This window comes from Gopherus flavomarginatus, chromosome 7 (assembly GCF_025201925.1).
Source record: "Gopherus flavomarginatus isolate rGopFla2 chromosome 7, rGopFla2.mat.asm, whole genome shotgun sequence".
NCBI lineage: Eukaryota > Metazoa > Chordata > Testudines > Testudinidae > Gopherus > Gopherus flavomarginatus.
The window spans coordinates 23,316,990-23,389,078 of NC_066623.1; the positions used below are offsets into that span (position 1 = coordinate 23,316,990).

The 72,089-nt window shown below is 42.2% G+C and overlaps 1 protein-coding gene across 8 annotated transcripts; it reads right to left on the bottom strand.

Moving 5' to 3' along the window:
* Positions 1-2,126: 2,126 nt before the first annotated feature.
* On the bottom strand, positions 2,127-38,799 carry PWWP2A (PWWP domain containing 2A). Of its 8 annotated transcripts, none has more exons than XR_007775506.1 (5): positions 38,072-38,799; positions 19,138-20,838; positions 14,077-14,616; positions 12,576-12,837; positions 2,133-2,222 (listed from the first exon to the last, which is right to left on the bottom strand). XR_007775506.1 is itself a non-coding variant. In XM_050962611.1 (3 exons), the coding sequence occupies exons 1-3, from the start codon at positions 38,764-38,766 to the stop codon at positions 2,209-2,211; spliced, it is 1,680 nt and encodes a 559-aa protein (XP_050818568.1). In that variant the 5' UTR covers positions 38,767-38,788; the 3' UTR covers positions 2,127-2,208. The 8 variants fall into 8 exon arrangements, 5 of the variants coding, with proteins under 5 accessions (XP_050818568.1, XP_050818565.1, XP_050818566.1 ...); XR_007775505.1 differs by lacking the exon at positions 2,133-2,222 and adding an exon at positions 5,610-5,697; XR_007775507.1 differs by lacking the exons at positions 2,133-2,222; positions 12,576-12,837 and adding an exon at positions 5,611-5,697.
* Positions 38,800-72,089: the final 33,290 nt, after the last annotated feature.

The following is a 72,089-nucleotide window of genomic DNA, read 5'->3' on the forward strand; positions in this document are numbered from 1 at the left end:
AGGTAGCTGCAGTGGCGGCATGGCTTAGCTCTGCTGAATACAAACCTGCTTGAGACTGGTGGGTACATTCTAGGCCCCACTAAGCTATGGCTCTGCTGCTGGTACCCAGGCTACTGCGGCTACACTGCTATTTATACTCACGCTAGCTCCATGAGAATTAGCACATGTATGTGTTCAGAAACTGGGGATCACACACCTAGCTCATGGTGCAGATGTAACCTAAGAGTGAGATGCTTTAATTTATAATAAATCTTGGTCATATTTCGGGCAGTGGAGCAGGACCAGACTGCTGACCCTCTGCTTTGACTACATTAGAAAGGAAGAGTACTGCAGAACAATAATTACTATTCTCTATTTTTAAAAAAATCTGCAGCTTATTATGAAAAGTAGCACAATTTGAATCTACTGTACAACAGCAATGTGCAGCTAAAATAGTTTTTTAAAGAAATAGGTGCTATGGTTTCGGTTTCTGGTTTTATAAATAAATTATGACGTTACCACTAATCAAACTAAAGTAACTACTAAATCTCTAATATTGAACTGCCTTTGACTATATGTACCACCAATGTATCTTTCCTGGGTGTGGATTATTGTTCCTCTGCTCTGCTAAAAATATGGATTTGTTATCAAATACCAAAGCAACGAGGAAAAAATATACATCTATTGTCACCATGATTTGAAATCAAAGGTTACTTAATTCGTGATCTATGCACACAGGTTATGAAACCATATTTGTGCCTTTGGAAACCAGAGACTTTTGGAAAAGGTGCTCTCTTTGCAGATAACCTGTAGAAAGATATTTTACATTCCCTGATAAGATCAGAATATTTGTAAATAGGAAAAGAGTTTAGTACAAGCCTTTGCATTTCCATCGAAAGAGGAACTTGTACTGCATTAGATCTTTAGATTATGTGCACATTTTCATTTCTCCAAAATAAATATTTACTCTCCCAAGTCAGGCATCCAGTGAGTCCCCTTCTATCATTAAGAACAGCACAGGAAACCATACTGTCAAGAAAACGTGCACACAATATTAAAACAATCCGTGGCAAATAAATTAACAAGCCAATATTCTAGCAGTATGGTCAACATTCACTAGCTTCAGCTAAAATAACTATTACTAAACATCTTTTGGAGAAAGGAAGAAAGAGGATCAAAGATTTGGCCTTCTAATTTTGATTTAATGGTATCCAAAGAAGCTGAGGCAATGCAAATCGAGCAGGGGGCTGGACACTCAAGTTCCCCTCCAGCCCGACATTTTTATGATTCTGTTAAATCAACTACCATTAGAACCACTAATGGAAACTCTTGCTGTACTAGCTGTTCTATTCTGGGCTGGAAGGGGGAGGGGTCGGGAAAACAATGACCTGGCAAACAACTGCTATCCTATCTTAGCAGTATCCATTCTTGAATCCCGTCCTGCTATAGCATCACAAGCAAATCGAAATGACTATGCTGTCAGAGATGTAGCCCTTCTTGATACGTTTCCAACAATCCTCAATTCCCAAAGTGTTACATCAGCATAAGAATAGAACAACCATTTTCATGGGAGAAGATTTTTCCCATAAATTACAGATACATGGAGTTACTGTTGTCATCCTGCCCATCACCTCTCTTGGAAACATTGGTCTCATTTAACAAGACTGTTCATATTTTACAATACAGCTGCTTTCAGACATGCTTTAGATCACAGGTTATAGCTCTGCTAACACCCATACTAAATACTAACTAAGCCTTGGAGAATGGAAAATGCAGTACTAAAGCTAAGAATCAAAACAAAAGTTCAAAAGTTACAGTCATCTTTCCAGGCAATTGGCTCCATCACTGGGGCCTGTCAAACATATTGATTAGACTGTCACATTAAAAAAAAAATTATTCGCAGTGATTCTTCATACTAATAATTCAAGTGGTTCCTTGCATGAACACTTCATATAGTCTCTCCCCATCTCATGCGTCATTTATTGCAAAAAAGTTTTATAAAATATTTCCTAACATCTTTTTAAATTTCAAAGGAAATGTACAATAGATACAGGTGCCCCAATAGGATTAGTGGGGGTGGTTTTGTTTAACCATTCACCCTGCCCTCTCTTCCCTCTGTTTAAAATTTCAGAGGAAAAATATGACAATTCAGTCTCAAATGTTTGTCATTCTTGATGAGCTGGTGTTCCTCGTGGCAGTGTGGTGAGGTTCCATAAAAACAGCAGGTGCCTAGTGTCTCTGAGCTGAAAAGGGGAGAGAAAGGGAAAATAGTTAAGCTTCTTCCAGAGTATTGCATATGTGGCAAGCAGAATCTGAGGTGGTCAGAACAGTTATTGTTTCATTTGTTACATTTGGTGCATTCCACAGTAAGAGAAGCCAGGGGGTGGAGGGCGGTCTTAAAATTGTTATACAACATATGCAAGTGAACAGATCCCTCATCTGTTTGGAGTTAAAAGCCCAAGCCACCTGCCCAGCCCATTTTAAATCTCACCCACTTTCAACATCAAGCATTAATTTAAATTTTCAGAGAAGCTTAGGGGTTATTAATCAAATGGGAATGATTAATATACAATGCCTTTGGGACCATGTATAACTCACTGATATATAACTCATAAGTGTCAACACATTTGTACTTGGCTACAGAGAACCTGAAAGCATGCAATGGAGCAGCAAAAATAAAGCTACCGAACATGTTGCCTTTCAGCAACCACTTGGTTCACATTCTGCAGTTGCCCCACGACACACAGATGAAAATGGCAACTGAACAGAAGCAATCCAAGCAATAAACAGTTCTTCTACAACACCATCGCCAGTAGCTAAGCACTTAGAATATTACAAAGTTTCACTGTTATTAGTATAGGTGCACCTGCCATTTAGGTCTGGTTAGGAAAGCGAAGGAGGTTCCAACAAAACCTGCCCAGTTGTGCTGGCTCTTTTTACAATGCTGCTGGAGCTTGCTCAGACTAGAATTGCTTTAGATAGCTATACATATGTTTTCCACTCCCTCCGACACAATGCCTTAAACAATACATCCTGATTAACAGAAAAGACCATGGGTGGGCCTAAGGCCTGAGGCTGTTGCTGAAAAGAAGTAACTTCAGAGAAGAGAGGAGAAGGAAAGCTTGAGAAATCACTTGATACATAGGAGGTGGGATGAGAAGAGAGGGATGAAAAACAGAAGAATAATGATCTGACATAGGAGTGGGCAAGGGGTATATACTAAGGAACTTCTCAGTTTGAAGGTGCTTACTGTGCCTGGAAAGTTGACTTTAATAGTAGCATAAGGGTTTGAAAAACAGCTCATTTTATGTCCTTTGCTCTGCAGTAAAGGGAAGTCAGATGGAGTGGGAATTTGGGAGTGATTGGACACAAAGGTGAGGAAGCGAGGAGCAAATTATGAGGCTTAATAGAATTGTGGATCCAAGCTGAGATACATCCAATTGCTGCATCTTGGCATTTTGGCTAAAAATCTGTTGCATTAGTTTTAATATCTAATACGTCCTCCATTTGGGTACTATGTTCTGTCTGCAAGAAAATCAAGTCCATATGCCCTTCAGAGATGAATGAATTGAGCAAGCAGAGCTTCTACAAAGAAAAGGATGCTAATCTTATACTTCCGCACAGGGAGCAAGTGCTGATTTTTGCAAAGTATATTTTGTAACTGAAATCAAACGACATTTACCATTGGTGCACGTCACTGTGCATGGAGTATGAAGAAAAATTTACATTTGCTTTCCACAAATGTTAAAATAGACTTTCTAATCTCAACAATATGACAGGTTGCCTAACACACAGTATGGATCTTGCTCTTCCATGCCGGTAGGCCCAGGGCAGCACAGGACTATAGCAGCAGCCTAGGATTAGATAAGCATTGTATTAACTAGCATCACTGCACCCAGGAAATCTCTCTGATGGAAACCTCCATAACGTAAGTATTACAGAAACAAATTCTTGTCAGAAATTCAACAATACTATAAAAATGTAAGCTTACAGTTTTTCCCAACATGTTTAAATGCCTTTGCTTAAAAACTCAGCAGCACAAACACCTATAGAAGAGGGACCTTGTATCTTCAAATCAGTCAGTAGATGAACAGCCAATAATCCATATGCCAAATTCAGCCCTCATTTACTCTTCAGCAATACTGCCACTATAAGTCAACTAACTTCAGGGGCTTTGCACAGGAGTAAATGAGGGAAGAATTTGGCCCAATGTGTCTAAGCTGTACACTAACATTACTGTTTGTTTAAAGTAAGTAATGGGCAGATAGCATTTACAAACCATGTGGTTTTCTACTGGCCTTTAATAGTGTTTGCAGCCATTCTAATTTAAGTTTAAGGCCATGTGCTTCCTTTAAATGATGCTTAACATTCTGGACCCTAAAGGAGCACACAGTTTTGCCTTTTACCTTACCTCATAATAGCTAGTCTAGCCTCATGTCCTTTAAAATAGTCCACAAGCTGCTGTAGTACCAGCTGATCACAAAAATTCCTTAGATTATTTTTAGAACAACCCAAAACATGTCTGGATAACTAGACCTAACAAAATGGGATAGTAGGGGATCAAACTCCTCCAAGTCCATAAACCATAACTTTTTTCTTGTGAAGTAAAAACAACATACCAAATAAGCTCTATTTATTATAAGTCAGAAACACCCAACGCTGTTCTATAAAAAACCTTAAAGAAAAATGCATAAAAATATGCATATGTCCATATCAAACAAATAATAATTTAGACCTCAATTCAAGAAAGCACTTAAGCATCTGCTTAATTTTCAGCATGTGCTTTAAATTCCATTGATTTCAATGGGATTAAAGGCACATGCTTAAAGTTAAGTGCTATCCTGGATATGGATGCTCTTCTAGACTGGGGAATTAGGAAGAAAAAAATGTCAATCTTTAAAATGACCATCAAACATATTCTTTGAGCAGTGGATCCTAAACTGTGGTCCATGGACCACTTTCTAGAGGACTGCAGAGATCTGGCTGGTCACATGGTTTTAATTCTCCTCGTTTCCAGCTGCTAAATCACATTAAATGCAACTTAAACAACACTAAATACTTTCCTAATTTTACTTGTCCAGGTAAGCCATTGCTGTAGTAGCCACCAGTATATTATGTAACTGCCAGTGGCAGGAAGAGGCAGTCCACATGATCACAAATGGAAAGGCAGGTGTCCAAAAGACTGTCTCTATTAAGATGCTGTCGACAATACAAAAAACTGTCCTTATCTTAAGTGACCTTAAGATCCTCATTTTAAAAGATACAGTACTCATTTTGTTATAAAACATTTTTACCTTTACCCAGAGCTCTGTTATTTCAATATGATCATATAATGCAAATCCCAGAAGCCAATGTCAAAAGGAAATTTTCTTGAATAAATTGAAGCTAATACACATCAACCTTATCACCAAGTATGTGTCAGTGGAAACAGCTGAAATGTACTGTCTGTACATGAGGTACAGGTGCGCCACATTTAAATGGAAGTAGGAAATTAAGTGAGTGATGAATTCATCAGCTCTATCCTAACTTGTTTTGGGGGATGATTAATTGATGACATAATGCCCCCTTCACTTTAGGCAGGGCGTAAAACAGACAGACCTGCCAATTCACTGTTAACTTCAATGCCCCCAATCTGAATCCACAGTGGTCTGTCAGATACTGTAAGGGAGCAGCAGGACTCGTCACTGTCTGATGTAATATGCTGCCATTTGTTGAGACCTATGGTAGAAAAGACCAAGTTAACAAAAACAGAGCATTCATTCATGACTTTTGTTTTTTCTTTTTTAAATCACAATTTAGTTGCCTGTCTTCCTGAATTCCTTCCGGGTAGACTTCTTTAGCTTTACAGAAAGCATGAAACGACATGAAAAAGTACTGAAACCAAATGGAAAATAAGCAGGCATCAACAACCTTTTAAGAACTTAAACTAGACTGGATTTGCAGGGCTCAAGTCTCTCTCATAGAAATAACATACAGCAAACAGAACTAGACTCTAGTAAAAGTCATTTATATATTATACACATAGAAGGACTTTGTATTAGATCCAATGTGACAAAATAATTATCTAGAATAACTGAAAGTCACAGGGCTTGATTCACTGTGGACCTGCACCTTGTGCTGTCATTTATGCCTTTCAAGGGAGCCTAAACCACTACCTTTTGATCAGGTAGTGTTTTACACCCACTTCGCACTGGTGTAAATCTCAACATAAGGGAATAAGTTAATCAGGCCCATGTATTTTGTTTTTTCACTATATTCAAAAGCAGAGTGTGGCAATTAAACAGCTGACTTGCCACTGTGGCAGAGTGACAGTTAATCTACATCCATGGTTAACCACCACTATGCTCACTGTTCTAGATTTCTCTTGCTTCCTAAGAAGGGACATCACGAAAATACCTGCTGCTCTCCCTTGCAAGAAGGTCCACAGAAAGGACATCAATCTGTTTTTCAGATCTTGAAAATCCTATCTTGAAGAGATAGGAAGCTGAGATTATGTCTTACCTAAGGCTCTACATATGTGTAAAAACAGTTCACAGTGCTGCACGTTGTATTTGTACAGATCACCAAAACTTGTATTCTTAATTGCGGTAATTTGCTTAAAAAGCCCAACAGATATAAAATAAACTATCAGTTTCTGTATTTTGCTTCTCATTATTTATTAAGAGCAATCACATTTAAAAAACCCTCCATGATCTTTATTTTTTAAGAGAGCATGTGATCCTTCAAACAATGCTTCAGCTGAAGTAAAAAATGTTCCGCCAAGGATATCCATGTCTGTTGACGTGAGTACGGTATGACAGAATATTATGATCACATATGGTGAAAAAGCAAATGGGGCAGTTGCTCTCTTAGGAAACAAGGGTCTTGATTTCACACAAAGATACTTGGTAAAAAGACAAGTAAAGGAAAATCCAGAAAAACAGATTTACAAGAAATAATGCTTCTGAATACAGTAAAACCTTACTAATCCACCCACCCAAAAACTGATGGTCTTACCTCACTCCCACTAATGATTTAAAGGTAGGTGTTTTAGTGAGCTCTCATATTACTAATACTACAGTAATATGAAGTACCATAATACATAATTAAAACTAAACTACAACTGGCAAAATGAATGAATAAGATACATTTTATTTTCTTGAGTTTGTTTATTTGCTAATTTGTAGAGTTCAAGAATTTACAATGGTCTCTCAGTGGTTCATGAAAATATTTTTTTTAAGTTTTCTATAAAGTGATTACTGGGCCAGTCAACACTGGTCCAGTGTTTTATTAATATTGATGAGAAATTTCACTTAGGATGCCTTATCACCAGCCCACTCCCTGCACAATAAAGCTATTATTATTAAACATGTAAATTGCCGTAACCCCTAAAGGTCACAACCAGCTTGGGAGCAAGTGTGTCAGATGCTGTCTGAACAAAAAGATTCACCGAGTCCACTCCTAAGGCCTTGGCTACACTGGCACTTTACAGCGCTGCAACTTTCGTGCTCAGGGGTGTGAAAAAACACCCCCCTGAGCGCTGCAAGATACAACGCTGTAAAGCCTCAGTGTAATCAGTGCCACAGCGCTGGGAGCGCGGCTCCCAGCACTGCAAGCTACATCCGTAAGGGATGTGGTTTACGTGCAGCGACCACACTCACACTTCAAAGCACTGCCACGGCAGCGCTTTGAAATTTCAAGTGTAGGCATATCCTAACAAACCAGTTATATCAAAATAAGTTTTTATCATTGCAGAGTTTCTCTTCTTGCTGCCTCAAAATCTTATTTAAAAACATCAGATGAGCACAACAGCTATATTAGCTGTACTGCCACCAGCATTACTGAAAAAATAGTGTAGAACAAGCAGCTAGGAAATCACTTGTGATTCATTTTCTAAATCAGTTAGTAACAGGTTCCTTATGCTCCAGCAAACAGGTTTAATGAGAGCTACTGGTAATGAGAAAATAGTGGCATAAGAAAAACAAAGAAAAAAAAAAAAGCCTTTTCACTTCTTGAGGCCTTGTCTACACATAAAAGTTATACTGATTTAACTAAATTGATTTAGAAACCAGTGTAGTTAAGTCAGGGCAACCACCCTGTAAGATACCCTTAAATTGGTTTGAGAGTGCCTTACATTGGTTTACTAGAAGTCAATAAGGAATCAGTGTGTTAAATTGATATAAGGACTTAAACCAACTGCAGAGCATCCAGACACAGGGGCTGCCCCAATTTAACTTTGCTGGTTTCTAAATCAATTTACTTAAATCAGTACAACTTTTGTTTGTAGACAAGGCCTGACACAGCAAGAGTAGAGAACTACAGTCTCTTTAAAATGTACTCACTACAAAATGAAACCACATATTACTGTCACACATTTCCTTCTCTCCTTCCAGGCCCCGCAAAACAAATACCATGGAGGAACATCTCTTATGCTGAGGAATCCCTTGTCGTGAATACGCAAAATGCTGACTACTGAGGTAAAGGACAAAAGGTACAAAAAATGGTTGAAAACTAGAGTTGCTGAAAAGAATGAAGTGTGATTGGATCTTCAGAGGCCAATGCTTCTACGTTTCTAAGCTGCCTGTGTCGGTACAATGTCTGTGTCCTTAAATGCCATCACCCCTGTGAATGCAGCTGTTTATCTATTTTATCTGTTATTTCATTCAGTGGGTTTCACTGCATCCTATAATCAGTGATTTGAAAATCTGATAGCAAAGACATTTTGACAGCAGCACTTGACTGCTATTAGCAGACCTACAGTGGTCTAGGCAGTTCAGTTGGACTATTTATGTGTAGGGCCCTATCAAATTCATGATCCATTTTGGTCAAGTTCACAGTCACAGAAATTTACAATTTTTAAAATCCATGATTTCAGATATTTACATCTGAAATTTCAGGGTGTTGTAACTGTACGGATCCTGATCCAACTCTGAAGGAAGCAGTGCAGAAGTAAGGGTGGCATGGTATGGTATTGCCACACTCTTACTTCTGTGCTGCTGCTGGCGGGGTGCTGCGTTCAGAGCAGGGCACCCGGCCTCCCAGCTCTGAAAGCAGCGCAGAAATAAGGGTAGCAATATTGCAACCCCACTACCATAACCTTGTGACATCCCCTCATGACCCTTTTTTGAGTCAGGACCCCCAATTTGAGAAACGCTGGTCTCCCTTGTAAAATCTGTATAGTATACAGTAAAAGTACACAAAAGACCAAAGACAAGATTTCACAGCTGTGAATTTGGGAGGGCCCTATTTATGTGGACTGCTGGAGACTATGGATAAAAGTAGTGTAACACTCTTACACCTTGTCCACATTAGAAAAATTAGTATCATTATCAAAGCAACTGCAAGCTATTGTTGCAGGACTAGCATAGATAGGGCTTAGGCACTTTTACCACTGTATCGTGTAAACGTGCTCTACCTGACCTATGCCGATACCTGTAGCTTAGTCAGCAGTGATAAAGCTACACTAGTGCGATCACTGTAATACAGGTTCTAATTTTTTTAATGTACGCTCTCTGAAGGTAGCCTTGAATCCAAGAGGTGGCACACTATTTATTCTGAAGCAGACAATGGCAGTCAGCAAGGGGAAGAGGCAGAAAGAGAAAAAGCAGCTCAGAATGATAAGGCAAGTTAAAATCTCAATATCCCTCCTAGTGTGCCTGAAAAAGGGAGGGAGGATCTAAAAAGAGGAAGGAGCCCTGATTCTCAACTGGAAGCCCAAAAATTTAAAACAGCACTTACAATTACCTAATTGTCTGTTTCTGCATAGAGAACTAACAGTAAAGTTTTGCTACACATAAAACCACACCCCAGGAGAAGCAGTACACTCTGTATTACTGCTACTAGTTTATAAACATCCATCTTTTAACCAGTTTTTGGAATGAGGTTATCTTTATTCTCCAATTAATGAACTACAAAAAAGTAAGTCTGGCTGTTGCATCCCTTCCCCCAAGCCTATTTTAGAAAATGTAGTGCTTTTAACTAAATTCCAGCCGACCCACCAACAGATTCATATTTTCCTTACTTTACATCAGTTGTCACTCACTCAAACATACACACTGAGAAGAATTTCCAAAAAAATAGCAAAACTAGCTCTGTGATATATTCTGAAACCTCAATGGACAGCTAAAAATAAAAGCCTGGATTTTCCATGGCGTCTGAGAGAGTTTGATGCCCAACTCCCATTGAATTTTAATGGGATTAGGCACCCAATTCCCTTCAACTGTTTGGAAAATCCCAGCAAAATATCATGTTAACATGATATTCCAGGCTAAAAGCAAGCATTGGCCCAAAGCCATTTTTATTTTCATTCTTAAAGGCAGCCTGCAAAGAAAGTAAATGTGTTTGCACTCTTTCTCCTCCTTTTTTGGTATATAAAGATGACATGAAAACTTATTTGTTTTTGAGAAGAGGCATTTTTCACATCAAGTTTTGTCTCCCTTGTTTTCTAGAGACTCCTTGGAGAATTACAAGATTGAAGTAGCAGCTCCCTCAGCCCTTGGTTGCAAGCTTTCCTCCCCACTGTCTTCCAGACAACCGAGTTAAATGAGTGTTATCAACACCACCACCAATCTGATGAAAAATCTCTTCCCCTTTTGATGTTAGAATTCCACAGTCTACTAAGAAATCCTCAATAAGCCCTAAAATTTCTAATGAAAAAATAAGAGAAAATAACTTTTCCCATGGGAGAGAAACAAGGTAGGAATCTCCTTAATTCATAAAAAGGGTGCAATGAATATTTTCTTCTCTTTGCCAATCACCTTTAAATTAAGATTTCATGAATGTCCCTGATAGATCCCACCGTTTCAACCTGTCAGCAAAAGGCAACTGGTCCATTTCCAATTCCAGCAACTATAATGAAACTTGCTGTACACATTTACCTTCCCGTGAAAAGTAATTCTCTGAGACGGCATAAGGCTCTTCCATTATATTCCAACCAATCAAATCTAAATCTCTAAAAAGGTATTAAACCCAGGATCCTGTCCAGAAAGACCACTAAGACAGAGAATTTTAACTACCTTACTAGTTTTTTCATCATTCATTGGGAGGGATAGCTCAGTGGTTTGAGCACTGGCCTACTAAACCCAGTGTTGTGAGCGCAATCCTTGAGGGTGCCACTTAGGGATCGGGGGCAAAAATCTGTCTGGGAATAGGTCTTGCTTTGAGCAGGAGGTTGGACTAGATCTCCTGAGGGCCCTTCCAACCCAGATATTTTATGAAAATAAATTAGTACATAAGGTTAATTTTAGTGCTGGATGTTTTAGAAAAACAGGTCCTAATATGCACCTTTTTAATATCAATACTGAAATGATGAGTTTTGGTCTCAAAAAGACCAAAGAATATTAAATAACATGTATCAGAGGGGTAGCCGTGTTAGTCTGAATCTGTAAAAGCAGCAGAGTCCTGTGGCACCTTGTAGACTAACAGACGTATTGCAGCATGAGCCGTCGTGGGTGGATACCCACTTCGTCAGATGCATGTCTGTGTATGCATCCAACGAACTGGGCATCCACCCACGAAAGCTCATGCGCCAATACTTCTGTTAGTCTATAAGGTGCCACAGGACTCTTTGCCGCTTTTATTAAATAACATGCAATTCTTTATGAAATGCTTATTCACACAGATGTCAGTATATTCTGAAGATATATTTTTATTGATCCTTAAAAAGTATTTCTTCGGTTCCTGATAGAAACACAACACAGTTAAAGTAGAGGTGGCCAAAGTTATTGACCCTCTGAGCCGCAAGAGATAATCTTCAGAAGTTCCAGAACCTGGCATGCCTGCTGGGGCTTCTATCCTGCGCAGAGGGAGGTCTCAGGGTTTCAGACCCGTGGGAGGTGCCTGCCAGGGCTTTAGCCACATGGTGCATGCTTGCTGGCTTCAGCCCCATGGAAGGCTGCGTCCTGAGCCCCAGCAGGCTTGTCCAACATGCCCCAGGACAGAAGCCCCTAGCTTTGCCTCCCCCCCCCCCCCGTCCCCAGTCTGGTAGACAAGGAATGGAGGGCAAGGGGACGTGTGGAGCTCCAAAAGCTGTACTTTAACTGTAAAAGAGCCACATGTGCAGTTTGGCCACACCTGAGCAAAGACATCATTATACCTTAGACTCAAGCTGACACTTCTTAGACACCTACAATTTGGCTCGTCTTCAAAGGAACTATCAGAACTTGTTTCACAGTATCTACAATTTTGAAATGCTGGCAGGGCATAATCAAATACCCACAATAAATATAAATATCTTCTCCAGAGCCCAGCAAAAAGTCTAGGCACAGTTAGGGTCAGAAAAGCAATAACTTCTAATTCAATAGAGATTTGTGCTGTATCACAGTCAGTCTTCCCTATTTTATGCACCAGTTTATGACTGCAAAGCAAATACAGGTGGGAAAGTAAGCTGGATTTAGTTCATGTATCACCATCATTAAACTGAGTTCCAGTTGCAGAATCTATTACTGATGATAATCCAGGAGCAGGACCTGAATCTGCTCCCTAAGGACTAGATCATGGAGTTATTACAAGCCCTGGGCTACCCCAGGAGCACATTAAGCACCATATTTTGATTCAGAGTCACCATTTGATTCCTGCTTCCCGTTTGGTCCAAACTATACCTTGTACCGCTTACTTACCCTCTGCACCAGCTTCTTTGGATTGGGGTTGAAGGAGAAAAATAAGACAACATCCAGACTCCCCATCCTGTGAAGGCGGAGAAACAACTCTGAAGCACCAGCTTTCCCCCACCACACACAGACCAATGATGTGGGGAGCCTACACAGATGGATAAGGAGGTGTCTTAGGCCATGTCTACATGTACAGCATTGCAGCTGTATCAATACTGCTGCGCTGCTGCAGTGCATCTGGTGAAGACACTCTATGCCGACAGGAGCTCTCCTGTTGGCATAAAAAAAAAAGCACTGCCGTGAGCAGCATAAGCTATGTCGGTGGGAGCAGCTCTCCTGCTGACATAGTGATGTGCATGATAGCACTTATGTGGGTGTAACAAACTATTATCCCACAAGCAACTCAAGTCACTCCTACATTATTTTTGATCTTGTGTGCCATTCAGCTTTGCTCTCCTTCTAGTCCCACAACGCCCAGTTCTTATGGCTACCTTTACAACACCTAGGTGAAAATAAAGTACACAGGGACAAGATATCTCAACCTTTCGTCGTTGTAAGTGTTGTGTGTAACTTCACTCACCCCCATGTTTACTAACTGATTTATTGCACAAAATAGCCAATTCCTACCCACATAACAACAGACTGCTAATATGCCTGTTACTTCGTGTTTAGTCACTGTGTATCTGCTGTTCCTATTTATATAGTTGGCTGTATAACCTCAGGTATATTTTATGCCCCTTCTTATAATTATCCATTTGAATAAATTATAAATTGTAAATGAAAGGAGACAGGAGCTGAATTAACTTATAGTTCTTCATTGCTTGTTCTTGTTTATTAGCTTGTTTCCTAATCTCCTCAGGAAATAGACCAATTCTATTTCCTAACACTGCTTCACAAAACACCCCTCAGGATGATGAGTAATGATTCAAGAGGACATCGTGATACACCTTCCTACTGCTACTCTGGTCCAATTAAGTGCTCCTACTGTACATCCAAAAGCAAAAGTTGAACCACAGCATGCAAGTCATGTGGCATTTCAAAATTTAAGCAAGTGAGGTAGCTTGCATTGCATCTTAAACGGCACTGAACGTTACAAGTCTCTTGTCAATTTTCCATTGGTATGATCCATTAAGGCAAGAGTCTGGCTACCCTGAGAACAAGACACTTTTTTTTTTTTAAATGTGGTTTTATCATACCCTGAAAAATCTTGAAGTTTCTAAGACCTAATACAGTTTAGCCAAATAAAAATCCTTTCAATGCTGAAATTGAATGAAGAAACTGTTTTACTAGACAAATATTAGAAGCTAAGTAGCATGAATGTTGTCTTTTAAATAATATCTGTATTAAAAGTTTAGCTCAGAGATTTAATGAAATAGCATTCTTAAACATTTGTTTTTAATTTCCTGTAGAACTTTGCTCAGTAGAAGATGCAAACAACATTCACATTCAATTTCATATGTGGATGAATGACTATATATTTACTCCAAACCTCTGAGACAATGATACTTACAGGGATTTACTGGGATTATATTCTCTCCCCTTCACATCAGATGCTTCTAAGTTAGCTTTAGAGGCCTTCAAAGCAAAGTTATGTTTTGTATCCACATTCATGGCTGACAGCCACCTATTTTCTCACTTGAAATAATATGAGTAGATAACAGATGTACTGAAAAAGAACTGCGGAATTACAACCCCCATAATCCACTGGCTGTGATGTATTTTCTTAGGCTGGCAGCAAGTTAGTCAAATCACCACTACCCTTTACTTCAGCATAACACTTTCCTTCATAATACATAGGCTGCTGATCGATGATCAAATAGTACATTTTCACTTCGGCACTGGTTAGGCCTCAGCTGGAGTACAGTGCCCAATTTTGGTCACCAATGTATAGAAAGGATGTGGAGATACTGAAAAGGTTCCAGAGGCAAGCAACAAAGATGATCAAAGGGATGGAATGCAAGCAAAGGCTGAAGGAACCAGGTATGTTTAGTTTGGAAAAAAGGAGATTGAGGGGGGCATGATAGCAGTTTTCAAATACTTGAAAGGCTGCCTAAAAAAAAAAAAGAAAAAGAAAAAAAGATGGAGAAAAGGTGTTCTCTCTTGCCACAGACAGCAGGACAAGCAGCAATGGGTTCAAACTACAGCATAGACTTAGATTAAATCTCAGGAAAAGCTTCCTAACTGTTCTTACAGTAGGACAAAGAAAAAGACTGCCTAGGGAGGTTGTGGAAGCTCCTTCGCTGGAGATTTTGAAAATGAGGCTGGATAGCCATTTGTCTTGGATGGTTTAAATGCAATAAATCCTGCATCTTGGCAGGGGGTTAGACTAGATGACCCTTGCGCTCCCTTTTAACTACTATTCTATGATTCCAGCAGCACCATGTGCACTATCAATTACATAGCTTAGTTACACAAGATGCACCATCCAAGCACTGTAAAAACAAATGCACCTACTATCAGATACTTGTGAGTCATTAAAATGATCTAAAATTGATTTAAGAGATATTAGACTGTGAATATACTGAAAACCACAGGTACAGCACAGCCTGTGCTCACAGTGGAAACATCCATTGGGATCCGGTGAACACATTAAACAATTTCTGGCAAATACAGAGCAGGTTGCATTGGATTAACTTCAAATTTTCCATCACTTAATGGTCCCCAAGAACAAGGTAATAAGGCATGAGGTACAGTTGCAGCTGTTTACAGTTAAAAAGTTTTAACAATCCTTAACATTTGCTCCACCACTAACTCAACTAAATCTTTGGACGGAGAGTACACCACAGCTACTTTTCCATGATTTAAAAGGAAGACAGTGGTGAAAGTAAGAAATTCCCTTAAGCAAGCATTTTAGGCAGTTCATATGAAGTGTTGTGGTACAAAGAACTGATGGCTTTTAGGTTACGAGACTAAGTACTATACTAGAGAACAGTTTTTGTTCTTAATATTACATGTGCAAGATTTGTGCTATCTGTATTACAAAAAGTCATTCACTACAAAGACAAAGTGTGTATGTCATGATGACCACTCATTACATATGACACGCACACAGAGCTTCTTGTGAACTTATATTTGAAATAGATTTCTCTCCCATCTCACTGAACAAAGCCTCTGAACTGACTATATACACTAAGTACTATGCTACTCTTATATGGTACATTAACTCCTCACTTAAAGTAGTCCTGGTTGAAGTTGTTTAGCTGTTCTATTAGAGAACATGCTTGTTTAAAGTTGTGCAATGTTCTAACACCTCCACCACCACTCCCACAAATCAGCACTTCCCTTCTTCCTCTCCACACCTCCCACAATCAACTGTTTTGTGGCATGCAGGGAGAGGGACATGCTCACGGGCAGAACTGGGTGGGAAGAGGTTGGCGGGGCCTTGGGGGAAGGAGTGGGGTGAGAGCAGGGCCTGGGCTAGAGCCGGGGTGTCAAGCTCTCCCTGGCAGTTTGATGTGTCAGCGCCTGTGGCTCCAGAAGCCTATGGCTGTCTCCAGCTGTGCAGGGATCTAGAGGCCAAGTGACTCTGTGTTGTGTGTCCCAAGTGTACAATGCAACCTCGCAGATTGGTTCCCTTAGGAGATGACTGGTCTCCCCAGCACCCGGCGCTGGTGGGGGGAGATGCTTTCAGTGACTAACTTGAGCAGGCATTGTGTGATCTCCTGCCCAGAGGCTAGCAGACATCTCCATCGGGTGCTGGGGAAGGATTCAGCACAGTGTCACTTCAGCCGATGTGCTGCTGCTTGCCTGCTCTGCATGGCTCCCATGTTGAGCCCAAACCTGCAGAGTTTGTGCAGGGAGGACTCAGCAGGCCTGGAGGAGGGGGGTGTTGTTGGCCCACACCCTCACCAGAGCTCTGGGGCCAAAGGATATTCACTTACCTAGTCACAGCTGTGAGTCAAACCACATACAATGTCTCTTGTCTGGCAAAATCTCTTTTCCTGGAACCTAGCGCCCCTCCACCCCCATTTACATGAATTCTTATGGGGAAATTGGATTCGCTTAACATCAATGTGCTTACAGTCACATTTTTGAGGGACAACATTAAGTGAGGAGTTAATGTATTACAGAAGATACTATCCAAAAGTTCTAAATATTTTAAAAAGTTGCAGCAAGTTAAATATCCAAAGTATTTTACCTCAGATTTTTGGCTCAGAACATCAGATGGCTTTTATGATGTGGGATCAGTTCATTCTGAGCTGCCTGACAAACTAGGTATCTGCTCTATACGTACAGAGATGTCTAAAAAAGCCACAGTGTGAATTTTTTGTTCTGAAAACAGCCTGCTTTAAATCACAAAGTAAGGCTTATTTACTGAAATGCTGTAATGGTTTCTGTTTGCAGGAAAGAATATATAAATACAAGAGTGAAACAGGATTTCACATTATGAAAATTTTCATTGTGTGTTTATTACATTCAAAAAGCATTGACTGACCTCTTAGAATTTGTTTAATTGTTCAGGGAAAAAAACCTAGTATAGTTGGAAAGTTTATTAGCATCCACCACACAGATTGCAGTGAGATCCTCAGGAAATCTGAGCAAAATCAATTTGGACCAATGTGTATTTGTGTGGTTTGTTTGTTTTCTCAAACACACTAGATATTCAGTAGTTACATGAACTTGATGATAGAGTAACTGAACAAGGTTTGAAGACACTCAAGTGTTTTGGAAAGCAACTGACTTGTCAGTTGCAAGGCGGCATATTAATCTTCTAAAACTGCATCACAATAAAGATTCTTTAATGGGTTCAATCACTAAATCCTGACACTGTTTTAGTTTTACAATTACATTCAATTTAAGTTTAGTTTAAATTTGTATTCCTCATCTCTGCTTTGCCAATATGGGCAAAATGGAAAAACTTGGGATGGGAATTGCTCTGGAGTGAAGGCAGCTAAATTCTTCATAAGATTGTGTAAAGCTGGAACAGGATAAAAAAAGATAGTAACTCAAATGGTCAGGTATAGACCAAAACCAGGAAGGAAAAATGTAAATCAACTGCATGAAAATGCCCCAACACTGAGCAACAGACATGCAAGAGTAGCTAACAATAGTGGAATTAGGGCTTAATTAGCTTCTGACAGATGGAAAAAATGGTGATTGAAAACATTTCCCTACTGTATAAGTCATATTTTCTGTCTTTATTCAAATCTATGGAACAGAACTGAATTTATGGAGAAATAATTTGACAAACTTTACCTAAGACAAGAGCTCTCTACAAGAGCCAGTTTTTGGGGAAATAGATGAATGCTTAGTCTCAAAATTAGAACACTAAGTATATACGAATACTTTACAGCAAATGATCTTTTAAAAAAAAGTGCTGAATGAGAAAGAATTTACATTTTAAAAGGGGGTGTCTCCTCTAAATATCATGTACACAGAACACCCTAAAAATTTTTCAAAGCTTTTTGAGAAACACACACAAGTAATTCAGATTTAGTCAATTTTATTTACAATTTTTGTACATTTCAGAGCATTACACAATTACATATTCTCATTTTCTGACCTGCAAACAGATACCTTAAGACGGAAATATTAAAAAAAATATTTAGTTAGATACATCCAAAATGCAACAATTACACATCTGACAATTCACAAAGTGTAATTTACTAGGACGTATCCTAAGAATTTAGGAACCATCAGTCAGAAGAAAATCTGACTAATTTCAGCAATCAATTATTTACACACAAACAAAACCTCTCTTGCGCTAAACTCCCAGACAAGTGGCCTGGAAGATTTTTCAGTGGAAGAAAGACAGGAAGTTATGATTCACACCTATGCAGCATTAACAGCCCTTGATCCCAAAATACTGAGTAACATTTCAGCTTCGCCTTTGGGCAAGAGGCATCCCCTCAGCTTGTCAGACCCTGAAGTGTCGTACTTGCGCCCTGTGTGCATAGAAAGGTTGAGTGTTTGGGAAAAAAGTGGTCACCAAGACCCCATTTAATCTGGCCTTTAAACTCTGTTTAAAGGGGTTTGTTAAATTGGTTTCTAACATAATTTAAACTGGCCGGTGTGGATGAAACCAAGCATGTTTTTAAACATCGTTTGAACTCACTTTGGCCCCATTCACACTGACCAGATATATGCATAGAAGCTACTTAATGCAGAAGAAGTGTTGAAACAAGGTTTAAAGGCCAACATAAACAGGGCTTAAGTTTCTGCACTTTCCCTGGTGGGCCACCCAGGTCACAGCTATTACTTCCATCCCTTGTTTACCCTTTATCATACAGTGACTAGATACATATCGGCTAGAAACTACTAAAAATTCCCTGCAAATAAACTGCCTTTCAGCTGAGGCTATGGCTCCTATGCATGGGAGGAGTTTTTAATTAAAAAAAAAAAAAAAAAAAAAAGATTTTCATTTGAAAAATACTGAAGTTCTCATTTTAGATTAATTTTGATTGCATGTTCAATCTGTTTAGTTTAGCTTTTAAGAAACTGCTACAAATCAGAACAATTTTAGTATAAAAAGAGCAGCCAACTGAGTGCAACGTTTTGAATTGGCCAAGTCCTTCATGGTAGCTCTCTAACTAGGCTATAAAATTTGTGGAGCCTCCAAATTCTTGCCTACCTTACTTTCCACGTTCACGTTTCAAACTGTGTCAGCAGGGCCCGAACTTCGGGAGTCAGCTGCTTAGCAGCCTTAGCTGCCTCTGTGATGGCCTTGCGGTAAAGGCCCTTTCTCTTCTTATTAAAGCGCGACTGAAAGTTTTCTAAAAAGGGGGACAGTTGTGAAAGAGCAAGAAAAGATGTTGTTGGGGACCCAAACCACGAAATGCGGGCCTCCTGTCGAACTAAAAGGCCATTATCTTTCCGGCTCACAGTTATAGTAAGAATACGGGCTGGCCACCAAGGGAAGCCATAAATCTTGGCCCAAACAATGTCCCCTACACATATGGTCCTGCCATCTGGTGTGACACATTTAGAGACGTTTTTGGAAAAGACTTTCATTTTCAAGGAATTACTGAGCTTTTTCTCTTCCTTTGAAGAGGAGGAGGAGGAGGAGGAAGGTGCATGCATGCTGCCTGGAGGAAAATCAAAGCTTTCAGTAGAACTACACTCTGAGTTGGTGGATTTCAAATCGTCTGTGCTATCACTACTACACACTGATGCACTGGAAGAGTCAGATTTCTTTTGATTAAGGGTCATGTAAACTGTTATATTGCTTTTGCTGCCTCTCTTGCCCAATGTCTGGTGTTCATCCTGATCAACAGTTACATGCACTTCACTCGTGTCCTGAACCTCACCGCTGGCCTCTTCAGGGCCTTCTGAGGGGCTCTGATTTTCTGAAGGGGCCTCACCTGCTGAGCGGGTGGAGGAGCAGCGAGACTGGGGCTTAGTTGCCATCTTGCCACTCCGTATTTTCTCGAGTCCTGTCTTGAGAGATGAGTCGTTTTCTTCATTCCGGTACCTTTGTGGTTTTAAACGCAATCGGGGTGGAAGGGAACCTGAGCTGGTGTTCTGAAGACGTCGTGTAAAATGGACCTTTGAATGTGCATTTTTGGAAGTGGAAGTTGCACTCTGTTTCTTTTGTGCCTTCTCTTTGGCCATTTTCAAAACTTCTCGAGCTTTTGCATGATCCATGTTTTTGCTCTGGAGAACTTTTTTAGTATTTAACTGAGCTTTCGAAGTGTTTGCTTGAGCAGAAACTTTAACTACTTTGCTTCTGCTGTGGGAAATATTTGAAACTTTGACCACAGCATTTCTTTTCTGGCTTTCATTTTGGCTTTTTCCATCTACTTTATGGTCAGTTTTAAGTTTTTTATTCACAGTAGTTACACTCTCGTTTCTTCGCTTTTTATGATCCTCATATTTTAAGCAGTCACTTGCATTGCCACTTTTTTTAATCTCTTTTTTTTCTGCAACAACACTGTTTTTACATTTGTCACATAAGACCTGCCTCGGTCGTAATTTGATAGCATTCATAATAGAAGTGGGTTCCTCCCTGTACATTTTCCGCTTGGGCCGCTTAATTTTTCGGGGAGGAGGCTGAGGTATTGATTGGTTATACGTGTCCCTGATAAATAAAGGAGGAGGATATGGCGCTCCCTCATGGAAGAGGGGAGGTGGTTTAGAAGTCCATAGGCTTTTAGCAAGGCTAGGTTCTGATGGCTGAATGGGAGAAGAAGAGTCATCAGGGACTGCACCACTGGCTTCACACTTCACCTGTGTCTCATCTTGGAATGGTTTACTTTGGAGCTGCATGGCTTCAGGTTTATCCTTGTATTCCCTTTTAGGAAATATGGTCACAGGGATTCCATGGGGTCCAAACCTTAAAGGGGGAAAAAAACGATAATTTTAAGTGTCTTCATTTTTTTACTACACTGAAACATATTTTTAAGACATCCATGCTAAGGAATTGCTATTAAGACATTTCAGCTATTTCTCCAGAGTGTAAGAACGTAGTTTTTCTCCTTCTCAAAACAAGACACTGGACCTATATGTTTAACAATCTATAGTTAGTATAAGCCACTGAACACAGGCTCCAGACTCATGAACAAATCTTAAACAGTAGTACCAATTTCAGCAGTAGCTACAGTTTAAGTGGTTGCTACAAGTAGCCCTTAACATACATTACTGTAGTCTAGTCCAGGGGTCAGCAACCTTTCAGAAGTGCTGTGCCGAGTCTTCATTTATTCGCTCTAATTTAAGCTTTCACGTGCCAGTAATAATTTTAAATGTTTTTAGATGGTCTCTTTCTATAAGTCTATAACATATAACAAACTATTGTTGTATGTAAAGTAAATATGGTTTTTAAAATGTTTAAGAAGCTTCATTTAAAATTAAATTAAAATGCAGAGCCCCCAAGACCAGTGGCCAGGACCTAAGCAGTGTGAGTGCCACTGAAAATCAGTTTGTGTGCCGCCTTTGGCACCCGTGCCATAAGTTGCCTACCCCTGGTCTAGTCTCAAGATCTCACTTTGTAGTTCTACAGAAAATGAATGCTGAGAGATAGCTAATTACAAAGGAGAGTGGATTTATTACCTCCCCAGAAAGTCAGCACAAATTAAATAGCATGATAATCCAATTGAGGCACATAATTCCTAGAAGTCTTCTGTGAAATACAAAAATATTTAGAACATTTTTTGAGAGTTATCAAAGCAGATTCAGTATGTTTTAAAAGTATTCAATATATACACGCTAGTACCTGTTATAATGGATAAAATAAAATGTAAGTGATAGCAAACTTCATGCTTCATACACAAGAAGTTTTCCTTAAGAACAGTATTTGATCATTTGATGCATTACGTACAGTCTGAGATAGAATGCCAAGTGACTTTGGATCTATTCTGGCAAAGATATCCTTGTTACTTCAATACACTTGGTACAAATATGCTCTCCTTTCTCTTCCCCCACCTCACAGCATGTCTTATGCCATTCTATTTCTCCCAGCTAGCCCTAGCCAAGTTTTAAGACTTATACTGCAGCTACAACTGTTTTGGTGGAGTATGTGCAGCAGACCAAAACGCTTAATTCTAATCCAATGGAAAACAAATCCCTGAAAGGAGAGTAGGCACTGGCTCAACTTTGACTGGGCAACACGCTTCTGCAGTGACTACCCATAGGCATGCAACATTTCCTGCCACACGCTATACAGAGAAAGCCATGTTTTGTCATTCTACACCACCTTTGAGGCAAACACAAGTGGGAGAAATAGCAAATCTCCCAAGTTTCATAACTACCTACCCACTTTCAAACATCCTTAAAGAAAACTGATGCTTGTAGGGGTAAACCCTTTTCCACTTGTGTTTACATCACTGCCTTATTAGCTTAAGGCATAACTAGAGTTTTGCCCCTAACTTGATTCCGATTCAAACACAAGATCTCTAGCTCACGTTAAGTGCTATTTTAAACTCAAGCTAGCTACACCATTAGGGATATGGTTTGAAGCTCAAGCACTACTGAGGTTCACATGAGCTAATATGCAGTGGGGATCAACAGATAGTTACAAATCACTAGTTGCTAACCAACCACTCTTGAGTATATTAACTTGAGCTAACCACTGCTATTCAGACAAGCCCATAGATAAGAGGCTGTCATGCAGCATACATTAGTGTTGGCTGTACCATTCTCTCTTTTCAACAGGAATTAAGTGCATAATTACAGTAAATGAAGTCAGGTACTTCTAGACCAGTGTCACTTACAGCTTAACTAAATGCAAGTATGTTGCTCTATTATGAAACAGGGCATTGTATGTGCTAGAAGATTCTTTACATTGTCAACACAAGTCTTTACTGATTTACTTTAATGCATACTGATTAAATGTGGTAAAAAAAAGTTAGAGGTTATAAACAAAGCAAACTTCAGACAAAGCTGAAATGAATACGCTGCATCCAAACTGACCTGGGCTACTATTCCTCCCAGTTGTAGACCATATATAATTTTGCAGAGGAAGAGCAACCTCAGTGGAGTTTGGTTTCCACAAAAGTGCTGAAAGTAAACACCCGAAAACTTATAGAAAACTAACATATTGACATAGTCATGACTGTTACCTAAACACCAGCTGCTGTTTTGTTCATCTGACTTTTGAGCTATAAGGAAAGAACAAGAATAGTATGTGTTCACAGTTTAAGCCAGTGGTCCCCAACCTCTTTTGGTGTGGCAGGCGCCAGACGATGAGCCACGGAGGACCGTGGCAGCGGACGAGCATCCACTGAAATGCTGCTGACAAGTGGCAATGTCAATAGGCGTGGCCGCCGAAATACCACCAACAAGCTGGATCATCCAGAGTCGCCGCCACCGAAATGCCGCTGAATATTGGCGGCGACACCTCTGGATGACCCAGCTTGTTGGCAACATTTCAGCAGATGCTCATCTGCTGGCCAATACGCGGGTGCACTTAGACGCTACGGCAGATGCCAGGGTGCCCATGGTCATCGCGTTGGGGACCCCTGGTTTAAGCAGTACAGTGCACCTCTACACATGCTAGTGTGTATTGCTCTTCCCTTCCCCACAAAATAAACTAGCTTCCCTTTGAAATTCAGTTCAGGGGGCTCAACCTGCTTAATATCTAAAGTTTAGACACTCCTCTATTAATTCAGAAGAACACTCTTCATTTTAACAGGTTTCAGAGTAGCAGCCATGTTAGTCTGTATCAGCAAAAAGAACAGGAGTACTCGTGGCACCTTAGAGACTAACAAATATATAGCCCACAAATGCTTATGCTCAAATAAATTTGTTAATCTCTTAAGGTGCCACAAGTACTCCTGTTCTTTTTGTTCATTTTAACTATTTCTCCGATTCATTATTGAAAGCGTCAGACATTATATATACACTCAGAAAAGAACAAATACCTCTACAGTTATTTGGAGAAAGAGTACACCTGGCATAAATCCACTGGGGACTCATTTTTGAAAATCTGAGATTCTAACTGCCTTAAAGGTCCACCAAATGGACCATTATGTTTATGAGGTCAAAAAATACTTACATTATACAAGTAGCACTCTGGTCCTGTTGAGGCTCAGAGGTAATTTATTCACAGCAAAGTTAAATTTTAGGAAAGTATTTACAGTATCAGCTATTAAATTCACAATACTTAAAATGCAATGTTTTTGACTGCATTACAGTCACTGCTATCAAGAAACTAATTTCTTCGATACTGTTAAGGAAGATCTGTATCCACTTTTTGATCAGTTAGATTAAGGTATCAGGACTTGAAAAATGCATACAATCGACATTATCCGAAGAAGTAAACCTACCAGACAAGATATGATAGTACATTACCTGCCATGCACTAAGATCCTACAATTTAAAAGGACAAGAGAGCTGTACTCTTGATAATGGTAACTAAAAACCCTAGACAAGTTTTCCATTTCATTATTTTTCTTAAAGATAATGTTTTTTTTCCCTAGTATTTTCCAATGTGTTCTCTCTTTACACCTCTTTCCCTACATTATTGTAAAGGATTGGGGCATTTCTCATATCCCTCTCTTCCGGCTGGACCCAGGCTTGCCCTGGTCGAGCCAGAACTCTCCTTGTGAGCCTTCCCTGGACTCTGTGAGGTCATTTCCAACAGGGTCAGCTCTTGCAGTTTATTTTATTTTATTTCAATTTTCCGCAACAAAACAAGATCAAAACTTCTAAGTCTGTCCCTCAAGCCCAGAAGTTCCTCAGTCCAGAAGTTCCTGACTTTTACCTCAGAGCCTTTGTGATAACAGCATTTTCTGGTTTCCCTTCTGTCCATTTTGTTTCTGGGTGCAGTTCCTCCCAACAGTAGCTCCAGCCTCTACTCGCTACAGCTGCTTGCTCCTTTTTTTATGAGGAACAGATCATTAGGTTTCAGGTCTTTTCCCAAGTGTGGCAGGTGGGGTTAATCAGTCAGACAGCTGCTGGCCTCTCACACCAGAGGAATACCATCTCTTTACTATAGCCACAATTATGCTCTTTACCACCTCTCCTATATTTTGTCTGTTTCTCCCCCCCCCCCCACAAAAATTACCTGCATATTCTTAAAATCCTATTTTTCTATCTTATCTACTCAATTCTTCCCTCTTTGTTACATCCACTCATTCCACATCTACCCACCCCTTCATACATGGGCTTCTGGTAAGTGTCAGCCCCAAATTGCTACCAGACCAGACTGAGATGACGGGCTACATTGTCAAGTGGCAATACCCAGACAGGAAAGTACCACAGTGTAGCCATCTGACACTCCACCTTCCTCCTCTCCCCATCCCCAGAACCTGGGTCCACTTCTATATGTCTCTAGTTTAGAGAGACTTGTGCCTACTGTCTCAGTGAGCCAATAACCCACCCATTTTTCCTAAAGAGGACAATAATAGTTTGATTAGATGATATTGGGTTATTAAGACATTCTTTCCTCAAACAAAAACAATAAAGGACAGCAAATTAATTTAGGAACTAACTATATTCTGCTGCATTGCAGGGTTTCACTCCCCATTTGCCATTAAAAAATTTTTAAAAAACTCCACGTCCCACCTAGGTCTACTTACCTCCAATTCCAAGCAGACAGTTTGGAAACCTCCCCAATAGTTAGTTTTGAGGATAGGTGTCTCTGCTCTTAGGTTTGTTTGTTTGTTTCAGGCAAGTATTGCAGATCATGGTAAACAACACTGAGAACTGGCTTTTAAGTCCCATCACATTAACAGAGGTCATTCAAGTTTATATAAAGATGTGAATACCATATTCCGCTCAGACTTAGACAGTTTGTAACAAATAAGAAGCTCACCTAATGATTTCAATCACACTTGTTTGACCTTGTTCAAAGAGGGACAAAATCAGAAGCCTCAATTTAAGGTCAGCTTTACACTCAGTAACCTCTCTCTCATTTTGGTCAACAAGTGCTTACTGGAAAGTGTTGTATTTGCTATAGTATAAATCTAGAAACCAGAAACAATTTTAAAGTCACTTTACATGGTATAAGATTTTCAAAACAGGGATGGTGCTTTTTTGTGGGGCAGGGAGGGGAAGGGGTTAAGACCACATAACACCTAGTCCACCGTGGATGCTGCAAAAACAAGTAGCAATGATGCTCGACTGTTCCTACTTAACAAATTCTATTGTCTTCCCTCTCAAAGCTCTGTGAAACTTAGGGGCTAGTGAAGCACAGGACCCATGAGACAGTTCTGGGATGCGTTTAAATAAAGGTACATACCAACTTAAGAGTACATTGTATTAACTCACTGTGAAGTTGGATTCTTCATTATAAAATGCAGTGCTTATAATGGATGTTCCAGGAACTGTCATTGCATAGTTTGCTGTAACTTTCTACTGTCTGAACTGGTTTACAGTACAGTAACTCCTCACTTAAAGTCATCTCGTTTAACGTTGTTTCACTGCTGATCAATTAGGGAACATGCTCGTTTAAAGTTGTGCAATGCTCCCTTATAATGCTGTTTGGCAGCCACCTGCTTTGTCCACTGCTTGCAGGAAGAGCAGCCCGTTGGAGCTAGCTGGTGGGGGCTTGGAACCAGGGTGGACCGGCAGCCACTCATCAGCTCTCCACTCCCCTAAGTTCCCTGTGCAGCAGCCGCCCAGCAGGCTATCAATTGCCAGCAGTTCAGATGTCCCTCCCCCCACTGCCATGTGCTGCTCCTGCCCTCTGCCTTGGAGCTGCTCCCAGAAGCCTCCTGCTTACTGTGCAGGGGAGGTGGAGAGGGGTGCTAATGTCAAGGTGTCCCCCTCCCCAGCGCTCCTGCACCCCACTTACCCCATCTCCAGAGGGGGCAGGGGGACGACAGGATAGGGCTCAGGATGGAGGGAGCTTCCTGGGAGCAGCTGCTGTCTCAACTTGCTGATCTACTTAACAAGGCAGTGTACTTAGAGGGGGGTCAGCATACGTAAAGGGGTAATGCGCATCTCTCTCTCTCTCACACACACACACACACACACACACACACACACACGGTGTGTGTCTCTGTCTGCCATGCTGTCTTCCCTCCCTACATTCGTGCTGCCTTGTGGACTGTGAGGCTACATTAACAGCAATGGATTAACTCTTGAGGACTCAGCCAAAAGTTAGTTCATCATTTAGCAGTAAGGCATTCCCTGGGAAATATCCCACCCTGACTTCACAACCTCAACCAAGCTTCACAATCATCATCGCTGTGTACAGTATTAAATTGTTTAAAAAAAAACTTATGGGGTGTGTGTGCACACGTACGTACACACACAGTCTTTTGCAGGGAAATTTTTTTCACCAGACAACCTAACCCGCCCATTTACTTTAATTCTTATGAGGAAATTGGATTTGCGCTTAAAGTTGCATTTTTCAAGAACATAACACAACATTAAGTGAGGAGATACTGTAATTTAACATTAATCAAGACTTCCCCCAATGTTTTCAAACATGAGATTAGACAAGACAATACCCCTGAAGAGTCCAGGCTTTAGTACGAAGAGTTCACTGGAGCCAAAATTTGGCCCTGTATGAATTGAAAGATGAAGCTCCAAAATCAGGTTTGATACAGCCAGTTTTCCCCAGCTAGATGGGTGCTGGCTTCTTACTTGGACATTGCCCATTGCTGTGGGGCAATCTTCCATCTCTTGTATCTCTCTGTCATTCTAAGTTTAACGTGTTGGTTATTAGGCATCTAGTAAAGTTTCTGAGCTTACGTCTGGATGCATGGGTGGGGAGAGCATGCAGGTGGGATAAAGGAAGAGATTGACAGCGTAAGTTAGAAAAGAGAATTGAAGTGGAAAGGTTTGGGAAGGAGAGAACTAGAAGAGGAGAGTAGGGATGATAGAGAAAGGAAGGAAGGAAAACACTGAAGATGACAAATAGTATTTCTTTCCTATTGCATTGGGGGTGGGGGGAAGGCAGAAAAAGACAGAAAGGGAGGAGATCTAACAAAGCCAAAAGAAACAGTACAGGTGATTACTCAAGTAACTTGCCAAATATTATTCAGATTTCACTAATTTATCAGATGAAATACGTAGTGAATAAAAAATAAAAATCAAGCCCCATCTGTAGTCACTATTTACAAAACCTCAAAAAGGTGTTCTGCTAAGTGTTTTTGCTCCACTCCCAGTTTCTTTCTATTATACAGACTAGAGCGTTTCAAACAAACAACAGAGCAAACGGTTTTAAATTTTGATAGAATTTCTACATGTTTTCAAGTTCTAAAAGAAAGTGTTTTGGTTAACTGGCATTAGCAAAGGTGAAGAAGGACCACAAGAAAAATGCCACTATAAAAATTCTAAGATGAAAAGTGCACCACCACTCTTCAGATTAATCTTGACATCATGAGTCACCTTTGCTGGCCTGTGCTCCGAACTGAACTATATCCTGTAAATCTAAAAGGTTTGTAATGAATGCCATCTTTTAAAACAACCAAAATCAATTATGCAACATAAGTTAGGCCTGTTTAACCATTCAGTCTGAAATAAATGCAAAGTGGCAAACACTGCAAGTGATATCTTCAATTTGTCCTCATATCCAAATACAACGGTAAAGCTAAGCCAGAGGGTTCCATGCAAAAAGAACCTGTCTCAGGTACAATATTACTTTTTATTAAACAGAATGACATCCCCTGAAGTTACCACCACAGATTCTATGATTTCCTAAATACAAAAATAAAATTTATTCTTGATGCATGACTCCAGTCGTGTGTGATTATATGGTTCATAGGACAATGTAATCTATAGCTTTTCATTCATTCTGATGTAATTACACAACCTACAACTACACCCTAGGTCCTCATCTGCAAAGCAGGAAAGTTCTTGTGCTAGAGCCTCTTATGTAACTGAGCTGTGCCTGGCCCGGGACTGGAGGGCAGGGTAAAAGGTAGAGTACTTAACCCAGCTACTAGCCCAGGTATGGCATAATTCAGAGCAGACCTGTAGCTGCTCTAAATTACAAATGGCAGCATATGAGCCACCAAGGCGTGTTCCAGGCCCCTGTCAAAAAAAAAAAAAAAAAAAAAAAAAAAACCCACCTGTATCAGGAAGGGGTTGATGTAGAAAATGCTATGCCAGTTCTTGCCACCAACCAAGGAATTCCCCTCAGAGGGCTAGTTAACCTGGTTTTCCTGAGGTTTTGTGACAGAGTAGGAATCAGGACATGTCCCTCTGTTTCAGCAATATATAGCTGAGGAAAGACTTTACTATTCCTATTAACATTTTATAGTAATGCACTGCTGCATTTAAGTAATGAGCTTGACACATCAATCAGAGGCCATTTCAGCCTCGGAGATAACAAACTGGGTGCATGAGCATTACTACTGTTAGGGATTTTATGTGCTTAGGTATGAGGGGATGGCTTGAAGTAGTGTTAAAAACAGAGTAAATGAAGAAAGATTTAGCAATCCCAGAGAAGAGTGAAGAATGATTCAAACATGAAGTAGCAGAAGTAGGGCACAGCCAGATTACCTTTACCAAAACAAGGAAACTTACTGAAGCATCATCAGCCTTACTTCTAAAACAAAGACCATTTCTGATACTACCAAATTTACCACATCACTAAATTTTTGAAGTAATCACTGGTCAAGTACTTCATAAGGTTTTTGTGCAAGTCCTGTGAGCTATGAGAATTAATGAATATTCAGAGGTAATTACGTATAGACTAGTTCAGTGACATCAGTAAAACCAAAAGCTTCTCACAAATTTATGTAGATTTTGCTTTTTTCAAGTTAAATCAGTTTATCAAAATTAAAGTTCTCTGAAGGGTAGCGAGGAGAAAATAATTATGTACACTTTCAGCATTCTGTTCTCAAGTGGCGTGAGCTACAAGAAAAACGTGACATATTTGAGTTTCTGCCTGTATATGAATTAAGTCAAGACTAAAGCAAGAAATGTGGGTACACATTATAAATGTTCTTCTACCATTATGAACCTATTTAGGAGTTCTGTAGTGTTCTTTAGTCTAAACATATGCACACAAGCATTTAAACAATGCATGATGGCATGGAGGTTTACTTTAATGGGTAGGACTTAAGTGAACCCTTCCTGCGCTTGCAAACTAGGAGGGGAATGGAAGAGGAAGAGGAAAAAAGCTTTTCTAGCAAGCTAAAGAAACCTCCTGCAGAGAAAAGCCAACTAGGATAGTTTTAAATCTAATGATTGAATGTGAGCCATGTTTCTTCAATCTCTTGAAAAGACTTATGATTTCATGGTGTCTGGGCATAACTCTTATGAGAATGCATGATCACTAATCTAAATCAGCACAGGAAGTTAACGTTTCAGGAAAGAATCAGATTTGGTTTAACACATCATTTACAAGGAGTTCACTGACCTCTGATGTGTTATCGCTGACAGTCAGCTTACAATGGTCTGATTTTTTGTTTTTCATATCCAGTACAGTATTCCTTATGCGTGTTCTGCAGAAGCCAACACAGGAATCATTTGGTTTAAGGTTCAAACATTTTGTAGCATATTGGCTACATTTATTAAAATATTTAGCACCACTTAATTCTGAGCATCTTTGTTTCATGCATCATCTACCCGATTAATTGAAATATTTTACTCAGAATCTGAAGGAATTACTTTAATAATAAAGCTCCAATCTGACTGTTTATGCACATGAGTATTCCATAGTAGCTATATTGGTTATATACTATGTAAGCTACTTAACACCAAGCACAGTATCCTGAACACGGGTATACAGAATGTATCCCAAATACTTCACTATTATTCTGCTTAGTGTAGAATTTAAGTGTCTACCTAAATATATACTAGGTATCCACTGGGACACCTTACTGAGTAGGTATCCACAGAAGCTGACCTATTTTCTCAGTACAGGGAAGTCGCATCTTATGTGGGGGTTAGGTTCTGAAGTCAGCGCGTAAGGTGAAAATCATGTATAGTCAAACGTTCATTGAATGGAATGGCGGGCAGAATTGCCTGCAATATAGGTACAGTACTTAAATTGTTATTTTTCTCTTTTTTTGTTTGGCAGAGTGCATATAGTTAAAATTGCATAAGTTAAATGCACCTGTGATGCAACTCCACTGTAGTTTATTTCCATCCAAAGTAATATGGCACCAGAATTCACAGTTCAGAAAATGCAGTATTTCATTTAGTCAAAGTTCCAGAACAGCTTGCATCTACAATTTGAGTTACTTCCATTTCTGTAGAAACAGCACATAGTACATGCCAATGTCTTTCACCACCCCAAACGCTGCTTATTAGGATCTCCCAGTAATAATTAAGCATGTCCCATGCAGCCAGTGTTGGACTGATGGACTCTACATCTAAACAGAACACTTATGGGATAATATATTTCACTTTCATGTAAATGACAATCAATCAAGTCTTTATTTGGTATAATTTCTGAGCATGTAAATATCCTCCAACTGAAGTCAAAGATTTCTACAGTTAAATATTGAGTTGTGTTTTAATGAAGTTACATAAGGAATTAACAGTTACACCTGTCAGAGGAACTGGATCAATATCCAATAGGGCTTTTTGAAGGCCCAGATTGAGCTTCACCTAGCACACTGAATTTGAGAAAACACTGTACTGCTTGCAGCTGCATGCTTGTAGCTACCCCTATGTACAGAGGAATCAGTTTCTTTCACTGCATCTTTCTCACCCACAGAAGACCCTGTGGGTCTGTGGCTACAAATAGCGAGGGGCAAGAAACTCACCAACAGAAAATGCTGATGTAAAAACAGGTAGAAGTAGTATTACTTAGACTGCACACTGAAACTAGAAACCCCTCTTTGAAATAGGGGGAACCTCGCAGACAGCAGCCAACTACAGCTTCGTGAAACCACATTCAGTATAGAAACACAGGGCCATCTCCAGAGAAGTCTGAAGGATCTGTGTATGGTGTGGGTCCAAACCCCTGATTCTTCCACAGAGGTGGGAATGTAGCCCCGCTCCTCTCCTTCTGGAAGAATTGGAAGGAAGCTCCATGTAAAGTTTCCTGCAGCTTCATCTCCACATCAGCATGTCTAAATAACTAGGTTACGCTGAGGTAAAAAAATACATGCCAATTTTGAAACAGGTTTTTATTTTTAAACTGTAACCTGGATACTCAATACAGCTTTTTTCTTTCGTCATGACACAGTGCTAGGGGATACTGGGCTGATCTAGACAATTTTCATACCTATAAACACAAGTTCTTTTTAAATTTTTTTGTTAAAACTGTGCAATCCCTTTTCAGTAGACATTCTTTAATTAAAAGTTTAACAAGCATGTTGCACTGATTACAGTCATTCAACCAATGAAAAAAAAATCACTGATGTATATGCTCAGCCTTCACTTCACCTCAGTGTAGTTTGTCTGGGAATTTCCTTTTTAATTAAAATATCTAACACTAAACCAGAAAGTCAGAAAATACTATAATTCAATATTTCAAAATGATCAAAAGATTAATGTCAACTGAAATCTTTTTCAATTTTAACTTTTAGCACATTTAGTTGTGCTCCAGAGTGACATAAAGCAGTCAGAACATACCAGGTTGTACACCCAAGTTTCCCCTCCACCCTCCTGTCCCCACATTCCCACAAGTGAAGGGAAGCCAAGATGCCCTCAGGAAACATGGTGGCATCCTGTGCTCTCACAAGGCAGAGAAGAACACTATCATCAGAAGCAGATATATGCATTGGCCATATATTCTAAGGTCAGTCCAACTGAGAACAGAAGATGGCAGCCATTTTAAAATAGGGCATTTCTTTGTGGAGTTCTCTGTAGTCAACACTGGAAACCTTTGCCAGCACAGTAGTGTCAGTTAGTGGTGTGGTTCCTTTGTAAACCAACTGAAGACCTAGTGCAGATGTAGTTATACAGTTTATTTTGCTTTATTTAGTAGAACAATCCCAGCAAAATTTAAGTTTAGATAAGATCCTGTTCGGCCTCTCTTTTATGAAGATGAAATATGAACAATCTTAATATATTATTTCTTTCAAATGCAGTCTCTGTACAAGATTCCAGTGAAGTTTTTTACTCTATGGGAAGCTTGAAGAGTCTACATTTATTCCATTATTAAAATGAATTTGTCATCAGGAACAATAAAGAGGTTTGAAAGGATACATAATATCTTAGGAGACTCATTTTAAAATAAATAATGTGATTAATGGATTTATTTAAATTTCCAAAAATATTGCTCTATACTTGGAGGAAGTGCTAGGCTTTTGGGAAGAATATGCTGTAATTTTCATACATAAGCGAATCTATACTTTAACTGACACCTCCATAATTCTTTTTAATTATCTGCATTACACTAGCACCCAAGAGCCTATCACTATGGACAAAGAAAGAACAGACACTACAGAGAAATTTGACATTGACTGTTTCCTAAACAGCTGTCCTACCTGGCTTTTTCCACAAGTCCAAAGAACAACTGCATTTCCCTACTTTTTAGTCACCAGAAAGATTGTGACTTCTAAGTTATGGCTACGCTAGAAAGCTTTCAGAGACACATCTCCACCAATGCAGCTGTGACACTGCAAGCTCTCTGCATAGCTGCTCTAAGATGATGGCTCCCATCAGCTTAATGATTCCAGCCCCAGCAAGCAGCGGTAGCTATGTCGGCTCTCCTTGGAATATTGACACCAGCGCTTAAGTCAGCATAAGTTATGTCGCTCAAAGGAATGGCTAATTCATTCCCGAGTGACACAATTTATATCAACTTAAACTTTAGAGTAGCCATAGCCTTAGTGACAGCTTGCAGATTAGGCAAGGAAGGGAGGAGAAACAATACTACAGAGTCAAAAAATGGGCAGAAGTTGGTCTTCTCCCTAGTTTTTGTAACTGAATGTTAACTTTGTAAACATTAGTAGTTCCATAAAACCTAAAACAACATTAACCTGCACTGTATTTCCTTCTGAAAACCAAAATTTAAGCAGTTGTTCATGACAACTGGGATTTGGACAATTTTTCAGTTCTCTTGCATTTTTTAATAGATGCTACACTGGTTTAAGGAAGCTGACTGGAGAAAATTCTTTACCTCTTCAGGGACAGTCAGGTAAAAATATATAGGTAAACTGTCTTTAGATATCGTTGCCACAACCTTAGACTCTCAGAACTGAAAGATTTAAGTTTATTCTTATTTTTCGCTTTTGCTTGGTGTTAAAAGTGAAGACAGACTAATCAATTTCACTTTCCAAAGCTCATGCTTTAATTAACACCAAGCTGCCATGTTTGAGCTTTAAAACACTGAGAAAATATGTTTATATCGAATGAACTGTGACAGTTCACATAACCTCACTGGGGTCCACAAATTCTTTCTACATATAGAATTAGAAGTTCTATGTGAGCAGAAGCAACATAAGAGTCTAACGACTTTAGAAGTATCATTGGGAGAGCGCACCATAACAAAGCAATTGAAGAATGTTCAATTGGAATTAACTAGGGAATTGGACTGGGACCCAAAAGACCCAGGTTGAATTCCCAGATCAACTTTTGACCTCCTATGTGACATGGGGAAGCTGCTAAATTTCTTTGTGCCTCAGATCCCCATTTGCAAAAGTGGGTATAATACATCCTTATCTCACAGGGATACTGTGTGGATAAAATTCATTAGTTATTAGGGCACTTGCACTACTATGATGAGGGCCACAAATACTTAAACAGGACATTCTATTTAAAGGAGGTATTCCAACAGAAAAAATGTTGATATTTGTCAATTAAAATGCAATTGACAACGTTCCTTTATATATGCACTGTTGACCTCATTTGAAACTCTGCAGGAATATAAATACAAAGGCTAGCATTTCATTTCAGCAGCAGAAACAGAGTAGTAGATGTTCAGAGAAAAACAACAAAATTGGTTGAAGGCATTTTGGCTGTGCTTCCATTCCACAATATAGGAGTGATAGCACTAAAATTTAGAGGGGCAATAAACTTGCCTGCATGAAATGCATATATTTTTTACACCCAAGTTTACCTTCAACGTTATTGCCATATGATAATGAGGCAAACAGCAGTCTAATTTCCATTTGCTAGAAGGCAAGTGCTATTAATCCTCATTCTTCAGAGCATAAGGTGATTTCCCCTACCCATAATTCATTGTGGGTAGGGCGAGTTAGCACCTGTAACTGAAGATGTTGGTAACCATTAAAAACAAACAAAGAAAGAGTGGACTAGGTTAGATTTTTTTTATCCTCACTAAAAATTTACTTGACTTGCATAGGAACTGGTAAGTTTAAGATTTCTAGGAGAAGCAGATTTGGAGGCGACAGCCACGTCTGACCTGGAGAAGTTTAGAAAAATTCCCACAAATTCAGATGAACTGGTGGGAGCAAAGTTCCAATGGACATTTTTTTTTTCTATATTAGGATTCCCACATTTCAAGTGAACCCATGTTAGAACTTGTGGGGCTTTTGGTTTGGTTTCTCCCCAGTGTAATGATTCCTACAAAAAGCTGCAACGTTCAGTAAACAGACTCCCAGAAGAGAGTTAAGGTTAATCACAACTCGTATACTATTCACGTTTTTAAACAAGTCCTGCTGTAGGAATTATACATCTCATAAAAATGAAATGAAGAGATGATCATAGTTTTCTGATATTGACAGCACTGTCCTAAGGCAGTAACAGGCCACCAAAGTATAAAAATCTAGATAAGCTAATGCAGCAAAACAAAAATAGCACAGAAGTTGAGTTTATCTAAAAAATGTGTTTAACACTTACGTCCTGAAATATTCTATAGGTAAAAAGGGCTTAGCACATTTCTAAAGTTCACTTACTACTTTATTCTTCTTTTGGGTATTTGAGTCCAGATCTCACTTGCCAGTTCACATACACTGGTATCACTAGCAAAATATTGCAGAGCCTGTATGTAAGGAAGCCCAGTTCTCACCCTAGGCCCACTCCCGAGCTTTGATTAAAAAAAAAGTCCAAACTATCTTCCACATCCACCTGAAGAGGGACCATCCATGAAGTCCAGGAGGCACATGGACAGACACAGAAGATGCATCACTCCCTCATCAGCCCATAAGAAAAGGCAATACAACCCTTAGCTGTACTACCTTTTCCACAAAGCCCTGCGATGAGGAATGCTTCTCCCTACCTTTAACAAATGGTTTGGGGGCGATCTTGGAAGCATGGATCCACTGAAGTCACACCACCAAGGAGTCCCTCCTCATCTGTGTGGAGCCATAGTGCTTCTATGCAGATGACCTTATGCCTCAAAGGGATAGGGGAAATCCACATATTGGGGGATCCTCAGTGGTGAGGCAATTTTTGTACCCAGAAACCCCAAGCATTTATATCTGAGAGGATACCTGGGTCAAATGGAAGTGTTTAATAAGTTGCAGGTAATTTGTTTGTTTTTTCAGGAGGGGAAAGAAATCAGGATTTTCCTTACTCATACATACAGGATCCAGAGTCATTTAATGGCAAGTGATTTGACACCCACATAGTGCAAGTGACTGAACAGAGTGAGAGCCAGCAACTCTGAGGGTCTGGACTTCAGATCTACAAAAGAATAGAATTAAAAAATAAGTTAACTAGATGGGTAACTGAATGTGCGCGTCACTATTTTGGGGCTTTTCAGTATTTTATGCTAGAAATGTACACAGTTAAAGATCAGCCTCAAATCAATTTAACAAAATGTGAAAGTGCCTTTAGACTTTTCAAACTATAGACGGTTAAGTTCTGAGTTGTGGAATTAGCTTCCATGATTTTTAAGATGTTTCTAACATCTTAAATCATCTTCATTGAACTTAGAAAAAGCCATACACCTCTCTAAACATCTGCCCCTCAAAACAAGCTGACCCCAAAGCAAAAGTGCTCAAAGCCATTGGCCCCATTTCTGAAGGAAGCACTAAGAACAGAGAGACTACATAGGTAAATAATTTCTTAAAACTGATACAGGTTCTCTATGTCAGAACCACTATCTTGGATTACTAGAGTTTAAGAACATTTACAAATTCTGTTTTCCAAGATTTTGGTTTTTTTTTTACTTTTTGCACTTCATATAGAACAGGCAATGAAAATAGCCTAGTCAATGTCACTTTGTTCTGTACTTGGTTAATGCTGAAGTATTAGACTACAGACACCGAAAGGAGGGGCGAGGGAGATATTTATATCCTTAAATACTTTTCTTAGAGTTTTCTGAACAATTTTTACTCCCATCAAGTTGTGCAAGTTTCCCCAAAATGTTAGGCTTGAACTAAAAAACTGTCTCTATAGGCCCAGATTTACTAGGTGGATATTGGTTCCTTGAAGAGAAAGCCCCTCCTCATACACAGGAGAATCATACTAGTAAATCCTTCAGGGCTCCAAGAACCTTCAATTTGAAGACTGCTGTAATTCAAAAGGTGTCAGTGGGCTTCTAAAGCCTAATACGAGGTGACTTGCTCAATGCAAGCTGTAAGTTAGAGATAAGCACCCAAAACAGAACTCTGGATCTGAAGACCCCTATGATTTGGGGGAGGCTCAGGCAAATTCTCTGCAGTTCAGGCTCATGACTGTTACCAGGACGGTGGGATTAGGAAGGCCCAAGATGAATCCTAACTGAGTCAGAGGAAAATGACCATGTGCTCTTCCTGCCTCTCTCATATTTTCTAATTCTCACAAGGCAACAACTCTTATTATTTAAAACAGCAGCACAAAACAGCGGGGCTGGAGGAGGTTTGTTGGTCGGTGACCAGCTTTTATCCTATTTTTATTACTTAAAAGGAAAGGGCCGCTCCCTCACCTTTAACCCAGTAATAGGCCAGAGGACCAGAGAGCGTGCGTGGCAGCAGCAGAGGCTATATCGCATCAGAACTGGCGGTCGGAGAAGATGCTGTTAGGCATTGTCTCAAAGCAACGAGACTGCTGGGGCACCGTTCCCACCCATCATGGCACGGCCTGGGGCTTACCCTGCGATACGGGCCGGGTTCTTTAGATAGGGAGTAATTAACACGGGGCAGCTCCTCCTCCCTCACACAACAGGATAGAGCTGAAGGAGTAAGTCGGCTCCAGGCACCTCGCCTCCATCTCCAGGAAGGATGGAGGGCCAAGGACTCCTTCTGTACACAGCCTGAGTCCCCTACACTCCATCTCTCAACTGGGAGGGAAGGAGGCGGCTGAGGGCCTCGGGGTCAGGCCCGGGGATCCCCCCGAAGCGCTGATCTCCCCCGGCCGGGAGAAGCTGGTCTCCAGCGGCATCTCACCTTTTGGAGAGGTCCATGAGGACCCCGGAGAAGAGCTTCTCCCCCAGCCGGAACGACACCACCAGCGCGTCCTCGATGATGTGGTCCAGGGTGACCCGCACCTCCGAGCCAGGCAGTAGCGGAGCCTCCGCCTCCGCCTCCCCCTCGGCCGGGGCCACCGGGGAGCCGGCAGCCGGGGACTCCGGCTTTACAGCGGCAGCATCAGCAGCATCCGGCTCCTCCTCCTCCGGCCGGCACGGCTCCTCCCCGGGCTCCGGCTCCACGGGGCCCCCAGCAGCCGGCGGGCAGGGCTGCGGCTCCTCCTCGGGAAGTTCAGGGTGCCCAGCAGGCGGCGGGCAGGGCTGCGGCGCCTCCTCGGGCTCCGGGCTGGGCGCTTCTCTAGGCTCAGACTGGGGAGAACCCAGCTCCGGTTCCTCCGGCTCCGTCCTCGCAGGTTCCGGCTCCTGGGTCCTAGCCGGGCTCCGGGCGAGCTCTACGGGCGGCGGCGGCTCCTCGGCCTCCCCCGGAGCGGGCTTTCCCCCGTCGGCCTCGTCCCCATCGGGCACAGCCGACTCCACGGCCTCGCTGACAGCGGGGAGGGGGTCTGCGCCGGCCTCGCTGCCCGGGATGGGCTCCATCTCGGGCTCCGCTTCGCCGGCTCCCCCGTCGCCCGGCACCGCTGCAGTCGCCACCGCCTCCGCAGCCATGGCCGCCATTTTCTCTGCTGCTTCGCCGCCGCCTCCCTCCAGCAGCGGAATCGATAACCGCGGCCTTCTCCGCCCGCCTGGGAGGCAGAGCCCGCCCATTGCGCTCATCATTGACATATCATTGGAGACTACAGCACCATTCTAAGCTCCTATTGGAGATTGGGAAAGTCCATCAAGCCGAACGGAAACTTCTCATTGGCCGTCAGAGACTTCATTCATTCATGGGTCGGGAAGAGGAAGAAGGGGCTGAGTTTAATACCTCTAAAGATCAAAGGGGCCGACTCATAAGGCAGTTCTGCCTTCCTATTGGTGCAGGGAAGACTCTCCTCCCGTGTCAGCTCTCTGAGAGGCTGTTAATTGGTACAGAGTTACATCCATCAAACTGAGATGGGGCGCCTCTGGCCTGGAGTTTATTGTGAGGGGAGGTGCTTGTTTGAGTGGGAAGGGGGCAAGGGGACAGAGGTGGGAGGTTAGTTTATTAGCAATGAGAGGGTAGTAGTCTCATATTCAAGACTAGGAGCTTATTGGGACAGAGACTGTCCGTACAGCACCTAGCACCTTGGTGTCCTGATTCGGACTCAGGTGTTTCTCTAGCACAAATAATGTAATGATCTCACCATCTCTAGTTTAAAGACACCCACATTGGGAGGGTGAGCAGGACCCATTGCAAAAGGAACCAGAGATGGAGAGAAATGGGAAAAGAGAAGGAAAAAAATACTGAAAGTCAATAAAGAGTGGCCAAATCAGAAAAGAAAAAAATGGAAGAAAGAGGATTTTAATGGGAAGCAGGGAGTGAACTATAACATTTTCTGAAAGGTGAAAAATTAGATACTAAAAGAGATTGAAGAAAAGACTCAAGAGTTTCAAAGGAGAAGTGGAGAAATAAGGAGAGAAGGGAGAAAAAAGCAAATGACACTTGTGTATTTTACAGTTTGGCTCATATGGTACTTTGAATCAATACTTGCCTTTTCTTCCCAAAACTATGAAAATTTTCCAGTTTTGGTCATTCCATCCCAGATTCTAACCCCTTGGGATGCTATAAATCAGCAACATTATATATTTTGGAAAGTTGACATGGATGTGGAAGGATGAAGTAGAGGAGATAGATGGACAGTTAAGGGGCAGAAGGAGATATGTGACAGAAAGACAGAAATCAAGAGGAAGAGCTAGACCAGAGATGCTTAGCATGAATGTAATTTGTAGGCCTTAATCCCCATCAATGCAATTATAGGGGATAAACTATTGGCAGAGAGTATCAGAGGGTAGCCGTGTTAGTCTGGATCTGTAAAAGCAGCAAAGAATCCTGTGGCACATATATATACCTGCCCCTGGATATTTCCATTACATGCATCTGAGGAAGTGGGTATTCACCCACGAAAGCTCATGCTCCAAAACGTCTGTTAGTCTATAAGGTGCCACAGGATTCTTTGCTGCTATTGGCAGAGAGTGAAATTTGTGGAAGAGTAATGACCTGAATCTCTTAATGTTTTGAGGGTTTTTTTAATACATAGTTTTAATAGTAAATGTATAATTATCCTTTCTGAAGGATTCTAAAGAGGTTTATAGCATCACTGAAATGTAGCCACCTCTCTGTTGGAACTAATATAAAGCAATGACGGTGAGGGAGTAGTGAAATTTTGGCAAAGGATACCGGAGCAAATCCCACCACAGTTTCAAAGCCTAGTTGTACACTGCCTTTAATCTTTCCACACTGGGAAAATTGAATGTCATGCAGTTATAGCAGTACAGTAATGCAAGTAATAATAATAATCTTCTTATAAAACCTTATAAACCAGGGGTAGGCAACCTATGGCATGTGTGCCGAAAGCGGCAGTGAGCTGATTTTCGGTGGCACTCACACTGCCCAGGTCCTAGCCACCAGTCCGGGGGGCTCTGCATTTTAATTTCATTTTAAATGAAGCTTCTTAAACATTTTAAAACCTTTATTTACTTTGCATACAACAATAGTTATATATTATAGACTTATAGAAAGAGACCTTCTAAAAATGTTAAAATGTGTTACTGGCACGCAAAATCTTAAATTAGAGTGAATAAATGAAGACTCGGCGCACCACTTCTGAAAGGTTGCCGACCCCTGTTATAAACCAAGAGCTGGGTTTGAAGCCTCCCATCACAGCAGAAGGGGCTGGAGAGATTTGTATGTAAACAGAACCTGATCCTGCAAATGCTAAACATAATGCATACTAGTATTACCACATACATAGTCCCATTGTAGTCCAAAGGACCAGGGGCCTGATTCACCATCCCAGTGCTATCCATCATGTATAGTGACTTGCACAAATGCAAGGAAGGCACGTAACACCATTCTGGTTTGATAATGCTTTATGCTCACTTTGCATTGGTGTAACTGACTGTACAAGCTGCAGGGCAACAGTGAATTAGGTCCTAATGCTTGCAGCATCAGCCTCATATAGTTTGTAAAGGGCTTATGTGTACATACATTTCTAGAGACAGAAAATGCCTTAGAAATGTAGCCTCTGAGTTAAATGAAATTTTAAAATATAAAATAGTTGAATAGCTCAGTATTATACAATCTACCATGTTCTTATGTAATCTACTGTTGGAAGGGATGTGTGGTTGGAAAAAATATGTGTTTGTGGGGAGGTTAGTACTACAGAGTAGCATATCGAATTGCAGTGTTTCTTCTCCATCATCCCTGTATCTTTGTCAGTCTCTGTCGGGGAGAAACAGCAGATGGATTCATAGCTGTATGATTTGTGGCTAAAAACAAAGCCAAGTCGATGTGAGGGTTTTCCAGAACTACCCAACATTAATATTAATGCCTAAACTGTCTCTAACATTCTGTTGGGTCATATTTTTAAAGGCCTGCATACTGTTTCCTGAGGCCATCATGCTTTGAAAGAGGGGCAACCATCTAGGAGCCCGCAAGGCTGAATATGTCTGTTGCCAGTATTCTACAAAATAATAAGATTTATCTTGCTGCTGAGTTACTAATACCTTAGCTTCAAAACCTGCATCTGTGCAATGATTTCAATTTCACGTCAGAGGTAAGATCTCAGTTTTGCGTTTCAGAATTGTTCTGTATATTCTGGTATGTGTACTGGGGACAAATAACACTGGCCCCCAAAGGTTTTCAAAGGCTATGAATGACTCAGGCCTTGGCTACACTGGCGCTTTACAGCACTGCAATTTTCTCACTCGGATGTGAAAAAACACTCCCAGAGCGCAGCAAGTTACAGCGCTGTCAAGCGCCAGTGTAAACAGTGCCCCAGCGCCGGGAGCGCGGCTCCCAGTGCTGTAAGCTAATCCCACGGGGAGGTGGAGTACCTGCAGCGCTGAGAGAGCTCTCTCCCAGCGCTGGCGCCGTGACCACACTCACACTTCAAAGCGCTGCCGCAGGAGCACTCCTGCGACAGCGCTGTACAGCTGCATGTGTAGCCATACCCTCAGAAATATTTTTCATTTCAGAGGGATGCAGGAGGGGACAGTAAGGAGAATTAGGTCTCTGCTCTTCCTTCCTATTTTATTGCAACTCTCCAGAATTGTGACAACAGATGAGAGACTCCTAGAAAACTGAGACTCCCTTCCCCCAAATCAGGAATTTACTATCTTACTCAATTAAGCAACAGTAGCAGGGCAAGCTATTACCACCCAGTGAAAGCAGCACAAAAATAAGTTCCAGAAGTCTGTGATAGGAATCATGAGATACCCAGGGAACAGGACAATGGCAAAGCTGTAAAACAGCACTTGTGTAGATAAGCAGGGCCGGCGCTTCCATTTAGGCGACGGTACCAGGATTTGGGAGGGTGCTGCCCTCGGTGGCAATTCGGCAGCGGAGGGTCATTCCGCGCTCTGGGTCATTGTCGGCAATTCTGCGGCGGGTCCTTCACTTACTCCGTCGCCGAAGTGCCCCGAAGACCGGGAGCGCAGAAGGACCCCCCAGCCACAGAATTGCCACCAATGACCAGGAGTGTGGAAGGACCTCCGCCTAGGGCGCCAAAAAGCCTGGCACCGCTTCTGTAGATGAGGCCAAAACTGTCACGGGTTTTATCTCAAAACAGCATGGTTAGTGTGGATACACTGTACCGTTGGTGCTTAGAACAGAGAGATCCATCAGTTCAGTTAGCCACAGTTCATTTCTGTAGTGTAGCCAGGGCCTAGTAGAGAAGAATGGCAGTAATTTCTAGCCTACAAAAAGTCACCAATCAATACAAAGAGGCTACTCAGTCATTGAACTAATGGGACATTGAGATCCAGTAGCTCAGCCCAGCAGGCTCTTTGTTATGTTAAATTCAGACTTCGAAAGGATGGGAGTAACATGGAAGAATTCCTCTTCCAAAACTGCAGTGTTGTTTTCTGAAATCATCCTGCTTTGCCAGCAGAGTTGCTTATGTCATACAGCAAGCATTAAAATGCTAACATTGTCATCATTTATACCTAATAAAGTCTCCAGCAGTCCTGAGAATGAATGTAAAAGGATTTTTTACAATTTCATTTACATTTCAAAAGCCCAGTGTTTGTGAAAAGATGTAAACAAATGTGTATGCCACTCTGATCTAATGGCAGATGCAGAAATATAGTAGCATAGGCTACCCCTGTCTTCAGAAGTAGGTTATGCCAAAGGCTAGGTGGTTAGGAGAAAAGACTTACTTATTATGCAAAAACTTGCTTGTTTTACTGTTTTTGTCCCCTCAGGTGCTCCCTTGACCATTATCTCCCTGTTTCATCCTGCTCTTGCATCCGGTCATAAACCTAGCCTGTAAACTCTCTCAGGCTGGGATTATCTTTTTTGTTCCCTGTGCCTAGCACAGTGGGGCCCTGCTCTCTTCTTGGAGACCCTAAGCTAGGGGTAGGCAACCTATGGCACGCATGCCAAAGGCAGCACGCAAGCTCATTTACATTGGCACTCTCACTGCCTGGGTCTTGGCCACTGGTCCAGGGGGCTCTGCATTTTAATTTATTTTTAAATGAAGCTTCTTAAACTTTTTAAAAACCTTGTTTACTCTATATACAATATACAACAATAGTTTAGTTTTCTATTATAGACTTATAGAAAGAGACCTTCTAAAAACATTAAACAGTACTACTGGCACACAAAATCTTAAATTAGAGTGAATAAATGAAGATTCGGCACACCACTTCTGAAAGGTTGCCGACCCCTGCCCTAGGCATTACTATAATGCAAGTAATAATCAGTGGCGAAATGGAAGGAAGAGATTGATGAATCTGAGGAAAGGGAAGTAGTTAGTTTTTGTGGGGAAAGGATAGAACTAGTGAATTTGGGAATCCCATTCCTCCAGATCCATCCACTATGTCTTATACATTGCTGAGAGTCACAGTCCTGCGTAACAGGAGACATATTCATAGCCCTGCACACTTGCATCACAGTGGCCACCACAGTGGATTTTCCAATTCCAAAATGACTTCCTGCTGACCACTAGCAATCTGGCCTTCCACAGTGTGATCACCATTTGCTCTCACTGCAATGGAAGGCTATGGCGAGGCTTGGCACACAGATCCAGGAATGTGGCCATGTGCATCCAAAAGTTCTGCAGACACTGCTCATCATTTCAAGCCTGCATTACAATGCAATACCACCAGTTAATGCTTGTATCTCAATCCCAGAAGCGACACTCCACCATCTGCAGGTGCTCTGTGAACGCCATCAGCAACCTTAAATTGGTTCATGCTATGTCCCACAGCAATCAGTCCTCAAAGAAATTGTCATAGTCCCTGCTGATTTGTTTCTTCTTATGACTCTGCAAATATACTGGAGGGTCGTGCTTGCAATGCTTATGACAATAATGTAAAGCTGTGCAGGCTTCATGCGTCTGTTATAGATGGTAGACAGTGAGGAGGGCCGGGGAGTTGTGGGATTTTCAAAAAAGGCATTAAAATTATGGAATATAGATGATATTGTGAGATGGAGACAGTTGCACGATGAGAAGTTGACCCTTTGCTCCCAGTCATCCCTGCGTAACTTGTTTCTGCCCCACCATACATTGTCAAAACTTCTCAAAAGACAGTGAGCTGGATGCTAGCACATTGTACACTGGGACACCTACCCACGGGGCACTGCACCATGCATCAGTATAAACACTCCTGGAGAGTATGTGCAACGCTGACACAAGGAGCCAAGAATGCATGCACACACAAGTGATATACTAATTGGGGCTGCTTTATGGCGACGTAACTTGCGTCAACCATAGTTTGCAGTGTAGCCCTGAGTTAGCAAACATCAGTTTATTGTGACTGTGAGAAACAGATATCTGTATGTGTGTGAGAGAGAGTTGGTTGTGTGAATATGCCTAGGAGTGTGCGAGTGAATGAGTTAACTGGGCATGAATGTTTGCATGGGCATGAATGTGAGTTTCTTTTCAGATGTGTTTTCTATGCACAGTAGCAGCACTGGCATAGAAGCTTGTCATGGCAATAAAGTATTACTGAATGGAACTGTGTGTGAAAAAGAAAATCTAGGGGTATGTGTGTGTGAGAGAGAGAGAGAGGGAGAGAGTGGCTGTCTGGGCATTGTGTATGTATGTACGTGCACTTAGGGCTTATCTAGACTAAGGAAATTTGTAGTGGTGTAATTACATAATTACACTGAGGTAAACCACTCATGTAGACACACTGCACTGGGGTAAAACACAGTGTGAACTGGTGCAACTTACCCCAGTAATATACCAGGATAAATTGCACTGATGCAGCACATCTACACATGGTAGTGTCACTGGGAAAAACACATCAATTCAAATAAGACCAATTTAGACAGGCCTGAGGTATGTGTATGGTTTTATAGGGTGTATTTATGATCTGAGGAGGGGCAAATGGAGGGGCTATGTGCTCGTGTCATGGCAAGGGTAGGTTAATAGATATTTTTTCTAGGGCCTTATGTAGACTAAAGCTGCATCTACACTGGGGGTTTTGCTGGCATAGCTACATCAGATAGGGGATGTGCTTTTTTCACATTCTTGACTGACACAGCTATGCTGACAAAACTTGGTAATATAGACCTGAGCTACACTAGAAAAGTTTTGCTAGCATAGCTATACTGGTATAGCTGTACTGGCCAACCCTCCTAGTGTAGATGCAGTTTAGGATGTAAAGGTGTGATGCTGGAACATGATAGCTACCTCTCAGACTATGTCTACACTGCACACCTTACAGTGGTGCGGCTGAGTGGCAGCAGCCAGGTGGTATATTTGTCAACAGGAGTGACTCCCACCAACAAAGTGCTGTCCACACTGGCGCTTTTCATTGTCAAAACTTTTGTCATCTGGGGTGGGGGTGGGGTTTCACACCCCTGAGAGACAAAAGTTTTAATGACAAAAGTGCAATGTAGACAAAGCCTATGGCTCCCACAGCATATGTTAGCTAACCCATTCTAACCTGGGCTGGTAACTTTTTTGTTAAGTTTGCAAAGCTTCCCTATTTACAAAAGGCACCTTTTAACCAATACAAAATCAGATCAGATGCCGAATGAATTACAAATGGATAGGTAAATTGCAAATAGCATACATGGATATAACTAAAGCAGAGACAGAAAATGATGATTAGTTGCATACAGCAGAGCTAAACTGCTTCAGGAACAGTCTAGATGAGACGGTTTGAATGAGAAGCAGTGCTCTGAAAAACAGTTGTTAGCTTTAATTTAAAATAATTGGTTTTAAACATTGTCATGATTTATTACAGAAAATTGGCTGGCGTGAAAAAATAATCAGTTATTTTCCCTTGTGATCAGCAAATGATATTCCTGGTCATAAGAATGCAAAGCTCATGTTTGTTAGATTTGTGAATGATTCTTAAAGGATTTGTAAAATCCCAACATATACACACATGCCCCAGAAGTTTCTGCTTGAATTTGAAAAGTTAATTATATGCTAAATTTCTTGTGAACTTGTGAGAAGTTAAGGATTGGGGCTTCATCTAATGTCCATACAGGGAATTGATTTAAATCCATTATTCACTCCATCCAAAGCTGTAACCATAGACTAGATTGATATAAAAATGTACAAATGTCAGTGAGCACCTGGGGCCAAATTCTGCTATTAAATCTATTCTGGCATGTCCCTTGCTTATTTATAAGTTAAAGAGCCCAAGGTTGGAATCTGCTTCCAATCTGTGTGATTTCATCTGTCTTCTAAAATGCATCTATCTTGAGATAGTCTTGCTAGCCACATTAATGGAAATGAATCTCTGCATAGCAGTGCGTTTAAACAAACAAACAAACAAAAATCTAGGTTACTCAAATGCCGATTTTTTTTCATATTCTGTAGTCACATTCTTCTAATTTTGGATGCATAAGTTACAACTGACTTTTTATTTAAAAAAATCTTTATTATTTTAATATCTTAATACAGCAGAAACTAAATCCAAGATGGACAAATGTAATTTGAGTCTAAAGCAGCAGTGGGCAATCTGCAGCCCATCAGGGTAAGCCACTGGTGGGCTGCCAGACAATTTGTTTACATTTGCATGGCTGCCCGCAGCTCCCAGTGGCTGCGGTTCACCGTTTCTGGCCAATGGGAGCTGCGGGAAGATTATTACCTGTTTTCAAGAGAGTCCACCATGTGGTACGGGCTGTATAAACATAAAAGGCATAGTCCCTGCCCCAAAGATCCGTTAATCAAATATACCAAATACATAAATGTCAAGTTTACCTTCTTTGTGATATAACTTCATATTCTGTAGTCCCCAGGTACGTTAGTCCATTTTGTTGGGGAGGAAGCAGTAAAAAAACACTACTCAAACATGTCACCAAAACACTTGAACAAACAGAACAAAGGTTTATGGATAAAATTTTCTAAGCCTATGTTTGATTTTCAGGTGACTTGGGCACTTAGAGCATAATCTGTTTAAGCATTTTTGAAAATCCCACTAGGGGCCTATCTGTATCCTTAGGCAGTTTTAATTAAGTTGATTTTGTGTTCTAAAACAATGTGCTATTTCTGTTGCATATTCCAAGCTTTGAATAGTACAGAATTGTAGCTTTTGTGTTTTTGTTTTGGAAGGCTCCTGACCTCCACCAGCTCTGTCCTGTGGGACTAGGGTGACGAGATGTCCCGATTTTATAGGGACAGAACTGATTTTGGGGTCTTTTTCTTATATAGGCTCCTATTACCCCCCACCCCTGTCTGGTCACCCTATGTGGGACCATCTCACTGAATTTAAGATTTTGGGAAATTAAAATTTTATTTCTTCCATATGTTATGTTCCTTCTTTCCTTCCTCCCTCCCCCATCTCCCTGCGACTGCTTCTAAAATCTCACTCTGTTTTTGTGATCTGAAATTGGAGCAATGATAGTATGGCCTACTTTGTTCATTGTAGATTATTCTTTGGCCAGAATCCTATAGTGTTTAGCATATATAAAGTCAGATTGCACTTGCAGATCTAATATTGAGGGAATCATTTGCTCCAAGATAACAAAGGGATCTGGATTTTCCTTTAGGAATGCCAGGGCGTTGCCTATTTTGGGCTTGGATTTGGTTTTCTGTCATTTCTATCTGTGCTGTCTTGTATAAATGCTGATCTTAATTCTTTCACTGACTGTTTCCTTATGTTCCTTTCCACCATATCCAGCTGCTGCTAGATCTTGGACACAAGTCCATTCACAATCATTTATTTCTGTCACTCTGGTCTGAAGTTTGACTTTCCAGAGGACATTTTTGTATGAAATCCATCTGTTTTGGCCGAGTAATTCTGAAAGTTCTTGGATGAAGCTTTCTAGGTTGAGCAGGGAGGGGAAGAGCAAAATGGCTCCTGTAATGAGCATTCCAGTGCTAGAGTTTTAAATCTGAAAAAACCCTTTGGATCTACTTATCCTTGGCTTTGGGCATGACTTCTTATTCTGGGACCCAGCTGTGACTGGGACCCACAAAGTTGCTGCAAAGCATTCATCCTTAATCTAATGAAGGTTATATCAGGCTTTTTTTCCCCTTGTGTTTACTCGGGAACTAACCAGGAACATTTCTTTCTTTATGGTTGCTAGACTCCAGTTCACTCCCTCCTCCCAATTGACTTCTTATGGCAGGGGCAGGCAAACTTTTTGGCCTGAGGGTGCATCCGGTTTCGGAAATTGTGTGGAGGGCCGGTTAGGGGAGGGGGTTGTGGCCTGGTCCCCACCTCTTATCTGCTCCCCCGGGACTCCTGCCCCATCCAAACCCCCCCCCATTCCCTGATGGCCCTCCCAGAACCTCTGCCCCATCCACACACACCCACTCTCTGTCTCCTGACTGCCCCCCTGGAACCCCTGCCCCCATTCAACTCCCTATCCTCCCCCTGAATGCCCCACCCACTGACCATCACCCAGAACTCCCCAGCCTTATATCCAACCCTCCCTGCTCGGTGCCATCTTACCACGCTGCCTGGAGCCCCGGTGGCTGGTGGTGCCACAGCCGTGCCATCCGGCTGGAGCCAGGCCACACCACCGCCACTGTGCACCACAGAGCACCGGGTCAGGCAAGGCTCTGCAGCTACGCTGCCCCAGGAGCTCACAGCCCCACTGCCCAGAGCATTATGCCAGCGGCGGAGTAAGTTAGCTGAGGCTGCAGGGGAGGGGGGGCAGCAGGGGAGGGACCAGAGGCTAGCCTTCTGGGGCAGGAGCTCAGGAGCCGGGCAGGATGGGCCCGCGAGCCATAGTTTGCCCACCCCTGTCTTATGGTATTACGTCTTTGAGACTGTACTGATGATTAGTTACTTAAGAGCTGTCTGGCTACATGTGTTTCTAAAGTCTCTGAGCTTTTACCCCTGTAATTTTAAACTGGGGATAAAACTGTGTCTTGTATTCAGGTAGAAACTTGTCATTTCCTATTTACATTTCTTTGTTTTAAAATTTATAGTACAGCATATGGCTAGCAGCAGTTACTGCTTGGGCTGTGATCTTGCCAAGTTGAGCAAGATTGGCCCTATCCATATTTGAATGGAAGATCTCTAAGGGAAAGAGCCAGTGTGCTGCATTGGATGATTTAGTGACAGTCTTGCCTCAGAGTCAGTATTACATGAATGCCCTGGCACTGTATTAGGGCTAGTCTACACAAGGAAATTGATTGGAATAGTTATTGCAGATTATAGCTATTTCAATCAATTTCCCCACATAAACAAGCCCTTAGCAAGCACTGTGCTGTTGGAGGTGATGTAAAACAAAGGCATTTAAAGATCTTGTGGCATCTTTGACAAGAGTAGGCACGTATAACCCTGATGATCTTTTTGAGTAATTGTATTCTGTCTACCTACATTTTCCCTGTAGTTCATCTGAATACTGTAGTTCAGATACTGAATTTCAGTTGAGCTGTGCTCAGCAGCACAGCTCAGGAGTGGGATAAAGATGGATTTTAGTCTGTCTGCTAGATTAGTCCTAGGGGCAGCTACACTGGCTGTCTATGGTTCTATGGAGCCATTCTGGCACTGGGAGTCACTCGGGCTTAAGGACCACCTGACTACGCTCCTTTTTACCTAGCCTTCCCACTCCCCACATCAGGAGCTGAGAGGGGGTTGGCATCGGAGCCACTACCGTACTTCTGCGCCACCCAGAGATTCCCCTACACACGTGGCAGGATCTGCCAGTTTTAATATTGCTTTACACTCCTGGAGCACTGTAATACAGCCTGCTAGGATCAGAGAATCTAGCCCTTTATTCTTCCTCTGCTAAACTGTTGTGTGGTGTTACTCTGCACTGTTGAATAACTTCTGTGTTCCATTCAAGACACAGCTGCATTTCATATACTGGGTAATTTGTATAAAACACAGGTATTCTTTGGGATGAAAGGTGCTATGCTATAGCTGTGGTGCTAATGACAGCTACAGTTAAGGTTGCCTAAAAATGTATTCTCTAAGCTCCAGTTCTGAGTTTCTCATAACTTTGTGAAACTTCCATCTGTTGGACAGAAGGTCTCCAGGTCTGATGTCTGCCAGAAGAGAAAGTAGAGAGAACAAGAAAGATGTATTGGTTAAGTGCTCAAAAGTCAGGCCATATGCAGCCTGAAGCCTGCCCCCAGTAGGTATGCAAAATAAATATACAGCTTTAGTTAAATGGTCACATTCTATATTTCAGGTCACATTCTATATTCAGGTCCATTCTATATTTCTATATTCTGCAGCCAGCTGTATCCTGTAAAAAGCTTGCCTCATTCACTTTGAATACCACAAAGGCTCAGAATTCACTGCATCTCTTGTATGTAAAACATTTTCATAATCTCTTTTGTTTAACATATATACTGTACTAGAAAATGCTATGTGTATCTTAAGGCTGTAGAAAAATGTGTGCTATTATAGTACTTGAAAAAAGTATGTGATCAGGTATTTAAAGACTATCAAAATGAACACATGCAGAGGGAAAGGGTTGTGATTTCACATGCAACCTTAACTTTGGCACTGTCGGAGTGCTTAATCTTGTGGCTTTAATGTTCTCTTATTAACTTAGCTTTTGAATTAATGGAGTAAATATAATAATTACCACATGGAATATATTATCTTGCTCCATTAATTTTATATTTTTTCTTAATTACCTTAATTGTTTAAGAACACAATATGTGAGAGAACACCTTGTTTGTAGAGAATAATGCAATAAATAGCTGTCAGGTATATTATGCGAATAGAGTATATTTATTTTGGGTTCCAAAGACATTATTAGAATCCAAGAAACAGTAATATTTATGCCTGATTTTGCATTTTCTTGTGGGAGATATATTGCCTCCAAAGAAGTACTGAGGATGTGTGGATATACCGAATTTTTGGTTCCTTGTAGTTCTTGAAAATTGCTTTTTTACGTTTCTCTCAAAAAACATACTAAGCCTGATTTTCAGGTGTGCTGAGCAACCACAACTCCAGCTGAAGAAAATGGGAGTTGCAAGTGCTCACGCAGCACCTCTGTAAATCAGGCCCATTACGTGCTGGCCTTCAGCTGTTATTTGGCAGGAGAAATAGCACTGAATGTCTTGCTAACTAAAAATACCACTATCTAAATGATAATCTAGCTGAAACACTAGACTCCCAAAAGCTAGCATTAAACCTTGTTACGTGACCAAGAATCCTGCAGAAGGTAATATTAATCTTATTTACAACATCTGATATTTATTGTAACTATTGTTTAGAGAGCTTGGTCAAATAATTTGGTTTATGATCAGTTGTTCCCAACATAAATTACTTATCAGATAATGCTATTCACAGTTACTAAAAGAGTAGATGCAGATGCAGGTAAATTAATAGGAAGCTCACTGTGTGAATTGTCACCCTCATCTACCTTTGTAATGGTGGGTTTACCAAAAAGCAGACAATCATTCAATAAGCTCTTGTGCTAGGTACAGACCTTTAGGAAAATTCACAAGTATGCAAGTGGTTCCTCAGAAGGGCACTATAGGTCCTTTTGGGTTTTGTACTTTTTATTATAATACTTTGTACTAGTGTCTGTAATGTGCTAGAGTGCGGGTTCTGGTGGCTCATGCAAGCACCTTGAAAAATATTCTGGACCACCAAGTTGAAAAGAAGTTGGATGATTTCCTTGTGTTAGAGGTGACCATCCCTTTTCTGGACTGTGCTAACACATCTCAGTGGGCTTGTAAAATTACTCCTGGAAAGTGTGTGTGTGTGTGTGTATATATATATATATATATTTTAAATGTGGAACAGACCAGGCTTCACCAAATGGCAGGTACTATTAAAACATGTCCCAGGGAGGAATAGACTCATGGCACCCCTATGATTTCTTCATCTTCACACCCTACATCAAATTGTTGTGCCAACTGGACACCGTTTTATAACCAATATACAATCAAAATATTTCAGGAGCTATGCATAAACGTTCCCATCAAAGTGCTGCCTACCATTTGTTTGGCAAGTGGCATTGCCTCCTTCCTCGCTCAAGTTAAAAGAAAGCATTTTTGTTTGTGAGATAACAAATGAATAGGTGCCTGTTCCCTCACATTTCCTTTCTGTAAGCACATGCATACTTGGTGCACAACCTCTAGGGGACATTTTTGTGGGAGCTCTTTGTTAAAACATTGAGATCACAACATGACTATATGAATCACTTTTCAAGCAATATTAAACATCTGAGTGAAACCTCACCACAGTCCTGTGGGATAATACTCATTTAACAGTGTATTTATTTGGAGTTCTGGGTGCTCAGAACTTTTGAAGATCAAGCTTCAAGTTGGTCACTGAAAATCTTTGGCACCCAAAATTCTGGCCACTGAAAATCTGTGGCTCGTGAGTTGCCCAAAGTCATACAGCAAATCATTGGCAGAGTTGTAAATAACATCCAGTACTTCTGAGTCCCAGGGCCAGCTCCTCAGCTGGTGTCAATCAGAGTAGCTCTATGAAAGTTAATTGAGCTATGTGGATTTACATCAGGGGAGCAGCTGAGCCCAGTTCCTTTCTCAGACCACTATCTTTAATTTCCTTATTTTTGTATTTATACCTGTACCACTTTAATAGCTCTTATTGTTCTAGTCTAGCATTTTGTTCTGTCTTGTTCCTTTTGTCATAAATATTTTTCTTAGTCATCTGTGAATTATATTCAAGACGGGCATTAAACAAGCTCATCTTATTTCTAAATAAAGCAATTTGGCCAAGGGCTCTCAAGTATATTTAGTTCTGTTGCATAATTCTTGAGGTCATTTATTCACACTGTCCTTTTTAAATAATTCTTTTTAATTTTTAGTGGAGTTAGTAATTATCTGTCTCCCTATAAATATTGCATTGAGCTGGCATTTAAATTGCTCATTACAATCACTGAATCTGAAAGTGCTTTGCAAAGCAATAATTTATACATTTGCTAAATGCCTTTTCCACACCAACTTTATAAGAGGAGGAGAGAGAGAAAGGGGAGAGAGGAGGCATTGTTTAAATTAATACCTTGCTCTGGGTCTCTTAGCATGCCCTGTATTTACCCTGGAAGTGAAAAGTGTTCACGTTGGCATTCAATTAATGGAGCTAAGGTTGATGCAGAAGTACTCTTGAGTTGGAATCAGAAGAATGTCAATGAGAGAAAAATTTACATAGCTACATACTTCCCAGCAATGGACCAGATCAATCTATTGATCTTTCTAATCTAGACAAGGACAAAGACTGTAAATTCCATGGGGCAGAGGCTCCTTATATGGGTCCTGTACAGGGCCAAATACATTGTTGACACTTAAGTAATAATATGAGTAATTTTAAAAATATTTTGGGGGAGAAGCATATGGCTTGAGGGACTGGTAACTGAACAAAGACTTTAATCTCTAGGTCACAGGTTAGAATTCAGCCTAGTACCGTAGTGACCAAAAAACCGTTAACAGTTACTGGTTTATGGGAAATGAGTCAGTGTTTTCAATCCATTCCCTAATGGATAACTTAGCTTTTGAATTAATGGAGTAAATATAATAATTACCACATGGGTGGCCTCATTTCAGAGTGGGCCACTAACCCAATTGTTGGTAATTTCAGCAAATAAATCAAAGATTACCTGGACATGATACAAGTAGGTACATCCCCTGACAGGGAGGTGGCACATTAGCACTGTCAAGGAAACTTGCATTGCTAATTTCTGTGATTTCCTTCTTTTGTGGTTACAGAGGATTTCACTCTAGGACACAGAATCTGGAACAGTCCACCAGAACTAAATTCACAAAAGAGAAAACTTTAGTGAAGTGTATGCACTTCAGGATGATATTACTGCCCAGCTGTGAGAGGCTGTATCATGTACACCATGCTCATTGCTGTGCTCTCTGAGCCTTCGTGCGGCAACGTCATTGCTGACAGTGTTACTTCCGAAAAGTGATTGTTCTGGGAATTATGTTGCTGAATCAGCCAAGTTGCGGCAGCATCCTTTTCAGAAGTACCCTGCTGGAAGTAGTACTTCTAAAGTGAAAAGGACAAGCAATGCTGAAGGCAGGAGTGGCATTTGTAGTAAAAGAGCCTCTTTGGGTCTCTGAATGTTTCCCTGTTTTGACTGACCTGTTCGCCTTATACCAAATTTCTATTAATTGTTTAATATCGTGGATCTATATTCTGTGCTTTAATGAAATGAGAGGACAAGAACCACTGACGTTGCACTACTGTCTTTTATTTATTAAAATGCTTTGCGTGGAGGTCAACTTTCAGTACATACAGGTGTGTGTGTGTGTGTGTGTGAGAATTTTAGTGCTCCTGGACAGAACTGTATCAGACTTATGTTCTTTATTTTGCATAGATACAGTATGGCACAAATAGACAGTAACAGTGCAAGCTTCCACAGCAATGCATTGTACTTCAAACCTGAGCTGGAGGGACTGCCCTGCAAATGAATTTGAAACTCATTTCACATAGGCTGCCAAGCACCCATCAGACGGAGGGCTTCATTCAAACCATTTATTATTTTTAACCTGCCTTTAAATATAGATTGCAAGCTCTTGGGCAGGGATGGTCTCTCATTCCTTCTACATCTGTACAGAGCAGAGAACAATGGGGACCCAAGCTTGGCTGAGGCCCGTAGGTGCTATAAAAATGCATTGAAAAAAGGTTCTGCAGCTTTCATTGTAAGTTTGTTTGTACCATCTACTGAAGTCTTGGTTTATCATTTCTTAGAGAAACCCTCTCAGCAAATTACACGCTCCCTGTGTCCTGCGAGCAGCAGAGCAGCAGAGGAGCTATGTATTTCAGTCTCCAGTTGTGAAAGCACAACACTGTAACTACGGGTTGTAGTCTACATCTGCAGTCTCGCTTTTCTAATACTGAGATAAACAGACCCTGAACATTTAGCTGTGAGCAGGTCTACACTACCACTTATGTCCATATAACTTATGTTGCTCAGGAGTGTGAAAAAGCCACCAGCTGAGCTACGCAAGTTACACCAACCTAAGCACCGGTGTGGACAGTGCCATGTCAGCGCGGTGAGCGACACTTTCCCATGTCCCACCCAACATAGCTACTGCCTCTTGCGGAGGTAGAGTAATTTACGCCAATGGGAGAGCTCTCTCCCGTCAGCATAGAGTGTCTTCACTAGATGTGCTACAGCTTCTAGCATAGACTAGCCCTGTGTCTTTACTGCAAAAGATGGTGTATGTTTTACACTGAGATAACTAATCTGAGATAGCTATCAGTGTAAAATCCTAGTGGAGCCAAGACACTATCATTAACTTGATGTAGCTAGTGGATGTTAATCCCAGGTGGGGCAGGTATAGTGTTGACCATGACTGACTACATCGGGGGAAAAAATCCTCTTTGCAATTAATACATAGCCATAGCGACCACATTTAAGATGGTAAAAATATCAAATATAATAAAATCACAAGTAACCAAATGAAAACATTGTACTTAGCTAACTGGAACTTGTCGTCTGAGCACAGGACTGTGACCTAGGAACTCAGCTCTGACACTGGCTTTCTCTGTGACCTTTGTCACGTCATTTAATTGCTGTCTCCATTCCCCCGTTAATGAAACAAGGACACACAGTAATGCTTCCTCTCCAATAGAAGTGTTATGAGGATTAATTATAGTTAATGTTTGCAAAGCAGCTTGAAAATGAAAAGCATTAAGCATTATCATTAACAAAGATCCAGTAACTGGGTAATTGGTCTTTTATGTGCATTTCGTTCTATAAATTGCAAATTAATTTCTCTTTAAGTTTCTCTTTAAATGCTCAACTTGCTTGCTAATTTCAATATGTACAAGATTCACCAAAGTAAATGAATTCTCTCTGGCTATTTTAGCCATATCAGCCAGACTTTGTAGCTCTACAGTTTAGATGTTAGACAGGGTCAAATCAGAGAAGCGAGCATCTCAGCAAACTTTAAAAAAAAATATTATGGCAAAATTCATGTTATTTGCCTTTGCCATCAGATTTTCAGAAGCATTTTTACAGTGAGTCAGTTCTGGGTTCATTTTGGCTCTGATATTCACACAAATTAGAATGAATAATATTGTCTATGGCATTTACATACTGCCCAGGTTGGCATCTTTCAATTGGTATGTTTTGTATCTGGATCTTCTTCTGGTTCACAACCCAAAAATCATTTTTGTTTTTTTGTAAGTCATGCAAACAGACAGAGTTGTGGATAATCTAAGGCCTCCTCTACACTGGTAAGTTTCTGCGCAGTAAAGCAGCTTTCTGTGCTGTAACTCCCGAGGTGTACACACTGCAAGCCCTTAGTGCGCAGAAACTGCGCAGTTGCAGTGCTGTAAAAAACCCACCTTGATGAGAGGTGTAGAGCTTTCTGCGCCAGGGATACAGCACTGCGGTGCCAGTGTACAGACCCTGGTTGATTACAGTGCTGCGATTGGCCTCTGGGAGGTGTCCCACAATGCCTGTTCTTGCCTTTCTGGTCATTGGTTTGAACTCTACTACCCTGTCGCAGGGGACCATCCATCATCCCCATCCTGTAAATTCCTTTCACATTTTGAAAGCCCCCTTCCTGTTTGCTTAGTGACATGTGCAGTGGTCTCAGCACATATTTCCAGGTGACTATGCCTGCTCCACACACCCTGGTGATCCCCCGCTCAGAGCAGTGCTGAGCTGCTGGACCTCATCAGGACTTGGGAAAAGGAGGCTGTCCAGTCTCAGCTGTGCTCCAGACGTAGGAATTATGAAACCTACGGACAGATTTCAAGATGCATGACAGAAATGGGCCATAACCAGGACACACTGCAGTGCAGGGTCAAAGTGAAGGAGCTGTGGAATGCCTACCACAAGGCGTTGGAAACAAAACACCACTCTGGTGCTGCACCCACGAGCCGCTGGTTCTACAAAGAGCGGGATGCGATACTCAGTGGCAATCCCACCTCCACTGCGAAGAGCACTGTGGATACTTTGGTGGCTTGTGTGAGAGTTGAGAGTGGACTGAGCCAGGAGGAGGAAATCTTGGACAAGGATGTGGAGGGGGTGGGGGACCTAGAGGCAGAGGATGACTCGGAGGTTAGAGATGCATGCAGCCAGGAGCTCTTTTCTATGCCAGAGTAGGCTAGCCAGTCACAGTTGTCAGATGTTGGCGAAGCACAAACAGGAGAGGAGGCTCCTGCTAAGTGGATTTCATGTTGGGAATTGTTGAAGCGAGTTTTTGTGGGCAGGAGGGTTGCAGAAAGCAGGTTTGTGTCTGTATGATGCACGTACTACCACATACCTTGTCTGACCAGCGGAACAGACTGTTGATTGACTCCCTCACTTCCCAGGAATCTGCCTCAGAGATCTCCAGGAAACTCTCATGGAGATACTGGGCAATCCACTGCCACAGGTTCTTTGGCAGAGCTGCTTTGTTTCTTGCCCCATTAACAGTAACTTTCCCACGCCACTACGCCGTCACTGGATGGGGAGGGGGAACCATTGCTGCATACAAGTGAGCTATTTAAGGGCCAGGGCGGAAGCCACAGTCTTGGAGAAGACCCTCCTTTGATTCCCTGCTCACCCTCAGCAGTGAGATATATTCCATAATAAACACAGCCTGTGGAAAATGTGGAGACAGGAATGATTATAAATTGCTGGCTCTCCCCATGTGCTCAGTAGACAGTACAGTCCTGAAACACTGATTTCCCCTGCCCCTGCAGTGTCTCATCATTTTGGGGGTCTTGTGGCTCATGTGTGCTTGCCTGGGGTCAGCCAGTTAGTGACAAGTATGTGAATACTGGCTGTGTTTTAAATCACTGAATCAGTGGACTGTGTGTTGCAACCAGTACTGCTTCTGCAAAATGCTGCATTTTGGCTTCACAGATATGACTTTGGGATCCCACTCTCCCTCTTTGTTATCGCCGGCTGAATGGCTGCACAGAATTAGAAAGTGGCAACAAAAACCAGAGAGGACTTCCTGCATGATGTCACAATGCACTCCGTGGCCGAAAAACAAGAATTGAAGGAGTGGCAGGACAGTGAGAAGCAGGACCGAAAGGAGAATGCAGGGTGCCAGAACAAAGCCGTGCAACGGCTCTTAAAAGTTATGGAGCTCCAAGCGGACATGCTCCAGGTGCTACTGGCACTACAAACTGAGCAGCTGCATGCCCGTCCTCCCCTGCAGCCACTGTCACAAAACTCTTTCCCATGCGCCCCCCACACACTGCCAACACACTCTTGTCAACCTCCTGGCTTGTCAGTACCCTCTGCATTCCACTCCTGCCCCGTCACAGTCCAGCCCTGCGGACGCCCAGTACCACTGCACTCAGCACCCGTGCCTCTGCAGTTTAGTCCTACTGAAATACAGTACCTGCTGAACTGTACTCCAAAGGACAAGGTTGTATGTCATACCTGGACATACACATACCTTTAACCATCCCGGGACCCCACCTCCTCCTGGGACCCTCTATTCCCCCATCCCCCACAGTGCTGATGTGTTTTTTTTGTTTTTCTTTCTCCTCCGGTTTATGTTTTTTAATAAAATAATTGTTTTGGTTGGAAAGCAATCTTTACTCCACTAGTTGAAAGCAAACAGGGCCCTGCAAAGCAATAGGCAATTTTCTCAAACCTTCATAGTGCATCATCTGCACCAATCACAATCACTTCCTAGCATTACAAGTGCTTCACTCCCAAGCATAGCAACAAATATTAGTGGATTGCAGCTTCAAATTGCTGCCTCAAGGCCTCCCTAATCCTTATAGCCTCACGCTGCGCCCCTCTAATAGCTCTGGTAACTGGTTGTTCAAATTCAGCCTCCAGCCGCTGAGCATCAGCAGTCCAGCCCTCAGTGAAGCTATCACCCTTCCTTTCACAAATATTATAAAGCATACAGCATGCGGCTATAAGCATAGGAATATTCTCATTGGCCAGGTCCAGCCTCCCATATAGGCAGTGCCAGCGTGCCTTTAAAGAGCCAAAAGCACACTCAACAGTCATTCTGCACTTGCTCAGCCTATTGTTGAACCACTCCTTGTGCTGTCAAGATGCCCTATGTATGGCTTCATAAGCCATGGCATTAAGGGGTAGGCAGGGTCTCCCAGGATCACAATAGGCATTTTGACTTCCTCTACAGTGATCTTTTGGTCCGGGAAGAAAGTTTCTGCTTGCAGCTTCCTGAACAGGCCAATGTTCTGAAAGATGTGTGCATCATGCACCTTTCAGGACCAGGTTGTGTTAGTGTCTGTGAAACGCCCACAGTGATCCAAAAGCACCTGGAGACCCATAGACAAATACACCCTCCGATTAATGTACTCGGTGGTTAGATGGTCTGGTGCCAGAATTGGAATATACATGCCATCTGTCGCCCCTCTATAGTTAGGGAAGCCCATTTGTGCAAACCATTCACAATGTCACACACATTGCCCAGAGTAACGGTCTTTCAGAGCAGGATGCGATTAAAGGCCCTGTACACTCTGTCAACACACATCCAATGGTCAATTTTCTCATTCCGAACTGGTTAGCGACTGATCAGTAGCAGTCTGGAGTATCCAGCTTCCACAGTGCAATCGCCACATGCTTCTCCAACGACAAGGCAGTTCTCATTTTAGTGCCCTTGCACCGCAGGGCTAGGGTGAGCTCATCACACAGCCCCATGAATGTGGCTTTCCTCATCCAAAAGTTCTGCAGCCACTTCTCGTCATCCCAGACGTGCACGACGATGTGATCCCACCACTCAGTGCTTGTTTCCTGAGCCCCAAAACAGTGTTCCACTGTGGTCAGCACCACCGTGAATGCCACAAGCAATCTCGTGTCGTAGCTAATACGCGTGGCAAGCTCAATGTCGCCCTCCTCTTGCCTTTGTAGTTTAAAGAATAACTCCACTGCCACTCGTGATGTGTTAGCGAGAGCGAGCAGCATATTGGTCAGCAGTGCGGGATCCGTTCCTACAGACTGAAGAGGCAGAGCATGCAGTACATATACCATCAGGGCCGGTGCAAGGATGTTTAGAGCCCTAGGCGAAACTTCCGTCTTGCACCCTCCCCCCCCCGCACCCATGCCCTGAGGTGCCCCCCCACGGGAGCTCTTCCCTGAGGCACCCCTACCCCCCACGGCAGCTTCCCCCCTCTGCCCTGAGGTGCCCCCATTGTGGCAGCTCCCCACCCCCCACCCTCTGCCCTGAGGCACTCCCCCCGCCCCGGCTCACCCCTGCTTCATCTCCTCCTCGAGCACGCCATCACTGCTTCACTTCTCCCGCCTCCCAGGCTTGCGGCACCAATCAGCTTAGGCGCCGCAAGCCTGGGAGGCGGGAGAAGTGAAGCAGCCATGGCGTGCTTGGGGAGGACGCGGGGCAGGGGTGAGCTGGAGCAGAGAGTTCCCCTGCGTGCCGCCCCCCCCTTACTTGCTGCAGGTGGCCCTCCCCGCGCTCCCCTGCCCCAGCTCCCTCCGCCTAAATGCTGGCGGTGACCAGGGTGGCTGAAGATACGGCCGCTGCGGTCGCTGCTGAAGAAAATGGCGCCCCCCAAATCCTAGCATCGGCAGTCGCCTAAATGGTTGCACCAGCCCTGTATACCGTTGAAAAATGGTGCCAAATGCGGACAGAAGCACAGGGATTGCTGGGATGTGAAGCAATGCATCACAGGGCATTGGGACAGTACCTAGGATGCTCTGCAACTCTCTACCTTCCCACAACTCTTAGCAGCAGAAGAGGCCATGTCTACATCTAAAATTTTGCAGCGCTGGTTGTTACAGCTGTATTAGTACAGCTGTATAGGGCCAGCGCTGCAGAGTGGCCACACTTACAGCAACCAGCGCTGCAAGTGGTGTTAGATGTAGCCACACTGCAGCGCTGTTGGGCGGCTTCAAGGGGGGGTTCGGGGAACGCGAGAGCAAACCGGGAAAGGCGACCAGCTTCGCCGCGGTTTGCTCTCGCGTTCCCCGAACCACCCTGCAAACCGCAGGGAAGGAGACCTGCTTGCTCGGGGGTTCGGGGAACGCGAGAGCAAACCGGGAAAGGAGACCAGCTTCGCCGCGGTTTGCTCTCGCGTTCCCCGAACCACCCTGCAAACCGCAGGGAAGGAGACCTGCTTGCTCGGGGGTTCGGGGAACGCGAGAGCAAACCGGGGAAGGAGACCAGCTTCGCCGCGGTTTGCTCTCGCGTTCCCCGAACCACCCTGCAAACCGCAGGGAAGGAGACCTGCTTGTTCGGGGAACGCGAGAGCAAACCGCGGCGAAGCTGGTCTCCTTTCCCGGTTTGCTCTCGCGTTCCCCGAACCACCCTGCAAACCGCAGGGAAGGAGACCTGCTTGCTCGGGGTTCGGGGAACGCGAAAGCAAGCCGGGGAAGGAGACCAGCTTGATTACCAGAGAGGCTTCCTCAGGTATGCTGGGATACCTGCTTATTCCACGAGGTCAAGAAAAGCGCTGGTAAGTGTCTATACTTGATTACCAGCGCTGGATCACCAGCGCTGGATCCTCTACACCCGAGACAAAACGGGAGTACGGCCAGCGCTGCAAACAGGGAGTTGCAGCGCTGGTGGTGCCCTGCAGATGTGTACACCTCCTAAGTTGCAGCGCTGTAACTCCCTCACCAGCGCTGCAACTTTCTGATGTAGACAAACCCGAAGAGATGCTCTGTGGGATAGCTGCCCAGAGTGCACCTCTTCGAATATCAATGCAAGTGCCACAAGCGTGAACATGCTATTGTGCAGGCAGCCGACAGTGTGAACACACAACAACACTTTCCCTTCAGCGCTCTCTGAGCGGTGATGTAACTGCTGGTGATGTAACTCTGCCAGTGTAGACATATCCTAAATGTCCTCTGCGCTGCTAAAACTCCCTGCTACCTTGGCTAAGTGCCTTGTCCATTTGGTATATAAAGTTAAAGCATTGTTCAAATGGATGGGGGAATGACCAGCCTGATTCCACCTTTTTTTCTTTTATCTGGCCTCTCCTCTCTGGACCTTGACCTCTCTTCCTCAGACCCTTCCCCTGTTTTCAACCAGCAGCAATGAATAAGTGTGGCTATAACATAGCCCTCGGCACCCAGCACCGACCAGTTCAAGCACTGGATTAAAAAAAAAATAGCTGGTGGTCAAGACTGAGACAACTATCAAGCGAGGAGAAAAAAATCACTCGAGTGCAGTTGGATGCTTCCCATGCCATATAGTCACAGTGAGACAAAGACATTTAGGGGCACCTCCATCCCTTATGTAATTCTGCTGACTTTGAGCTACACCAGGGATGAATTTGGCCCTTATAGTCTCTGCAGCCAGACAAAAAATTTGCTAATAACAATTGGAGAGGTCATCACCCATTTGTGCATGCTAGTGTCACAGTGGTGGATGAGCACATTTAATCCCTTTATCAGATGTCTCATTGTTCTGGCTAAAATTAGAATAAAAACATGCAGTTTTGCAGTGTTCAAAAACCCAGATTGTTTTTATTTCTGCCACTTTTTTTTAAGAGTGCAAAGAGTCCTCTTATTTCCACCCCCTTACTTCTTCGCCTCATCTGACGTGTATAGTTTACTAAGCCAAGAAACGATGATATCATGGCAGACAAGTACTTCCAGCACTTTTGATGCGAAAATATACATCACATTTGCGCCTCTCTTCTCTCTAGCGTATTTTTGCGCTCTTGATGAAAACAATGAATGGTCCCTAATGCGCAAGGAAAATGCCTAGCTTATCAATCTAAACATGCACTTGTTATGGGGATACACCTGTGAACTTTGCAGGGAGATGAGTTGTGGAAATTGCTGTCCACCAACCAATGTATTTTTCTTGTGGAGGGTGCTCTGCCCTTACCTTCTTTGATCAATGGCACAGGCTGAGACTAAAGGCCCCCCTACTTCTAGCTAGCTCAGGGACACACTGGCAGCTTATCAATACTCTGAAGGTCTGCATCTAATAGTCATCAAATAGAACAGAATATAACTACCCCCATCTTTAACGAAGAGGTGGATCTCACAAAGACAGTGCAATACCCTCCCTTATTTTGAGCAAATTTCCATTCACATCAAGGAGAATGCCAGAGGTTGGAGCTTCTAGGGCCACCCCTCCTTATTAAAGAGAGGGAAGCCATATTCTAGCACTGCAATGGTCTTATTTATTAATTTCAACAGAAAAACTGCAATATGAAAACACTGAGGGGAAGATGGTGCCTTCCCCTTGCATAAGTGTGAGTAGAGGCTGAGTGTAAGGAACCTTCCCTCTACTTGTGCTCCCACCTACCCAAGGCCATGCCCCAACTGTAGTGCTGGAGCACCCCAGAACACAGAGACCTTTCTCTGCTAGTACCTGCGGGGTATCTAGCCACAGAACCACTGTCTCAGCACCAGATACGTGAGGGAGAGCATACTATGCTGTCCTAAAGGGTGACACAGCATGCACACTCCCCTTGCATACTGGTGACAAAAGATACCTGACATACAAGGGCTCGCAGCTCTTCCTCTGGAACTGGGTGCCCTTAAAGACACAATCTGGCCATAAGTTTGCACAGTTAAATGGTCGAAAGTCAGGAAATGACAAAGTGAAGGTGACAGACAGATTTGGCCTGGCTGCCCCATGCTTTGTGTGTAATCTTGCCAGTAGCTGCAACTGGTTTGAATTGCTCACAATAATGGTCTGCTAGCCAATGTCAAAGTTACATGTGATTAGAGCCTGAATTATGCCCCACATATTTTTATTTATGGTGAGCGTCAATTTCCGCCTGGTAACAAGCCTTTATTTTACATGACAACCGAATTCAATGTTGGCAGTATTGTTGTGGCCGGGTTGGTCCCAGGATATTAGAGAGACAAGATGGGTGAGGTAATATTTTTTATTAGATCATCTTCTGTTGCTGAAAGAGACAAGCTTTCGAGCTACACAGAGCTCTTCTCCAGCTCTGGGAATTCAATGAATTCAGTGGGAGTTTTGCCAAGTAAGGAAAGCAGAATCAGGCTTTTTATTATTTTGTATTCAAAGAGGATTGTTTTCACAAATAAGAGTTCCTGAATGCTTTTAGCAGGAGGCTATTTCAGGATATTAAATATGGTTTTAAAGACTTTAAATCATATTTGAGGCCATGTGTTACTGCAGAGATGGGCATTTCCTAGGTTCAAGCAGAGAGGCAGCTTTACCTTACTTTACACCATTCACCCACAGTAATTACTAGCACACTGTGCCTATGGGGTCTGACTGTAAGGCTGAATTCTGAACTTGATGTATGTACAACTGAAAAAATACCTGTAAGAAAGCAAGAATCGGAGGGATTCAGACTTCTGCAGTTCCTCCTTTGGGCAGCTGACTTCCAAAGATACAGAAGTTTCATTATAAATGGCTGTAAAACTTATATTTTTATTATATACCAGAGTTCCATCTCCTTCTGGTTGTCAGTATCAGTTCTGAATGTGAAGTCTATTGAGTATGTACTCCTGTATAGTCCAGGAGTTACAGTAATGTACATAAAGTACATAACATTACGTTTTCTAGGAAAATATTCCCCGATGACTTTTTGTTTCAAGGTATACTACTAGCTAATTCAGATACTAGAGAATGTTTATACATTAAAGTGCCATACATGACAGTAATGTAATATGTAAGCTTTAGGGAAGAATGTTAGGAATCATTAAAAGATAGATAAGACAGAAAATATCATATTGCCTCTCTATAAATCCATGGTACGACCACATTTTGAATACTGTGTGCAGATGTGGTCGCCTCGTCTCAAGAGAGATATATTGGAATTGGAAAAGGTTCAGACAAGGGCAACAAAAAGGATTAGGGGTATGGAACAGGTTCCATATGAGGAGAGATTAATAAGACTGGGACTTTTCATCTTGGAAAAGAGACGACAAAGGGGGGATATGATAGAGGTCTATAAAATCATGAAAGTAAATAAGGAAGTATTATTTACTCCTCATAACACAAGAACTAGGGACACCAAATGAAATTAATAGGCAGCAGGTTTAAAACAAACAAAAGGAAGTATTTCTTCACACAACAACATAGTCAACCTGTGGAATTCTTTGCCAGAGGATGTTGTGAAGGCCAAGACTATAACAGGGCTAAAAAAAGAACTAGATAAATTCATGGAGGATAGGTCCATCAATGGCTACTAGCCAGGATGGGCAGCGGTGGTGTCCCTAGCCTCTGTTTGCCAGAAGCTGGGAATGAGCGATAGAGGATGGATCATTTGATGATTACCTGTTCTGTTTATTCCCTCCGGGTCACCTGGCATTGGCCACTGTCAGACGACAGGATACGAGGCTAGATGGACCTTTGGTCTGACCCAGTATGGCCATTCTTATGTTCTTATGCAAGAAGTCTTGTATGAATACTGGTGTTCAGTAGGTTCACTGTATTTTTAAAATCCATTGCAACACACTTAAATGAAGTAAAATATTTCATGAGGTTAATAGCAATATTGTTTAATCTTTATAAGGGACAAGTTACACATCAGCAACATCATGTTTTCCGATATTTGCTAATATTTCCAAAGATGTTCAATTAAAAAAAAGCTTGACTAACCACAAAAAGAAACACATACACACACACACACACACACACATACACACTGATTATATCTAGGGCTTGTCTTCATGGGGAAATTTACCAGCATAACTATACTGATACAATTATACTGCTATAGTTACACTGGTATAATTGCCCACGTGCACGCCAGTGTGGGTGAGGTAAAATCTTTTATTGGACTAATTTTCTGGTTAGTTTGTTCTGGAATGGGAGTGTCCACACAAATTTATATGGTATAACTATATCAGTAAGTTTCCCTGTGTAGGGACAGATATAATGGTGTGTTTACAGATGCTCCCTGACTTATGCAAGCGTTCCATTCCGGAACGCCTTGCGTAACTCAAATTATGTGTGAGTCGGAAACGTATACCCGACCATTACTAAAAAAAACCCAAAACAGTCCCACCCCCCAATTTCTAGCTTATGGAACTTTTTCTGTAAGTGCAGTTTTGCGTAAATCGAGTTTGCATAACCCAGGGGGCATCTGTATATAAGGGAGATGATAGAGGGCACTTGCTAATGAACTGCACCATTAGTTAAAAAAACCACTGTAGGCATCATATTAATGCCTACTGTTTGGAAAATGATAGGTTTCATCTACTGAAACAACCTAACTGGTGGAATATAAAGAAATGGATTGCTTTAAAAATACAAAGTTCACCAATTCATTCGATTTACTATGTGAAAATAATGAGGTCTGTTTTAAACTACACAAACATGGTATCTGCTTACAAGCAATCTGCTTTGCATACAAGGTTCCCATACTGTTGTGTGTTTGAAGTCGGCACCTTGGATGGCTGGAGTTTGAATTCTCACTATAATTTCAGCTGGATGTGGCCTTGTCTTCACTCACTGGATTCTAATATTGCATAGGGTAGATGTGCATTTTAAAACAATTGTGGATATTGTAATTCAGTGGTGGGTGAAATGATTACTATTTATGTCTTTGCTTTCAGTTAGTTGTATGGGAGTTATCTGGATGACAGACAGTACTTTACATATTATGTGAATTACATGGTGGTGTGAAACAGGACTATAAGGAAAAATATATAGTGACCATTTCATACAATAATATGCCTGTACCCAACACAATTTGCAGAGCTAAATCACACAAGCACTGAGTGATCATTGGGCTACTATAAATTATGGGAAGATGTTCCTGTATGATAATAAATGAAAGCATCCAACCATCTGAGCAATAACAGAGGGAAAAGAGAAACTGAAGTAGCATAGACAAAGGAGCAAAGATCTCCTCTAATTCAAGATCAGTAATGAGTCTGAGGCCCTGTCTACAATGGCAACTTTCTGCACAGTAAAACAGCTTTCTGCATTGTGACTCCCGAAGTGTGCCACTTAGTGCACAGAAACTGCGCAGTTGCAGCACTGTAAAAAAAACACCTCAGCGAGAGGGGTACAGCTTTCTGCACCAGGGGTACAGCGCCACAGTGCCAGTGTAGACACCCTGGTTGATTATAGCTCTGCAATTGGCCTCTGGGAGGTGTCCCATAATGCCAGTTCTTGCCTCTCTGGTCATCGGTTTGAACTCTACTGCCTTGCCCTCAGGTGACTAACCATCATCCCCACCCCATAAATTTCTTTGGAATTTTGAAATTCCCCTTCCTGTTTGCTCGGTGATGCGTGCAGTGGTCTCAGCACATCCTTCCAGGTGGCCACGCCTGCTCCATGCACCAGGTGATTCCCACTTGGAGCAGTGCCAAGCTGCTTGACGTCATCAGCATTTCGGGAGAGGAAGCTGTCCAGTCCTAGCTGTGCTGCAGCCATAGGAATTATGATATCTACAGACAGATTTCATGATGCATGACAGAAAGGGGCTATGACTGAAGTGCAGGGCCAAAGGGAAGGAGGAACGCTTACCACAAGGTGCGGGAGGCAAACTGCCACTCCAGTGCTGCACCCACAAGCTGCTGGTTCTACAAAGAGCTGAACGCAATACTCGGTGGTGACCCCACCTCCACTGCAAAGGCCACTGTGGATGCTTTGGTGGCTTGCATGCCAGTCGAGAATGGACCGAGCCAGGAGGAGAAAATCTTGGATGGGAATGTGGATGGGGAGTGGGACCCAGAGGCAAAGGATGACTCTGATGTCAGAGATGCATGCAGCCAGGAGCTCTTTTCTATGCCAGAGGAGGCTAGCCAGTCACAGCTGTCAGATCTTCACGAAGCGCAAACACGAGAGGAGCCCCCTGGTAAGTGGATTTGATTATGGGAATTGCTGAAGCAAGTTGTTGTGGTCAGGAGGGTTGCAGAAAGCAGGTTTGTGTCTGTATGATGCGTGTACCGGCAAATGCCTAGTCTGAGTGGTAGAACAAGTGTTGATTGACTTCCTCACTTCATGGGAATCTGCCTCAGATCTCCAGGAAACTCTCATAGAGATACTGGGTAATCTGCTGCTGCAGGTTCTTTGGCAGAGCTGCTCTGTTTCTTGCCCCATTAACGGTAACTTTCCTGTGCCACTCTGCCATCACTGGAAGGGGAGCATTGCTGCACACAGGCAAGCTGCAGAAGGGCCTGGGTGGAAACTGCAGTCTTGGAGAAGACCCTCCCTTGATTCCCTGCTTACTCTAGCAGTGAGGTATAATGATCACATCCTGTGGAAAATATGGGGACAGGAATGATTATCAGCTCCTCCCTATATCTACAATGCTGGATCTCCCCAAGAGCCACATGCCCAGTGTACAGGAGGGTCAAGGAATACTGATTTCCCCTGCCCCTTCCACAAGTCCCTGGAGAACCACTGAGAAATACCCCTTGCAATTAATGTAGTCAGTGGCTAGGTGGTCTGGTGCCAGAACTGGAATATGCTGTCATCTATCTCCCCTCCGCAGTTAGGGAAGCTCATTTGTGCAAAGCCATCCACAATGTCATGCATGTTGCCCAGAGTAACAGTATTTCAGATCAAGATGCAATTAATGGCCCTGCACACTTCCGTCAACACGAGTCCAACAGTCAACTTTCCCACTCCAAACTGGTTAGTGACCGATTGGTAGCAGTCTGGAGTAGCCAGCTTCCGCAGTGCAATAGCCATGCGTTCTCCAGTGGCAAGGCAGTTCTCATTCTTGGGTCCTTCCGCTGCATGGCTGGGGTGAGCTCATCACACAGTCCCATGAATGTGGCTTTCCTCATCCAAAAGTTCTGCAGCCACTGCTCGTCATCCCAGATGTGCAGGACGATGTGATCCCACCACTCAGTGCTTGTTTCCTGAGCCCAAAAGCAGCATTCCACTGTGGTCAGCATCTCTGTGAATGCCACAAGCAATTTTGTGTTGTAGCTACTACACATGGCAAGATCAAGGTCGCACTCCTCTTGCCTTTGTAGGTTAAGGAATAACTCCACTCCACTCACGACATGTTAGTGAGAGCGAGAAGCATATTGGTCAACAATTTGAGATCTGTTCCTGCAGACCGAAGAGGCAGAGCGCGCAGTACACAAACCGTTGAAAGATGGCGGACAGAAGCACAGGGATTGCTGGGATGCGAAGCAATGCATCACGGGGCATTGGGACAGGACCCAGGATGCCCAGTGACCCCCTGTGCCTTTCTACAACTCTTAGCGGCAGAAGAGGAAGAGATGGTCTGTGGGATAGCTGCCCAGAGTGCACCATTCTGAATACTGCTGCAAGTGCCACAAGTGTGAACATGCTATTGTGCAGGCAGCTGACAGTGTGAACACACAACAGTGCTTTCCCTTCAGTGCTCTCTGCCAGTGTAAACCTACCCTGAGATGGAGAATGAATGATTTAAGGATCTACATCGAAGGAAAAAGCAGTCTGTAACCTGAATGTAATCAATCATTGCAAAATCCTCTGCTCCACACACAAACACACAAGCAATTATTGTAAAAGCAGGAAAGAGTTCTGTGGCACCTTATAGACTAACAGACGTTTTGGAGCATGAGCTTTCGTGGATGAATACCCACTTGCTCGGATGCATGTAGTGGAAATATCCGGGGCGGGTGTGTGTGTGTGTATATATATATATATATATATATATATATATATATATATATATATATATATATATATATATATATATATATATATATATATACGAGGTTAGTTCAATCAGGGAGGATGAGGCCCTCTTCTAGCAGTTGAGGTGTGAAAACCAAGGGAGGAGAAACTGGTTTTGTAGTTGGCAAGCCATTCACAGTCTTTGTTTAATCCCGAGCTGAGGGTGTCTAATTTGCAGATGAATTGAAGCTCTGAAGTTTCTCTCTGAAGTCTGGTCCTGAAGTTTTTTTGCTGCAGGATGGCCACCTTAAGATCTGCTATTGTGTGTTTCCTTATTTATATTGATCTGTTTCCTTATTTCCTCGTGCGGGTATTGTAGTTTTGAGAATGGTTGGTGGAAATTTTGTAGATGTTGGTCTCTGTCTCATCTGCTCTAACTCCTCAGACAGAGACCAACACCTACAAAATCTCCACCAAGCATTCTCAAAACTACAATACCCGCACAAGAAAATAAGGAAACAGATCAACAGAGCCAGATGTGTACCCAGAAACCTCCTACTGCAAGACAAACCCAAGAAGGAAACCAACAGGACTCTACTGGCCATCACATACAGTCCCCAGCTAAAACCCTTCCAATGCATCATCAGGGATCTACAATCCATCCTGGACAATGACCCCACACTTTCACAGGCCTTGGGTGGCAGGCCAGTCCTCACCCACAGACAACCTGCCAACCTGAAGCATATTCTCGCCAGTAACTGCACACCGCACCATAGTAACTCTAACTCAGGAACCAATCCATGCAACAAACTTCGATACCAACTCTGCCCACATATCTACACCAGCGACACCATGACAGGACCTAACCAGATCAGCCACACCATCACTGGTTCATTCACCTGCACGTCCACCAATGTAATATACGCCATCATATGCCAGCAATGCCCCTCTGCTATGTACATCGGCCAAACTGGACAGTCTCTACGGAAAAGCATAAATGGACACAAATCAGATATTAGGAATGGCAATATACAAAAACCTGTAGGAGAACACTTCAACCTCCCTGGCCACACAATAGCAGATCTTAAGGTGGCCATCCCGCAGCAAAAAAAACTTCAGGATCAGACTTCAAAGAGAAACTGCTAAACTTCAGTTCATCAGCAAATTAGACACTCTCAGCTCAGGATTAAAGAAAAACTGTGAATGGCTTGCCAACTACAAAACCAGTTTCTCCTTTCTTGTTTTTCACACCTCAACTGCTAGAAGAGGGCCTCATCCTCCCTGATTGAACTAACCTCGTTATCTCTAGCCTGCTTCTTGCTTGCATATATATACCTGCCCCTGGAAATTTCCACTACATGCATCCGATGAAGTGGGTATTCACCCACGAAAGCTCATGCTCCAAAACGTCTGTTAGTCTATAAGGTGCCACAGTACTCTTTGCTGCTTTTACAGATCCAGACTAATAACATGACTACCCCTCTGATACTTGACGCAATTATTGGTTAGTTATATCCTTTTTATAACATATAAGAGGTGTTTGGGATGGCCATTCAGTTGCATTATGCTATGAAGTTACTACCATTGGGACTATCTGGCATCTCTCTGCTGGAGACAGACGGGAATTTGATATCTTAGAAGGTTAGGTTTATTTTAGGGCTGACAGAAGTGCTGATCATAGATAGTGGCTGCAGAGAAAAACTGCATTCTCTAGCAAGTTCCTGTGAGTGACTTTTTTTCATGGGGATCACACCTCGCAATAGGGTGAACACTTTTTTAGAGTCCAGATCATGACTGAATGCCCTGTTACCACCATCACTTGGCATTGACACCACAGGCTGGTGTAATGCACACCTCACATTAATGGTGTCAGGTCAAATTTGACCCATCATTTAGGTTTTGTAAAATTAAGCTTTACCAAAACTTAAATCCAATAGAAGTATGTCTGAGAACATTTACATTTTAATTGCAATAGAAATCACATTGTTTTGATTTTTGTAAATAAATATTCTGTAATTTTTGTGACTGACATAGCACTGCGTGGGGTTAGCTCATGTCAGACTGTGGAACTGATTAGAAATCAAAGTGGAACTC

Excerpts from the sequence above, each read along its gene's own strand:
- PWWP2A (XM_050962608.1), bottom strand. The coding sequence starts at position 38,766 with ATGGCGGCCATGGCTGCGGAGGCGGTGGCGACTGCAGCGGTGCCGGGC. Across the intron at positions 20,839-38,071 it reads CTCATGGACCTCTCCAAAAG|GTTTGGACCCCATGGAATCC; the intron begins GTGAGATGCCGC and ends TCCCCCTTTAAG.